Source organism: Uloborus diversus, chromosome 4 (assembly GCF_026930045.1).
Source record: "Uloborus diversus isolate 005 chromosome 4, Udiv.v.3.1, whole genome shotgun sequence".
Lineage (NCBI taxonomy): Eukaryota > Metazoa > Arthropoda > Arachnida > Araneae > Uloboridae > Uloborus > Uloborus diversus.
Genome location: NC_072734.1, coordinates 28,273,454 through 28,345,542, shown reverse-complemented (window position 1 = coordinate 28,345,542; position 72,089 = coordinate 28,273,454). Strand labels below are relative to the sequence as shown.

General features: G+C 33.2%; 1 protein-coding gene across 1 annotated transcript; it reads left to right on the top strand.

Annotated features, from left to right (window-relative positions):
* Positions 1 to 13,203: 13,203 nt before the first annotated feature.
* Positions 13,204 to 42,167, top strand: LOC129220413 (ribosome maturation protein SBDS-like). Its single transcript, XM_054854833.1, is given in 6 exon segments — positions 13,204 to 13,467; positions 13,469 to 13,536; positions 16,907 to 17,036; positions 18,803 to 19,003; positions 38,418 to 38,579; positions 41,905 to 42,167. Coding segments are annotated over 6 exon segments (753 nt in total). The 5' UTR covers positions 13,204 to 13,404; the 3' UTR covers positions 42,034 to 42,167.
* Positions 42,168 to 72,089: the final 29,922 nt, after the last annotated feature.

The window sequence follows — 72,089 nt, the reverse complement described above, 5'->3', positions numbered from 1 at the left end:
GTTCATATTACAAATATCGAAAAATTAAAAATTACCGTCGGTTCAACGGGAATCTAACAAAATGAAACAAAACCAGTTTCTGCATCTCATATTTGTTTTCATAGTCTCCAATTCTGCAATATATCACTAAATGATCGTCAGTCTGAGATGTTATATTAATTTTGCTTTGAAATGAGTAATTAATAGCCACAAAAAATCGGTTAATAAGCTTTTTAGAACACCCGATCGAAAACAAAAAGCGAAGTGCACAACTGGAATGTGCGCACATCCCACATGCGAAAGTTTAGCCTTCTACAGCTTACCATTTTTAAGTTTTGACTTTTGAGAGATACATACATACATCCAGCAGCAAGAAACAACGCAATAATTAACTTGGTTGGTACCTGAATGCAGTATTAAAAACTCTTTCAGGGGTGACTATAGAAATTCATACTGAAATTTAAGTAAACAATTTTGTTTGAAAACAATAATTCCCTTTACTTTGTATTAAAATGTAAAACAACAAAAGTCCTTTTTTTTTTCAAAAACATCGGCCAATTCCATCGGCTTTTCGATGTTTTTAAGGCCGATGGGCCGATGTTTCCTGCAAGTTAGCATCGGCCGCCGATGCCGATGCCGATGCCGATGCCGATGGCTAAATCGTTGAACCATCGGCGCCGATGCATCGGCCAGGCCGATGCATCGGTCGAGTCCTAATTTCTAACTCCAACTCTTTGACTCAGACTCCACAGCCCTGGCTCTAACAGTCGTAAATTGCAGAAAAACATGAGCAAAAAATTTTTTTAAGAAGCACTCCATACAAAATTTCACATTAAAACTAATAAAAGTCAAATATACATTTTCTTCATTTGGTTTATTATTTTTGCCGAAATGGGAGGGGTTTATCCCCTAAAATCCCCCCTTTAGACACTACTCTGTAAACAGATTACAGAAAACATGTTTCGGGGTTTCCAAGGGCTCCTTTTTTTCAATCCGAAGTTTAATATTCAAGTTAATAATATTAGTTCATAATTAATTCAAGTATTAATATATTTAAAAAAAAGTTTTTCTCTAAAAGAACCTCTATATATAGAATTGCCAGACGTCCCGGTTTTCAGACAAAATCCCAGTGTCCCTGCCGGTTTACTTCACATCCCGAAAAAAAGATAAATATGATTACAGATGAGGATGACCAAAATTAACTGACTGTGAAGGATTATTTAATTTCTAACTTTGTCATTTTTGTACCTCAAAGCCAGACTAGTGTTAAGTTCGAAAATTACGGTTTTCTGTTTAAAACTGCATTGTGTGTAGAATCCTAGTCTACACCAAGTGATGCAAATGAAATTCTAAAAATAAAAAAAATGCTCTGTAATTATTTAAAAAAAAAAACCCTGTGGCATGACAGCTCGTGAGAGCCTATGCCTACTGTGCCCAACTCAGTTTTTTTGACCAGGGGTAGGGCCGCGTCGTCCCTAAGTGCAAGATCGTGTGCCGCACGACGGCGCCAGAGTCAGAAAGGCGCTGATCTCAACCAAGGTTGGTATATTAACCGGGTCTTTTAATACAAACCGAATACACCAGTTTTTTTTTTTTTTTTTGTTTAAACTAGGGTTTTTTTTTTTTTTTTTGGTTTAAACTGGGTTTATTAGGTTTTTATTACTTTTTGTAAGGAAAAAAATTTAATTTTAGGAAAATTACGAAGATTTTATGAATTAATTGTTAAGGAATGTTTAATATTTGTATTTGTACCTAATTTCTTCGTAATTAATTAAATGATTAAGAGTAAACTCTAGTAATTTCGTTTCCTCATACAGTGAAACCTGTGTAAGTTATCACCTGCAGTGCACTACTTTAGTGGTCAACTTACAGAAGTTGATTTACATGATAAGGGCTAATTCTGTGTCTAAAAAAAAGCGGTCAACTTAGACAGGTGGTCAACTTCACAGGTTTTACTGCAGAGATTTCTTTAGGAGAATATTGTTTGAAAATTTTTAACTATTATAAAAAAAACAATACGTAAATGGGTCTTGGTATAAATAATCAAAGAAATAATTTTCTGAGATAGTTCACACATTATTAATTACAAATAACCAAGATTAAGTTCTTTCAATTAAATTTTTTCATTATCCTAGCTATCTACTATAAATAAAAAAATAAAAGTAAAATAATAATCACACTTTCTTAAACATGGAAAGTATTTTGCAGTATCTACAAATGAATCTATAAGTCTGATGTACATTATACAACTGTAAAATCATAAGATCAACGCATATTTTGTTTCAAGAGTTTTAAAAAAGTTAGAAATTGTATAGTTTATTTACCTAGTGCATACCTGCCAACTCTACTGGATTTTCCGGGAGACTCCCGGATTTTTGACATTTCTCCCGGTCTCCCGATTTTTATTGAAAATCTCCCGGTTTTTATTAATCTCTAAAAAAAATCCTTCCATTTAAGGATTTTCTTGAAAATGAAAACACCAAACCCCTTTAAAATAAATTTTTACATCATTTTAGCGCTTTTACTGCATGGTTTGAATGTTTCCCACTCAATTTCAAACTTTAGCACATTGGAATCTGGCAACATCAGTTCTTGTTTACATTTGCGATCTCGCTTCGCGCACTCATCGCTAAGCCTATGTTGCTTAATTACAACATTTCTTCCTGTACACAAAACGACCGCTATTATCGGGCACTTTGCGGCCGAAAAAAGTAGATTAAATCTTGTTGAAGACCTGAAAAAAACCTGTCTATGATTGAATTTTTACAGATAATTGAAATTCTTTTTTTCCCTAAATAACTTTTCATTGAAAAAGTATTACTTTAACTTTTATTCTTCCATTTAATAATTTCATTAATTAAACTCTGTATATGACTCAAGGAACTTGCATATGATTGTACTTTAAGAGATGGTATAACTTTGATATACCCCCCCCCCCCCCCCCAAAAAAAAAAAAAAAAATACGCGCAAAATCTGGCACTCCCTACGGACTTTTTAGGGTTGCTGTTTCTTATTTTTGTGTTGCCCATTTAGGTTTTTTCAGCTTTTAGGTTTTTGCTGTTGCCAAATTTAGTATTTTCTTGTATTTTGTACCATAAGTGAGAAAAAAAGTGGCCAAATGTCCGATTTGGGGGGAGTATATCAAAGTAGTTCCTAAGAGATAATAAAAAATCCCCATTTTCCCCTCAATAACATGGAAAAAAGCGATATTGCGCTACATTGAAAAAATCTACTGGATTTTTTTCTTTGGATGTTGGCAGGTATGCTAGTGTCAGTGACAACAATTATAGAAACAGAACAAGTAGGTTTTAAGAAAATCATTATGTTTTCCATTGTAGACATTATTTCTGCTGGTTTAATGCATTTAGGAATACAATTTTTTTATCAAAGGAAAAAAAAAATATTAAAAGCCTCAGTGCAAACTTGAATGAAAATAATCTTTTAACTTTTTTTAATAACGAAGACTGTCAAAAAATTAATGTTTTTTAATTCTTCCACCATTCATACATGAGACTTCTTTTATTATATTGGGATCAAAAAAGTTCTTTTAAAGATGAAAATTTGACATTAAATTTTTTTTAGAAAAGCAGAGAGTTACATAAATGTTTTCTGTTTTCATAATTTTATACATTTTCTTTTCTTGCTCTGACTGCATTGTCAATAGGGGATGCAAAAAGTGTGTAGGTATAAATGCAATTATTTATGCCTAGCCTACTGTAAGTGTTTATGCCTACTGTAAGTATTCTTGGACTTCTTTAATTATTTTCTTTTTTTTCTCTTGTCATTTAAATATTCTTGTGTTAAGATATTTTCAAAGTATGCATCGCTTCAATGGAATGATACATAATATATCTCAATAAATCTTAAGTAATCAAAGGCGAATTTATTAGCAAATTAAGTAGTATATGAAGTTTGGGTTGAAATATTTTTTTTTGTACAATTTTGAAATGCAAAAGACTGAAAAATAATGATAATTAAAAAATTATAAAAGAGCTACTTGGATTTTTTTTTCATGTAGTTTTAGAAAAACTTACTTGGTCTGCCTTGTATATTTATTTACCTAATAGGAAAGCTGCATAGATTTAAAAAAAGAAAAACAAACAAAAGAAAAACTTGTTGAAATACACCCAGGGGTGATTGTGTTTCGGTATTTTACCGAATTTCCGGTATTTTCGGACGTATTTCCGGTATTTTTATGTCCGAAAATACCGGAATTATGTTTTTTTTTTTTTTTTTTTTTTTTTGTTGTGCTTTTATCTCCCTACCTCCGCAATTTCTTTTAATTTTATAATACTCATCAAATATACCTGTAAAAGCCTTAAGATGGACACCTATCCCTTAAGATGTACAAATGTCAAGATAATTTGTTTAACACCAGCTCAAAAGTAACTTTGTAACCCATTAAAAATTTGATCAAATGTACACACAATATTTTGACTCAAAACTATTTAATACTATGGCAAAGGTGCACTTAAGAAATAGGCATAGGCGGATTTAGGACTGAGTTCCTGGGGGGGGGGCAGGATTTTTTTTTTTTTTTTTTGGAGCAACATTTTTAATTGCCCCCCCCCCTCCTATGTTTTTGTCTGTTTTCTGTGATGCGTAAGGCCATTCTTTATTTCTTTATGTGTCATTTTCATTACTGTGTGTAATCATGCTGTCCTTTTTAAATTGACCTTAAAAGAGAGGGAGCTGGTATTAAGAGAGTAACACAGTGCTCCCTTTTAAGTGGGATATAGAATATCTCCAGTTTTTGGGGGCCCGGGGGTTACTCCCCCGGAGGAAATTATCTAAAATGGATATAAATGTTAGATAATTTCCTCCTGCATTTTGAAGTCTTATAAGGGTTAATTGGAAATAATAGGCAAATAATTTTTTTTTAAGTTTTACGCTTTAAAAGTGCTTTGTGATGCAAGTTAATACTTTAAAAGAAATGGTGCACAGATTTAGAGAATAGGTATCAAGAGAGTACATACTACAAATTTGAACAATTCTTAATTTATACACTTGATAAGAAATAAAATTGAAGCACACTTTGCTTAGGAGTTTCAAAGACTTGTCTAATTATTTTCAAGGTTTGGTTGGTTAGATTGGTTTTTTGGTTCAAGAGCCCTTGTAGGCTATACTATGCCAATTCTTTTCTGGGATTTTAGAACCTATCAATAATTTGCACTTGAGTAGTTGATTATGCACTTGTACAGTATTGTTCAAACTTTGTAAGAAACGGCTGTTTTAAGTTTAAAAGAAAAAATAAACTTTAATTTCCTATTCAAAAAAGAAAAAATCATGATTTTTTTTTTTTGTTATTAAGATTTTGGAAGATAAGTTGTTACTTTATAAACTCCTCCCAAAACTGGGGGCATTGTCCCCTCCCCCCTATAAAGCCACCCATTCTCTTCTGAACTATTCAAAAATGAAAAAATAATGATTTTTTTTTTTTAAATTTTTGGAAAATGTGTTGTTACTATATAAAGTCCTTCCAAAACTGGGGGGGGGGGCATTGCCCCCCTCTGACCCCCTATAAATCCGCCCATGGAAATAGGGCCCAAAGATTACCCCCCCCCCCCTTCTCGCTTTGAAACTTTCAGGTTTTTTTGATAAACTGACAATCACCCCTGAATGCACTTCCAGCTCAGTCATTTCCAGCCGAGGACTGCAGTTTGGTGCTTATTAGCACTCACCAGCCCGGCCCCCGGCGTAGGAAAGTGACTGAGCTGGAGATGAAAACTCGTCTGGTCTGTGCTAATTCTATATTAGCTACCAGTTTTTTTTTTTTTTTTTTTTTTTTGGCACTTTTACTTTTGACTTCCTTGAGATTTTCCATCTCCAGCTCAGTCACTCTCCTATGCCGGGCTCTGATGAGTGCTAATAAGCACGAAACTGCAGTCTTCGTCTGGAAATGACTGAGCTGACGGTGTATTTCATATATTTCTGCTTTAGCCCTGGCTAATGGGCGGTTATTTTCTGAAAAGAAAAATTATATTGCAAAATTGAAATACCTTGAAAAATATAAGTTTCTAAATTTATTAAGTCTGTAATTAATCTATAAAGCTATGCTCGTTACTTTGCATTCATTGTATTTTACTCTTTGGAATAATATGTAAAATTTGAAAACATTTGGGGAAAAACAATGAAATTAAAAAAAAAGTTGAAAAAAACCGCATGTTTTTTTTTTAAACCATTTGGTTTAAACCTAACAATCCTGCCTCAACCAATCAAAAATGCACTCCAAATCTCTGTTGGAGGGGGGATCTCAAAAAAAAAAATCATTTTAATAATAACAATAATAAATAGTAGAACTTTTCATCTTATGTAATGGTGGCGATTAAGTTATACTGCTCCTTGAAGCAAGCAATCTGTCTCGCTACCTATCTAAAAGTCAAAATTATTGCCTTTTTATGTCTAAACATGCTATTCAAAAGGGCAATCTTTCACACGGAAAACATGTGATGTTAATTTATGCATTTCTTCCTAATGCCTTATGCATTCCATTAGCATTTTCTTCCTAATGTGCAGCCGTGAAGCTATTTCAATATGTTCATAGTACACAAGGTTGAGCATATCAGGCACAAGAAATTTGCTAATTTCCCTATTTTGGTTCTTGCGAGGAATATGCAACTAAATTTTCCCCTAACGCCACTGCATAAAGGCGCTCAGAAGACATTTGCACGACGGCGCCAATAAGGCTTGGCGCGGGCCTGACCGCGTCGGCTCTGGGGTGCAAGGCCAGTGGGGTGCCTGGGGTGCAAGGGTGCAGTGTTCCAGTTAAGTGGTCAGCCTCACACTAGAGCCGCTATATAGACAGGCCGACGCATCAGCTTAAGTTTAGCCATTTTGGATCGGATTTTTCATTGTTGCACTGCTTGGGTTACCACAGCAAAGTTTCGGATTTCGCCAAATTTGACGAAAATAAAATTTTATTTTATAAACAATTCACCGCTAATAATTGCTTACAGTGAACAATCACCAACGCGATAACTCGCCAGAAAAGACAACCACTCAAACACAAGCTCCGATCCAAAAAGGCTGATCTTAAGCTGATGCGTCGGCTTGTATATATAGGGGCCTAACCTCACACGGAACCCCCAGTATTTTGTTCATAAGCACGCATGGAACTTGTTTTATCGACCCATTGTAGGGATGAATGGCTGAGTCAACCATGCCCAACCCGGGCCTGTGAGTTGGGAGCGCAAAGCCTTTAGTACTTATATATATATATATATATATACTAGCATTCCCATACCCGGCATTGCTCGGGTAGTGGAATCAGCTGGGGTTAACAGTGCTTGGTGCACCTAGTTTCGAAAATCCCCTGTAATAATAATTACTTATTTTAATATATAAAAATCTTCTGTGCGGACGTTTGTCACCATAAGGCTTTTAAACGGCTGGATCAATTTTGATCAAATTTTTTGTGTGCAAGCATGGTTTCGAAGCGCGATGGATCGAATCGGAAACGTTTTTGTTAATTAATTAATTAATTTGAACATTGGATGGTTATACCTCCCAAATGATTAATATTTATTTTAACCTGTTGCCAAAGGACAATAAGAAAGCCAGTTCTGCTTTTTGGAATGAAATTTCCTACTGTGATATGTCAATTGAGAATAGATAAAACGTAGAGAGAGAATGAAGCTTTCCATTTCCATTGAAGCAACGATTTTAGGTCCCGTGATATATTTTAAAGTAAAGTACTGGATGGTTCACGCAAAACGTGTGTTCTGTCGTCGTAGTTGAACCATGTGACCGGATCGGTGCTTTAGGTTTTCTTAACCAAATGATCAGAAAGTACCGTACCTAGCAACATTTGTTTCTCGGCTCAAATCCATCTGAGTTTTGGCACCAATGTCAAAAATACTTTAAGGATTATCTAATTAATCAGTACATTATTAAAGGATAAAATGATGGAATTTAAAGCCGAAACAAATTTTATTTTCGTCCAGATAAATTACAACAGGGTAGTTTTGTACACAAAAGATCAGTGCAATGGACGATCTTTATCTTTGGTGGAAAGAACAAATTAGGCAATATATGAAGTTTAAAAAGTTTTTGTTCAAAAGATCGGAGCGCTAATCGATCGGAGTTGACTTCGCTCACTTATCGGCTGGATTACAGTAACGTGGTGGCTTGACGACTTTGGCTGTAAACAATAGAGTTGTGTGATCATTTGTTTACAATTTAAAGCTACTGGTAATGTAATTTATTGTATATTTTGTTTATTTGGCGAATTATTTCCAATTGCAAAGAGTTACTTTTCGTTTTTAAAGAGTTTTTAGTCATTTTAGTTGAAGAAAGCGTTTATTTTACATCGTTAGGGGTGGGGGAGGGATGAGTGATTTTCGCTTATTCAGAGAACTGTTTTTACCTTTATCATTTTTTATACGATATCTTTTTCATTGTTTTCTTCTTTTTCATATGGGGGATGTTGCAACGGGATTTCCCGTTTGTTTTAGATGGGTAGTTAGTTTTTTACACTTAATATCTGAGGACGCTTTTTATCCTTTGAGTATGGCTGAAAGAACAAACCATCAAGTACGGGAGAAAAAATAGTTAATAAAACAACTGCTCAGTGGGCATTAGATAAATCAAGTTGTAATAAATATACGCATTCTGACACCAAGCAGCTTAAAACCTTTTCTTTTTACTTATTTTTTTCAACAAAACTACTTCAAACACTTGATAGTTTATTGAAATTTTTTTACTTTTCAATTTACAAAGTTTGAACAGAACAACGTCTGTCGGGTCCTCTAGTTACCTATAATTTTTCCTAATTTTGGGAGGATCCCGGGGTCCCTGGACTCCTTATATATATGCTCTTGTCCGTAACCGATCTTTAACTGTTATTAACGATCCTTTTAAAGTATTGATTATCTTTGCAAACACAGACCATCCACATTTTATAGTTATACCTATGTTTAAGCAAGAACTTCTTTGTATATAACATTTTTAGTTTTTTTTCCTGGTGCTATAACATTGGCCGTGTGAAAAAAGTCTTCTCTTAAATCGATCCCTGCTACTTTTAATGTATGTCCTTGTGACTTATTAATGGTTATTGCAAAGCAAACTTTAACAGGAAACTGCACTCTTCTAACTTCAAAAGGATAGTCCGCCTGTGATGATGTTCTTAAAAATTACGTTTCTAGTTTTGAAAAAATAAAAATAAAAAGACAGAAATATTATGATTTGACTTGAGAAAAGCCTCGAAGAATCACGTGAGAAGCAAAAACAATATCAAATTTATAGTTCGCTATCGACCAAAAGTTGAGATGAAGTACTGAATAATGATTTGAATGGTGGAAAGCCTTCTAAAATAAGGAATTTGAATTTCAATGATAGGTTTTAATTTCGCAGAAATTAAGAGATTTTAATTAATTTCTCCTGAACTAATTGAGATTTCAAAAAACCCTTTCTTAGTGGTTACTTTCGTAATCATGCGGACATGCCTGCCAAATTTCAAGTCTGAAGCTTCAGCGGTTTCGGCTGTGCGTTGATATATATATATATATATATATATATATATATATATATATATATATATGTATATATGTTATCTCAGGACATTGATTTTTATATATTAAAATATATATATGTATATATATATGTATATATATATGTGTGTGTGTGTGTGTAAAAAGGGAAAAAAACTATTTTTTAGAATCTCTCAAAAAGCTAATTCTTTTTTTTTTTGCTCCCATCAGAAAAGGACATTATCGCTATTCTCTTTATTTTTCACTGAACTATTCAGAAAATAAAAAAAGTCATGATTTTTTTGTTTTAAGATTTTGGAAGATGTGTTGTTACTATATAAAGTCCTCACAAAACTCGGGGGTATTGCCCCCTCCCTAAATCCACCCATGCTCTGCTAAACTATTCAAAAAAGAAAAAATATTTTTTTTTCTAAAATGTGTTGTTACTACAGAAAGTTCTCTCAAATGGGGGCTATGCCCCCCCCCCCATAAATCCGCCCATGCGCTGGATGGTGTTCCGTAGACGAGTTCTTCGTTTTTTGTGTGACTTTGGTCTCTTTTGTATTTTATCACCTCCGTCACTATCAGGGGCGAATACAGAAAAATCTTTTGGAGGAGGCACAGGAAATTGAATACCCCACTCCCGCCTTCGATGTTTCATAACAAAGTTTTGACGACTTTATTTTTAAATGTGCGTGTTTATTTATTTATTTATTTATTATTATTATTATTTTAGGATTTAGGTCAATGAATCTACTTCTAAGTACATGAATATTATGCACTAATACACTTTGAATGTGGGCGGAATACATCTTTAACGTTTCAAGCCATTTAAATACTAAACCCAATATATAATGTCTCCAAGATGCTAGACAATGAGCGGCTTTACCTAGGAGCATTGTCATAATGATTATAACACGAGGGTAAGGTTATTAAATAAACCCATACCTCTCTTGAGTTTTTTAAAACTAATTTAATCATAACTTCATAACATATATAAGTTTCACTGAAGAATTCAGTAACTATTTCTGTGTGAATTTCAAAACAATTGCTGAATTGTTCTTAAAGCCATGATACAGTTGAGATAACATATTGACATTACATGCCATTTCTATTAAAAATCATGGTTTTTCTAAGAAACTACCACATGATTTCTTTCATTTTGGATCTTTTATTAGCTGAAAAAGAAATCTATTATTTCGCAAATAGGTTCCTAGATCAAAATGACTCTTTTAGGTGCCCCTACACATTTTAAAAAATGTTAATTATTGATTCCATCAAAGAATTAATGGACGAATCGCGATAATGCGGTCTCTTGAAATTGAAGCCAATGAGTTAAATGTATTCGGCAATTCTGAGCCTCTGACTCCAGTAATACTTCTTTAGCAAACAAAAATGCTTTTATTCAAAATATGCTGTGTGTGTGTTTTTTTTAATTAGCTACGTAAAAAAAGTGCAAAGGAAAGGTCAGTTAAAAAGTAATAAATAAAGTAGTAAATTAATTAATCCTTTTGGGGGGGGGGGCACTAGCCCCCTGTACCCCCCTAAAATCCGCTACTGGTCACCATACAGTTCCATCTTTTGACACACATTAAAACTTTAAAGCAGGGGTCTCCAACCTTTTTCAAATTGTAAATTTTTGGAGACGAGGCGGGCCAGTCCAACAATATTTTAGCTCAGATGGCCTTGTTAGCTCTACCCCCCCCCCCCCCCCAACCTTCGTCCATTCATTCATCGTGAATATATTTTTCTATATATAAATATATAAAAATACAAATACATATACAAATACATGCATATCCTGGAGCAAAGGAGAGTCAGAGGGGACATGATTCAGTTATTTAAATTTATCAAAATGAAAGATGTTAATGGATTAAATTTTTGCGGGGAAAGCAGGACAAGGGGTCATTGTTTTAAGCTATTTAAATCTCAGGCTAACTTGGAAATCAGGAAAAACTACTACTTTAGCAGGGTCGTGGGCACTTGGAATAGCTTACCGGAAGAGGCGGTAATGAGCAAGGGAGTGGATAGCTTTAAGAGGGCCATTGATCTTCATTGGGGACTAATTAATTGACTAGGACCAGCCTAGCTGGGCCCAGAGCCTGTTGCTGGTCGTCACATATGTATTTGTATTTATTTGTATAATTTAATTAAGCGCTCAGTGGTGGTTTTGAAAATTTCTGGGCTTGCTTCTAAGTTGGCTAATATTTCCTTGTACAGTGGCCGCCGCTTATATGAAGTTTGTTCTTAACAGTTTTGATTCCATAAAACGGCTGATTCAATTAAGCGGATAATTCAATAAAGCTGGATTTTATTCTTTTTTTGACAATTTGACTCATTAAAGCGGCTGATTCATTTAACCACTAATTCAATTAACCGGCGTCCGCTGTACATATTTGCTGTTAGCTAAATTAAATTATATTTTAAGTGCCCGTAAATCTCTAATGACATAACGATGGGGTTTTGTAAAATTAAGAATAGTACAGAAAACTGAAATAAAACGTATTCTTTGTCACAAAATAAAGTGATTTTTTTTTTAAATTCTGATGAGTGAATGATACAAAACAAAATTACTGAAATGTACTACAAATTTATTTTATTGAATGAATGATGATTTAAAAACTTGGAAATAAATGAGAACACAACACGTGTAAAGCTTTTAAAATATTTTTTAAAGCTAAAAAAATAATGAGAGCCCATATGCAAAATTATAAGAGGGGGGGGGGGGTGCATGATATTTTTCCTATGGTTTAGCAGGATATTTTCCACATGAAAACCGATTTCAGCACAAATTAGAGTAATTAAAATTTGTCATTTTTGATAATTAATTCATTATGCCTGGAGAAGAAATGATTTTACTTTTTTGCAAAGAATAAAGTACTAAAGGCTAGGAAGTTCTAATTTCTAAGGAGAGGCTTGAGCCCCCACTTGCCTCCCCCCTATGGGCGACGATGGTTCCTATTTTTTTTGTAGGCTGAATCTAAATTTTGTAGGCTGAATTCCGTTCCCGAAAGTACCCTGTTACTTGTTTTCACGATGCGTAAGTGAGCGTCACGTAGAGTTTCTCAGACTAATGAACTTCATGTCACGTACCCTTTTTGAAAACTAGATGAGTTTTTGATCTTTATTCCTCACTTGCGTACCATGAAAACATAGATCGTTGGTCAAAGAAAAAGGATGGAGGGCTGCTAACATTAGAGTCCGTTGTAGGGACTGTAGCTAACATAAAACCTCTATGGTTGCGTTCGACGAAACTCACCGGTCGACCGGTAAGTAACTGGTAACTAACCGAAGCGTTTTACGATCAATCGGTTACCACAGCGGTTACCATTCTAAGCAGTTGATTGGTTGATTGGAGCATTCGTAAGTCTTTTTAAGCCCTAAACATGTTCATTATGCGCATGAAGTCCAGTATTTCTATTTCTATTTCTATTCAAGAGTCACAACTGACTTCAACTGTATTTTATGTCGAGGTCTGCATACTAGTGCCTTGCCTCCATTATTTTATATACCGATAGATGGCAGCACCATCACCGGATCGAACAGTTAATGAGAATTTAGAACTAGTCCAAGAGCTAATAGCTGCCTGGTACTAGCACCCCCAGAGGTATCGTTTCACTTGGAGGACATTGAGACCACGAGCATATTTAACGTCGCCCAGTCCCCTTTAAATGACGACGGTGGGTCTTCGACCAGCGGGGATCGAACCCGATGAAGTCCAGTAATCCTTAAATAATCTGATGGGAGAGTTGCCAAACCGTGAATAAGGTCCGTCGGTCGGCGAGTATTTTCAGTTACGTAATTATTTTAACTGTGACTGAAATTTAGAGTTGTCAAATTTCGTCATATGTTTTCATTTCTGAAAGTAATTTTCATTTAACTTAATTCTTTCTCGTAAAGTTTCTGAAACTGCGTTCACTTTCCGTTACATAATTTTTAGCTTTCTAGACTGTCTAAAATGGGGACCATTTTTACTCCAACAAACCAAATAAGATTGACAAATGTTGCCGTTGTTCGTATGAAAAAAGGGGGGTAAACGATTTGAAATTGCCTGCTACAAAAACAAAGTTATGTCTTGGAGAAACAAAGTGTAAGTCTCACTTCTTTTTTCTTAAAAAGTTTTTTTAACTAAGATTCCCCATGAATTGCATTTTTTTTTGTATGAATGTTTTAGTGTAACGTGTAAATAGGTCCAATGTATAATTTAGTATTAACGTACAGTAGAGTCTTGATAGTTAAAACTCGAGGTATCAGGAAAATTCTTAGCGATTTAAAATTTATGCCGTGTGGACAACTTAATGACATGCACCTTTTATTTACTTTTATTTACAAAAGAAAAAAAGAAGGAAAAGGAAGTAGTGTCTTCACGAAAAATAATCCCTCGAACTTCAACATAAATGTGAACTTTAATTACTCCTAAACAAGTTTTAACAATTGCATCCCCCCCCCCCGGTATCTATGTATGTGTGTACACTAGTAGGCAACAAAAAAAGTGCATTTTGACCAACCAGTGGTCGGAAAAACTGCATTTTTCTTTTTCCGAACTACAATTATTTTATTACAAATGTAGTTAACTACAACTACTTTTTTCAAAATGTAGCACCTACAAACTACTTTTGAAATGTAGTGGCACACACATACACGCTGATTGAGGATTGAACGAAAAAATTCAAAAAGCGGTTTAGCTTAATAAATTGGCTCATTTGAACAGGGAATATTACAAAGAATTATTTATTCTTTCTTTCCTTTACTGAGTCAATTTGTCATTCGAAACATTTTTTACGAATATCCACTGCAAGAAAGAATTTATAAGTTGAAATAATTCAATTTTCAAATTTTTAATCCTTTCCTGAGTGAATATTTAATTCAACCAATGCAACTCGCCTACTTCAAAATGTAAACAGATGCATTCATAATTTGATTTAAATTTTACATAGACACTTGCATAAAATATTTAGATGATGAAAAAGATTATTTAAACAAAAGAGAAAAACTTCAATTTTCATTGTAAGTTAACTTTATGGAAACTAATTAATTGATTTTGAGTTTCAAGTTAGCGATCCGGACCTGGACATCCTCTCCTTTCTTGTGACTTTGTTAAAATAAAATAACAACTTGTTTTAATTTTTCCGAATAACCTCAAAAACTCAATATATATATTTAAAAAAAAAAACGAATTTTGGAGCCGACGCAGAATTCAGTCCCGCAACACGAAAATTTTCAGGAGGGAGTCGTGGGGCTTAATAATTACCTTCTTTATTGGGTACTAAATATTAGTTTTGTGAATGAACTTTCCCTTTAGCATCACTGAATGCGGAAGTTACCTACACAGTACTAGTCGCGTCATCGCTTTGTGAATACACAAATTGCCACTCCGCATCTTTTTTATTCTAAATATAAAGTTGATAATAACTTAACATAAGCTAGCGCAGTTTACATAAAGTTTGAAAAGGGAAGAAAAAATAGAAAGTTTCTGACAACTAAAGAAATGTAAAGATAAAGAAAGAACTGTATTTACTGTACAGTACTATTGTAGTGCTGCTATTTGTTATTGCTACATACTATGCACCCAGTGGCAAAAAGTTTTGTAGCTGTCTGCGACAAGCTTTTAGAACTTAAAAATCTGTCTGCAAAATTCGCGTAGTTTCAATAAAAAAAAAGTTAAACAAGGTTTTTTAAAGAGTAATTTTATTTGAAACATGGCAAAAGGTGACCCCCCCCCCCTCCAAAGACGATGGTGCACCTCCCGAAGCACTCCCCTCTCAAGAGCAAGACCTCCATCCCAAACTGAGACCAAAAACTTTCTCAAATTACCTCCCCATCTCCACCTTAAAAGTTTCAATGGTGAAATCTGGGGATTCCCCCCCCCCCCTTTGTTGGGCACCTGATATTTGTAAACATGCTCTGACTATTGAAGAGGGGTCTGCCCATGATTTTCACAGGGTCTTTTTTTTTTGTGAAAAATGAAATAGTTTTAATTAAATAATTGGGAGGGGGGTGTGGCAGGGTCGATTCTAGCAGGTGTTACACACACACGGGCGGTTAAAGCAAGGAGCAGCTGCAGGCCGCATCATATAATTCTTATAATCAAGCAAAATTCGTCAAGAATTTCTCACAAGATCACTTATAATAAGTCGAATAAATATGCTGAATTTTAAATGTTCAATTATCAAAGTATGTGTTGATTTCTCAACAGCATAGCATAGTTTAAAAGAAAATAGAATATTAGGGAACTTTGTGTTGGTTCATTGTCCATTAATAGCTACTCTTAACACACATGCTTCATTTGGTTGCAAAATTTGTAACAGAACTGGTATCAGGCATGGCTACAGGGGAGGGGAAATGAGGAAAATGGCCCCCTCTGTCCTGAAGCATGAAAGAGTGCATTCTAAAAGGAGCACAGAGGGCGGCCACTAATGTTTACCCTCCCAGCTTTTATAGATCTAAACAATTAAGATATATTTTATATTTATAAAAAGAAAAGCTATACTGATTAGATACTCTTGCAAGCATTTCAAACAGCAACCTCTGTGTTCAACAATCATAGATTTGTGCAGAGAAAGTGGAAAATTGTGACACCCCTGAGAGTCAAACATATATGAATGACGAACTAAAATTTTCTTTCCCCCTTTACGATAATTTTTTCTAATTAAAATCCCGAATGAACTGCCCGGTTTCAGATCAGGTAGGAGGACATGTCTCTTGCCCCGGGAAGTAAATTTTAATATGGCTCCAAAACGAAGATCCAAAAAGATGCCATGACCTCCTTGACAAAACTAAAGAAGGCTTAAAATTGCGTTTCTAGGACTTTAGTTTCGGAAAATTTCGCTGGTTTAACCATCGATCTTAAGGAGCCAATTAAATCTCTAATTCACCCCCACGTGGTCATAAAAGGTGTGTGTGGAGGAGGTTAGAGGGAGGCACCGCAAATTCTCCCCCTCCCGCTTCTTTTAAAAATTAAAATTAGGCTCTATTTCTAGATTTTAACATTATTACTGATAAAATGACCTCTAAAAAATGTAGAATTTTTGTGTTGGCCACTGTCGACTCCCCTTCCAATTCAACGTTCCATTCAAATGAAATAATATGTGAAAAGTCTTTATTTGGGATTGTTTGTTTACTTTCTTGAAACAAATTTATCCGCCAAGCAAAAAATTTATTTTTCAACTGGTCGTTAATTCTCAACTCTGAAAAGTGCAAAACCCTTTTATTTCTGAAAGTGAGGCATCAGTTTTTAGCTGTTTAGATTTATAAAAACTGATTTTCTGTTACTTTTGTTTCTGGTTCGTAGTTTTTACGAAGATTTATTTTATTTATTTATTCATAATTTTAATTTCACATTTTACTGAAACATTTTATCTTCATTGTTCTAGGGTGTATAATATATCATCTATATTTCCTTTTGCATAATGATACTATTAATTTGTTTTTTCCTCTTATATGTCAATTTTTTAATTTAGGGAAAAAGATATTGATGAAGTGTTACAAACTCATGTGGTTTTTACTAATGTATCGAAAGGTCAAGTTGCTAAAAAAGAAGATTTAATGAAATGTTTTGCTAAAGATAACCAAACTGAAATATGTGAAGAGGTGAGAAATGACTGTCATTATTTGATAAAATAAAGTCTCAATAATTTCACCAACAGTTTGTTATAGATCTTAATATTTTAATTAAAAAGGAGTAAGCATATTTTTTAATTTTTGCATTTGATCCAAAGATACTTCTGAGACCGAATAATTTTTATTAAATAATTTTGTTCTTAAATTTTAAATTATTTGCATGCTTTAAGTGCAAGACTTCCAAAGTCAACCTCTTGTTGTTTGCTCAATGCATTACCTTTTGTAAAAAAAATATGCATATTGCCATTCCACTGAAAACGGTCATTTTGTCCTGCACGTGACAATTCCTATATTTCATTTTTAAAAAAATTAAAAAACAGTGTAAAAATTTTTTGCTCAAGAAGTCACACATAGGTTTGTAATTTTTTAAGCAACAAAATTTTGTTCATTATCCTTTTAAATTATTATTTTCAACTAACTGTATGAAGCGTCACATGCAGGATAAACAGGCCCAGATGAAAAAATTTGGACCCATCTGCAACAAAATCTGTAGGGGTCCCCCAGAGGCTAGCAGTGTATATTTGCAATGTTAATAAGTTTTAGTGCTAGTGTTTAAAAATTTTTTTGGGCTGTCTGGCCTCATAAGGACATGCTCCCCCCCCCCTCCTTTTCTCACACTGCGGGGTCTGTGAGTACGCAGATCCGGGCCCCGGGACAAAATGACCTTTCTTTGTGGACTGGCTCTGTATCAATTTTAATTTGAAAGGAAAACAATCTAGGATTGTGTACTAACCATTGAGGGAACACAGGTTTGACTTTAAAAATATTACAAGTCCCCTCCCAGCAATAATGTATTTATTAGGAGGACATAATGCCCATCAGGACTAAATATTGTTGAACTTAATAGCAATTAAAACATCTCATCAGGATTTATAGTAAAATTTGAAGTTAAATATCCACATGCTTGCTTTTTATCTCAGATCCTGCATTATTACTTTCTTTTATTTATTTATTTTAATTTGCACAAAAAAGTGAAAATGCCTTGCTTCGTTTTTATTTTCATAATTGAGAAAGTATTTTTAATTTTTGCAAAAAATGTTTGTAGCCAAAGCCCTCATTTGATTATTTTCATTAACTATGCTAAGTGGTTTTAAAATCTTCTTTAAGATTTTATATTCTTATCAACATAAAACTATTAATGAGTTCTATCTACCACTGAAAAAGTTTGTATATTACAAGAGAAGAGAAACAACTCCTTAGCTGTGCCCAATATATTTTTAATCATGATGCGCCCCCCCCCCCCTTCTAATTTATGTGGTTGTATTTAAAAAATGATCTCCTCCAAAACCAGAGGTTGCGTCTGCCTTTGTAAGGATTTAAAAAAAAAAAAAAAACAAATCAACAACAAAGCAGCTTAGAAATTTAAGAAAAAATAAATAAATAAATAAAAATAAAAAATCATTGCATTAAAATGTAAACACACAGCTGCCGGCTTTTGAGAACCTAAATTAGTAAAAATGAGAAATAATGTAAAATTGAAGATTACTGCATTCATTTGTTTTAAGGTTACAAGAAACCCTTTTTTTAATGCAAAATAAAAAGGATTATGAATGAAAAGAAATTCAAGGCTGTAGTTCATAGAAATTGTGGTTTTTTTCATAGCAGTTGGTAGCTCTGTAAATGTAGTAATATAATCTTTAAAACTGAATAATATTTTTGTGCTGTAGTTTTCCAATGTGGCATTTAATTTAAATTGCAAACTGTCTGTGCCTTATTTTCAAAACATTTGTTTGCAGATTTTATCAAAAGGTGAATTGCAAATTTCTGAGAAAGAAAGACAAGTACAATTAGAATCAATGTTCAAAGACATTGCTACCATAGTTGCTGATAAATGCATCAATCCAGACACGAAAAGACCGTATCCTGTTAGTATCATCGAGAAATCTATGAAAGAAGTTCACATATCACTGAAACCCAATCGAAATTCGAAACAACAGGTAACTATTGAAATTTGTTTTAAAAGTTTTCAGAGCCCAATAAAACCAGGTTACATAGTGTTTCATGTGGCCTAACAAGTTTTTTTTAAAGCCAAATCATTTAAAAAAAGAATTAAAATGTATCGCTTTTAACAGGGGTGCCTATCCTCTTCAGAAGCAAAGGTGTACCCCCCTCAAATACTATGAAGACTCCCACTAAATCAGGATCCCCGCCGAAAAAGATTTTAATAAATACCCTTTTATACACCTCCCTAAAATTTTCAAAGATGGGGACCCTTGTTTTTAAATAGTGTCAACTGAAGTAAGGGTGACTAAGATCTATAAGTTTTCAAAATGGTCTATATAATAATAGTAAAAAAGCTCAATTTAAGATAGTTTGTTTTTGAGACTAAAACTTAACCAGGGGTCTGTCCAGGATTTTTCACAGGGTTCGTTTTTTGTGAAAAATCAAATAATTTTGTGAAAAATGAATTAATTTTGTGAAAAATCAAAAAATTTCGCAAAAAAAATTTTTTTTTTTTTTTTTGTTAAAACGAAATTTTAGAATTTAGCACAAACTGCATCAATTAAACTTAAAGTTGAGTGTTTTCCTCTTCTACGTCGAGAAAATCATTCTGGGTTTTTTTTCCGATATTTGGTGGGGGGGGGGGGGGGGGCATCGCTTTTTCAAGTATCAATATTTATCTACCATTCTACATTTCAATATTTATCTACCATTCTACATTATGTTAAATTATACTAGATATATTTCTGTACAGTACTTAAAATAATTGTAACAAAAATATAACTAAATAAAATAAAATTCAGAATAGGGTTCTGCATTCAACTCTTAAAAAGCACAGAATTTCGTTTAAAACTTATAAATTCCGTGATTTTAACAAAAATAAAAAGATATTTCAATTGTTTACCTCTTAACAAAGCGCAATAGTCATTAAAAATTCGAAAAATCGGATTCCCATAGCGGATGCAAAGAGATCGCAATTCTCAAAGTGAAGGCATCAAAAGTATAAAAACGGCTTGTAAAAGAAATATTTTTGATAAAATTATTTTTAAATTGCATTTTAGAGTCCTATGATAAACATATCATTAATATCTGTGGACACAGTTGACCCAAAAAATAAAATAAAATAAACCATCTATTTAGCATTTTAATTTTTGACTCATAACAGAAAATGGAATTTTGCTTTAAAAACTTGAAATGAGAGTTCTAACAGAAATAAAGAGACTTTTCATTTATTTGAATCCTAATGAAGCGAAGTTAGCTTGAAAAAAGAACAAAATATGATTATCATATCGGATGTTAAAAGATTGCATTTTTCAAAATGTAGACATCTAAAGAAAAAAAAACGGTAATTAAAAGAGTTTATTCAAAGTCATCCTTGTTAGCATCGAAAAATCAAAACCCATATAATTTTCTCCCAAAATAACAATTAAACATCACACTGCACCGTAAAAACGCAAATATTGACAAGCTGGCAAAATGATGAGAATATTTTCTAATCAAGTCATTATAAAGGTTCGCCAGACGCTAAGTGGTGATAATTTTGAAGTTGGTAACACTATCTGAAGCAATCATATTTTTTCCTTACCCTTACTATCCCTTTACAGTTCTAAGTTCATGAGCGGAGAAAAGTGCTTACCAATGACTTTTCAGAAAAGTTTACAAAAACACCGCTGCTAACTAGCTGTGATAAAACAAACAACCATTATATTTATTTGGCAGTAGCAATTATTTATCGCCTGCAGAAGCATTCCAAGAGTGCCTATTTTTTTTTTTTTTTTTTTTTCAAAATTAGCCGATTTTGTATAAGCTGATCCCTCTAATTTGACTTAAAAAAAGGTTCCAAAAATTATCGGTTTATACACAGAAATATGCACAGAAATATGCGTTATTTTGCTTTCAGATTTGCTTTCAATAAACAATTTGACAGAACCTATCTTGTTTATCGGAATTTTTTGAAGGGTCCGTTTTGTTTGATCGGGATTTTGTGAAAGGTCCGTTTTGTTTGACCGGGATTTTGTGAAATGTCCGTTTTGGTTGATCGGATTTTTGTGACGAGTCCGTTAACGGACCCAAATATCCTCTGGCCAGACCCCTGTTAACACAGTCAAAGAATTTAAAAATCAAATTCTAAGTACCTTCATACAAGTTTTAATATATCATCTGTTGTAAATAATTAGATTACAACAGCTATGGTGCACTAAAAGTGTGGTGCCACTGTTTATTTTATTACATAGTTTGAAAATGTAATCTACATGAGAAAAATATGGAAAATATTATATATTTTTCTGCTGCAAGATTCAATCCAATTATCTATTAACTTACAATGTTCTGTTGTAAATAATTAATTTACAACAGAACATTGTAAGTTAGTAGATTGTAAGTAGTAGATGTAGAATGTAGTATGCAAAGTTTACGATGAAGAGCCCCTTTTTACTCTCCGGTGTCCAAAAATTATTATTTCTGGATCACTCCTCGCCGTGCATCGAATATAATTTTAATTTGTCACTAATTGATTAATATGTAAATGTCATCCTTGTCATGTTTTTAACACTTGGATCGATTGAAGAAAAAGTGGGTAAAAACTTTTTGATGTCTTCTTTCTCCACAATGCTTTTGTTCTACTCTTTCAGAGTACAATAGTATTCACATTAATATGTATTATCTAATTATATATTTTTTCCAGCACCCTGTTTGTTTTTCTCTTTGATGTTCTCGTATCTTTTTAATTACATCTGTACCCCCCCCCCCCCTTCCTGAAATGTGTGTTTAAAAAAAAATGCATCGGACTATCCCTAGTTACAGCCATATTCTGATTCAAAAATTCGATTTTGGCTGAAATTTGTTTTGAAAAATCTAGAAACCGTTCCATATAATAGCAGATCTTTTATTGTCTAGCAAAAAGCCTAGGTGGTCTGAATTAGAGCACCGAACGACACAATTGTTGGTTTATTAAACAAAATTTGTAGAACTAGGGATAAATTTTAACATTGATCTCACTGCTGAATATAAGGAAAAATATGTGCATTCGCATCAGTCTTTTAAATAACATTTTATGGTTGTTAGAATGCTGCTAAGAAAATCTCCATCTGGCTGGCAGACACTTTGATTTTTCAGAATTCCGTAGACACTTTTTTTTTTCAGGATTTTAGTTTATGTCAGGAAATCTAGTATTGTGAATTAGCAAGTTCAAGGGCATCATCTGAAGTTGTGAGATAAGATACACTATTGTACCTCTCTCCATGACTCCAGCGAGAGGGGTGAATTTGTTTGTCACCGGTCAATCTGGAAATCAATGAAGCTTAAAGAGGAGAAAAAGAGATCAGGTGTTGCCACTGGGAGTGACTTTGAAGGCGGATTAAGTTTGATTTGTGTTTTAGAAGTTTATAGAAACAAAATACTCTTTAACACTATCCGTGGGAATCTTTTCCAACATCTGTGTGATCTGAATTTGATGTTTTTGTGATCTATATTTCTAAGGAGTTATGTTCTTCTGCTGTGGTTTATATGTAATTGGGTCTAACCGAGAAATTCCTAAATCCTTTCTTCAAACTGATTAGAATATAAAACGGCAAAAGATAAATGCAATCTCTGATAATAGTTAGAAATATGGTCAAGGTCTCTTACTCTGCTATCAGCAGAATTTGTTAAGCTTCGCTTTTGCATGTACATTTTTGTGACTTACATAGTTAAATCATATCTGTTAAATTTAACTCAATATTTCCTTGAAAATTTTTTCATCAAATGATATAGTCAGCATAATAGATGTGGGATGTAGTGAGATGTGGCATTGATTTTCGCAGTTGCCTGACGAAAAAGTAAAAGCCAAATGCAGTCTTTGCTTAGCAATAATCAGTGTGAAAGGAGATTTCCAAGGCAATATGGCATAATATTTAAAAAACAGACACCCTACTGTACCTTTAACTTTGTCTTGGCACTTTGTTACTGTAGGTGAGAACAGCAGCAAAAGACATATTATTGAAACTGACGTAGAAGAGATCCTAAAAAATGAGTTGATGGGAATTCCCTCTACCCTATCTACAATTGATGAACCCCAGCAAGGAGAGAGTTACAGTGAGGCAGGCTTCAGAGCAACTGAAAATGACGAATTACATAACAAAGCCGCTCGCAATTCAAAAAGCAAAAGTAATGGATGAGCAACTTGTGAAGATGATCATAAAGGGATTTCACCCATTTAAAGCATTGTTGAAGAGCCAGTTTCAAAGATTGAATATTTTGTTACCTGGCTACGGTCTCCCGGGAAGAAAAACTTTTTCTTCCACATTGATACCTTGTTTATTTGAAAAAGAAAAAGAAAATTTTAAAGGATTGTTAAAGGAAGCCACAGCTTTATGCATCACGACAGATGGATGGACTTCCATTGATAATGAAAGTTTTTTGGTGGTGACTGTCCATTTCGTGGATAAGGAATGTCATCTGGTGACAAAGCTCTTAGCTTGTTCTCCTTTATCAGCAGAGTATGTAAGAAAGTTTAGCGGAATTCCTGACAATTATAGTTCAAAATTTTTCACTTTCTGACATCATAGTTGATGCAATTTCGGACAATGCGTGTAACATTGTGGGTGCAATGCGATTGTGTAATTGGAAAAATTTACCTTGTTTCGCACACACCGTGAATTTAATTGTGCAAGCTGTGTTGAAAGAAGTTGAACCATCTTAGAAAAAGCAAAAAGCATAGTTCCTTTTTTTAAAGGAGCCCAAAAGCAACTTCTAAGCTTCATTATATTTGGAAACAAATGAATATCCCTAAGTTGAACTAAAAGACTTACCAACGTGTTGGAACTCCACGCACAATATGCTGGTGCGTCTTTAAAGATGAAAGACGCTGTTGTCTGCCTTAGCTTTGCTCTATAGCAATGTTAATATGCTAAGCTCACAGCTTGGAATGGCAAAAATTGCTGAAAATTGTAGCAATTTTAAACATTTTCAAAGAAATAACGGTGTAAATTTCATCCAAACGTAACGTTTTTTGATAAAAAAATTATTCTCTTACATTGGGCATTGTTCAAGAGTATGGAAGCTGTATGGCAAGACTTGAAAGATTCTTTTCTTTTGCTGATTGTGAATGCAATTTTTGAATGCATTGTCAAGCGTCTTTCAGAAATTGAGAGTGTTGAGGTGATTGTCCAGGCTACTTTACTAGACCCAAGGTTTAAAAAATTTGGATTTTCAAGCACCACCAAATGTAATCATGCAATTGAAATGCTTAAAAGGAAAGTGACTTCAATACTTAATACTGAAAGTGCTGCTACTCTTTCAAAAGAAATACCTATAAGCGCATCATTATGATAGGAGTTCAACTAATTAGTGTCAACGGCTACAGCCCCAGACAATCCCACAGCAGCGGGTATTGTTGAAGTCTATAAATATTTGCAGGAGCCTCATTAAAAAAAAGATCAGAAGACCCACTTTTGTGGTGCAATATGCAAAAAAATGTATGTCCAAGGTTGTTCAACATTGCCAAACAATGGTTATTTCTAGTGGCAACATCAGTTCCTTGTGAACCAGTTTTCTCCAAAGCTGGACAAATTTTAACAGAAAAAAGAAATAAACCCTCATCCCGCAAGTTAAACAACATTTTATTTTTGAATAAAAATCTTCAGTTCAGTTAAAAATGAAGTATGACAACTAAAAGAAATAGTAAAATTTTAAATGTATGAAATTATTTTTCATAAATGTAAACATACTCTAATTAAAGTTTAATAAAATGTTTTTTTTTTCTTTCACACTAAGTGGGAAGGGGGACAGGTGGATCTCTTGTGATTTATGTCATATGTTCTGCCTGTATAAGGGGGAAAATGAGTCTGTTTTTGAGGAGGATTATATTTGCACTAAATGTGCTGAACTTTCAGACTTAAGACTTAAGATGCTAGTTTTGGAAGCCCAGTTAGCATTAGGGTGTAAGCCAGTTGTAGAGGGTATAAATGTTCCAGAGATTCAGGGGGAAGTTTCAAATGAGGAGTTAGATTGGGAAACTAAGGGTGTAATTTTGGGGGACTCTATGGTAAGGGAGGTGGGTAACACAGTTGGGAGAGTAAAGCGTAAGGTGGCTAGGTGTTGTTTACCAGGGGCTCGGGTAAAAGACGTTAATATGGTTGCTGAAAAGAAGGGAGTATTGAATAAGGAGGATATGGTTACTTTGTGGGTGGGAACAAATGATGTAGGCCACAGTAAAAATGAGGAGTTTTCTAGGGAATGGGAATCCCTGTTGGATAAAGCAACCAGCTTTTCGACGAATGTCCAAGTGGTTGGTTTGCTTCCCAGGTATGGAGTGCATAGGAGCTGGCTAAATCAACGTGCGAGGTGTATGAACTTGCTACTGAAGTCAATTTGCGAAAAGCGCAGTATCAGGTTCATTGATGTATGGAGTCATTGTAAACGGGATTGGATTGCTAGGGATGGCCTGCATCTGAGCTCTACAGGGGTCAAAATGGTTAGTGGATTAATTTTAAGGGCTTCGGAGTCAAAAAACTAAGTTGGAATGGGGGGCATGGTTCAAGCATCAGGTATCGAGAGAATGAAATTTTTTTAGGTATTGCTAGGAATGGAAATAAAGTGACGAACAAGAGTAGTAATGTTAACAATTGTAATTTAGGAAATTTCAGGGTGTTAAATAAAAGCAACTTAGGCATGCTTAAAGTTTTCTATACCAATGCTCGCAGTATTAGGAACAAGATGGATGAATTGAAAAGCATAGTTATGGATGAGAAGTTGGATGTTATTGGAATTACAGAGACATGGGCTACCGAATCTGATGCAGAGTTATTACATATTGCTGGGTATAATTTGTTCAGACAGGATAGAGTAGGTAAAAGAGGTGGTGGGGTTTTATTTTATGTTAGAGACAATTTTATCTGCAATGAATTGGTCATAAATGATAAGCCTACTGATATTGATATGGTTTGACTGGAGTTGATGAGCAGTAAGGGCAAAAAGCTACGCTTTGGAAACATTTATAGGCCACCTAATTCAAACCAGGGACAAGATGAACAGATGTACCGTATTATAAGTGACATGTCCAGTAAAGGATCCGTTATCATAATGGGGGATTTCAATTTTCCGGGTATTGATTGGAATAATTTTTATCCTGGTAATGGCAAAGAAGAGGAATTTTTAAAAGTAATTGGTGACTGTTTCTTAGATCAAGTTGTAACTCAGGGAACTCGAGAGGAGGCCATTTTGGATCTAGTTTTTTGTGACATAGGTAGTTTTGTTCAAGGGTTGAGTGTAGGGGAGCATATTGGAGATAGTGATCATAACAGCATTAGGTTCCGGGTTAAATTTGAAGTGTGCAAAGATGATAATTTTAGGTTTGTGCCCAATTTCAGAAACACCGATTTTGTTGCACTTAGGCAGAGCTTGAAAGAGGTTTTTTCGTCAGGGTTGGAAAATAGCGACGTAGATCAGCAGTGGACGGAATTTAAGGATAAACTTGCTAAAACCGGTGGGGACTATGTTCCATTTAGGAGAAAAGGTGTTAGTACCAAAATTTGGCCCATGTGGTTCTCCAGGGGGACTAAAGAAGCTCTAAATTATAAGCAAGCCACTTTTCGTAAGTTTAAAGAAACTGGTAAGAGTGCGGAGAGGCTCCAGTATGGTAAGGCAAGGCGAAATTTTAAGTATTTGGTACGGATTCAGAAAAGGGAATTGGAGCAAAGGCTGGCAGATTACATTGATGGGAACCCTAAGAGGTTTTTTGCTTACGCTAATTCTGGGAAAGCTCAAAACAGTCAAATTGGGCCTTTGGTTGATGAGTATGGAAATTTAATCCAAAACGATAGGGATATTGCAAATGTTCTAAATAACTTTTTTTCCAGTGTGTTTAACGATAACTGTATCTCAACAGTTGACACTAACAAGACACAAGCTATTATTATACAGCTTGAGGATTTTGTATTTTCCAGGGAGGAGGTCTTATTTCATTTGAAAAAGATTAAAGCAACTAAAGCTCCGGGACCAGATAATATTTATCCAAAAATTTTAGTTGAATGTGCAGATGAATTAGTGGATGTTATTTTGATTATTTTCAATGCTTCTTATAACTCGGGGACGGTGCCAGAGGACTGGAAGCTGGCTAACATAACGCCACTTTTCAAGAAGGGGTCTAAAGGTATTGCTGGGAATTATAGACCTGTAAGTTTGACTTCGGTGATTTGTAAGATTTTCGAAACTTTGATCAAAATTAAGATCATGAAGTTCTTAGAGACTAATAGTCTGTTGACTAGTTTGCAGTATGGTTTCAGGAAAGGTAAATCCTGTACTACTAATTTATTGCATTTCTACGACAAGGTTACCTCAGCTTTAGATAACAAAAAATGTGTGGATGTTGTTTATATTGATTTTCAAAAAGCTTTTGACAAGGTACCGCATGTTGCTCTTCTCAGCAAGTTAGCTGACATAGGAATAGGAGGAAAAACTTTACTTTGGGTTAGAAATTGGCTCACTGGTAGGAAGCAAAGAGTAATTGTGAGAGGAAATCATTCTAATTGGAGTGATGTTTTAAGTGGGGTTCCTCAGGGATCAGTATTAGGGCCTCCTTCGTTTATTATATTTATGAATGACATCAATGAAAATATTTCTGGAAGCATGAATTGTTTTGCTGATGATGTAAAAGTTATGGGGATTGTCGAAAATGAAGAACAAGTAAATCAGCTTCAAGAGGATTTAAATCATATTACAAAGTGGGCAGATAAATGGGGTATGGCAGTTAATGTAGGGAAATGTCAAGTGCTACACTTAGGTCATGGAAATAAGCGTATGAGATATCATTTACAGGGTTCAGTCATAAATCAGGCAGAAAATGTTATGGATCTGGGTATCTTAATAAATCAGGACTTCAAGTTTAGTCAACAGTGCAGTATTGCTAGTAACAAAGCCAACAGAATGCTTGGGTTTATCAATAGATCTATTTCAAACAAATCTAAGAAAGTTCTTCTGCCTTTATATAGGAGTTTAGTAAGACCTCATTTGGAGTACGCTGTTCAGTTTTGGTCGCCTTATCTGAAGAAAGATATTTTTGTATTGGAAAGGGTTCAAAGAAGGGTAACTAAATTAGTAAGGGGACTCTCAGATTTAGATTATGATACCAGACTTAATAGGCTTAACATGTATAGCCTGGAGCAAAGGAGAGTCAGAGGGGACATGATTCAGTTATTTAAATTTATCAAAATGAAAGATGTAAATGGATTAAATTTTTGTGGGGAAAGCAGGACAAGGGGTCATTGTTTTAAGCTATTTAAATCTCAGGCTAACTTGGAAATCAGGAAAAACTACTACTTTAGCAGGGTCGTGGGCACTTGGAATAGCTTACCGGAAGAGACGGTAATGAGCAAGGGGGTGGATAGCTTTAAGAGGGCCATTGATCTTCATTGGGGTCTAATTAATTGACTAGGACCAGCCTAGCTGGGCCCAGAGCCTGTTGCTGGTCGTCACATTTGTATTTATGTATGTGCATATAATTTGAATTAGAGTGATTTTTCTTTTAGTGTACAAAGCTTTTAATTTCAAGTCTGGGGAGTTTAGTTAATTATCTTATAATTTCTGCAAAATTTTATTTGTGTATATGTTTTTTCGGACCATTCCATAGTTAAGATTCTGTAAAATCAAAAACTCTTTATCACTTACCTGCTTTTTACTATCTTTAATCACATTATTCATTGCAAATGGAAACAGTGTTTAAAGTTGCATTGTAAGGATTTTTTCTTACACGCTTATGTATACATGTATACACATAAAATTTGAATTAGTAAGAGTATTTTTTCTATTATTGTACATAGTTTTAAATTCTAAATCTCATTTGTCCAATTCTGTTAAGTATCACAGAATTTCTGCAAAATTTGCTCTTATCTGTTTTTTGGACCATACCATAGTTCCGATTCTGAAAAATCAAAACCTCTCTTTTATGATCAACCAACATTTTTGTATACAGTGAACTCTCTCTATTCTGAATACTCATGGAACCGAACAAAAGTGTTCAAATTATGTTGTTGTTCATTATACAAGGAAATAGAAATGCATGCATATGTATTTTATTGCTTTAATGTGCAGTACTTTGTCAAGTGAGCTGTATCAGTTATTGAGATAGAGGTGCTGAATTTTGGACTGGTGGATAATGCAATGTCTAATTAAACTCAGTAGAACTTACGCTCTTGCATCTCTTTCTTTTTTAATTAAAAAAAAAAGTAACATTCAACTATAAAATATAATACAGTTATCTGTATAATACCTGTAAAAAAGTTATTTTAATCTGTTTTTGCAATGTGTATGTGTGTTCTTGTTCAATTGTTTAAGCATTGCACCATCCAATTGTTTAAGTGAGAAGCTTTCTGGGTGACTCTCAGCCGCATATTACTTGTAGGTAATCTCATAGACTAATAATAAAAATAGACCAAGCTATGGCAACTTTTGCTGCTCATGAACCAAAACCAAACCATGTGACTAGTGGATATCCTAGCAACAGCGGGCGTTGATCGTAGCAGACGATCAACGCCTGCGAGGAATAAAATAAATAGAATTGATGGAACGCGGAATATTTATGGAGTCCGATTTGTAAATTTGTTATTCTAAGTTGTAAATATTTTGTAAATATAGTGAGTTTTTCGTTTAGATAGTATTGTGCATTTTCTTTAGTCAATTTCAATAACTCTCTAAGCAATTAAAGATGCAAACGCCCAAATAGAATCGGCAAACGGTAAGATTTTTACCTACAATTTCAATTTAAGATTCCGATTAGTACATTTTTGCGTTAACGCAAAACGTTTACTCCATTACGTTCACGCCAACGCTGACGTAGCAGTTCCAAATGAAATAAAAGTTACTGAAAACTGTGATCAAAAACTAATTACTAATGTCAAAATAATTCATAACTAAAAGAAAAACAGTTCAATCTCTGCACCTGGAAAAAAATTATAATGAAAACATATTACTTAAAATACATGTTGAGTGCCAAACTATAGATAATGTTGCCATCTAGCAACCATGCTGCCAAAGTTTTCGCCAAGTCTTCCACCAGTCACATGATGTATCCATGAACCAATTTTTTCATCAGCAAGTCTGGGAAAGCTCGGTCTACTCTTATTATTAGTCTATGGGTAATCTTGCTTTAAAGGTCATGAATACTAGTTGATACAAAGGTTGGATTATTGAAATACACAGTTCATTAACAGAAATTTCAGGTTCATATTGCTCAGCTGAATGATTTTATGTACTGCAGCAACAAGAAAATAATTTTTCTTCTTCCGCTCTTCCAGGGCCGGATTAGCCATAGAGCAGAAGTAGAAAATTCTACGGGCCCCGTGCCATGAGAAAAAAAATTAAACTACTTTCCCGCACTTTTACCCATTTAAACTTCTTTCTCTTCATATATGCGTGTATGTATAATAAGTGTATCCTCCTTCTCCATGTAGAAGTCCACTCTTGTTTATTACCATGCAGAAATAAGGGACCCTTGGTAAAATTTGCCACAGGCCCTGCGCTGGCTTAATCCGGCACTGCTCGCTTCATCATAGTCTTAATGCTCTTCAATCATTGTGACAAAATTGTAAAGGTGTTTCAGGTTTTCTGATTTAAAGAATAGGAATTCCCGAGTACTAATTGTGAACATGTTCAGTATATAGAGAGGTAATAATTGGACAGGGTTAAAAATTTCGTTCTTAATACTGAGGTGTTCATATTATAGGATGTTCAGAGTATAGAGAGGTCAGCCTTAAGTCTGAGTTTTGCTGAGACCATCAAAATGTGTTCAGAATATTGGGGTGTTCAGATAGAGAGAGTCCACTGGTATTTACGTAACCGAAATCTCATTAATTGAACCACATTATGCATTGTAAATGTAAACGCTCTGTACAAGTTGAAATATAATGCTTTTCTGTTCACACTTAGGTATACATGTATACTCATATAGTTTGAATTGGGGAGAGTGATTTTTCTCTTAAGGCGCCTAGTTTTAAACTCTTTGTGTCTCATGTGTCCAGCAAATGACGTGCGTTGAAACTTCTTGCCCCATTTGTTTATTTTAGAAATTACAATATTAGTTAGAAAATAGCTTATTCTAGAGGGTTTTTTTAAAAGTATATTATGAAATTCTGCATCTTTGTTTTTTAAACTGTTTATCAAGTTTTGGAAAGATTTTATATCATGTACCACTCCCAAAATTAGTCTTTATACATTTCTGTAATACTTCCATGATGTTATTTTTAAAAAAAAATGTTTTTTACTTACCTAATAATATTTGTTTTAATTTGTATTTCATCACATGTGAAATCTAGCGTGTATTACTCATTTAAATTCTGAAAAGATTTATCATATTATTGGGTCCAAATTATTAAAAGTCCAAATTTTTAGATTTTTATCTCTCTCTCTCTCTCTCTTTTTTTTTTTTTTTTTTTTTGATTTTTGGAAAAACCCTCTTTTTTTTTCATGGATACTTGAATATAAAATGGACTGTAATTCAGCATCAAATATAGATAGAAAGATTTGGTAAAAAGCATTTTAAAGTACATTAGTTGCTGTTTAATATGAAATGTAGCATGACTAATTTCGTACAAATTTTCATTTTTAAAAATTTAATTTTAAATTTAAATTTTAAATTTCTCAGAAAACATACAATGAATTCTTTTTTTTTAATTCCCAAAAAATTTTGTGTATTTTATCTTCATTTGTACAAAATTTCAACTTGGGATCTCATTGGGATCATATTTTTATGAAGTTTTGAATAAAATTTGACTTAAGAAATAATATTTTCCAGATTCTATTTAGTATTTAGTTAAATATGGTGCTCTCTTACTGGTGACGGTCTAGTGAGTAGTGAGTAAACATGACTATGCTTGATATGAGCTGGGATAAACTTGTAAATTGGTAAGCCCCCTCCCCCCCTAAAAAAAAAAAGCTGGTATGTAAGGGTAATAATCAAAACAAATGCTGCCAGGCATCAGAAGTGACTGAGGCTCATAAATGGGGGGCTGGGGGGAACACAAACACTAAAAGTTGGGAAAACTTTAGCAGACAAAAAGAACAAGGGGTATACTCTAGATACGCTGCATGCTCTAAAACGTTTTTTAGACATATTATGTGTATGACGCGTACACATATTGTTTATAATGGATTGCTGGTAGTATACCCTCAGAAAAATTGATAGGAACATCAACTGAATAGAACCCCACTCATTTGCAGCTTTTTTTTTTCCGGAAAGTGGGATGGTAGAGTGAGGGGGTGGGGAGGCAATCTGGAATGAAGCTTAACAACATGGAATGTTATGCTCAAATGGAGCATAGTTTGTTTCATCTATAACTGCTTTTGATATATGTATAGATAGATCGTTGCATTACTCTCCTTCACAACAGAAATTGAAAAGAAAGCAAGCAATAAAGAAAAGTAAAAGCAGCTGTTTTACATGGGCGGATTTATGGGGGGGTCAGAGGGGGCAATGTCCCCCCCCCCCCAGTTTTGGGAGGACTTTATGTAGTAACAACACATCTTCCAAAAATTAAAAAAAAAATATTTTTTCTTTTTTGAATAGTTCAGAAGGGAATGGGTGGATTTATAGAGGGGCATAGGGGGAAATGCCCCCCAGTTTTGGGAGGACTTTATATAGTATCAACACATCTTCCAAAATCTTAAAACAAAAAAATCATGACTTTTTCTTTTTTGAATAGTTTAATGAAAATGAAGAGAAAAGCGAATGTCCTTTTCTGATGGGGAAAAAGAAAAGGAAGAAAAAAAAACGAACATTAAACATACAAATAGTACAGCTGTCACTGGGGTGCTGAAAATGTGTCTAAATTCACTATTTTGGACTGAAAACCATTTGGGCAAGTATATGAATGAAAATATAGGCTAAACCGAGCTATACATTAAGCTGCAACACTTATAATAATTGACGATTATTTTAACAAATTAGAACCTAAAGCAAAGGGGGGGGGTAAACTCCCCCCACCCCATTCGCGCTAACAGAACGATCCACTCATTGTGGTTTGTGTCCACATTTAAAGTATATTTGTGCATAATATTTATGTTCTTTGTAGATTAATTGGCCTTTTGAGAAATTCTAAAAAAGTTTTTTTCCTTCTCCCCCCTCTCCCTCAAAGAGAGAGAGAGAAAATAAATACTATCGCAAACTGAATAAATTTCAGTTATCTGAGTGTTTTGATTAAATGAATCTTTTTACTTAGAGGGGGAGAGTGCAGTTTTACTTACTTGATAAATACTGTTTAAAAAGTAAGGTAAGTCATAATCATCTAAGTCTAAGTGAATCAGTCCTTGTCATTATGGAAATCTAAATAATTGAGTCATCAAAAGTTTTGGAAAAATTTGCTGAAATTTTATAAAAGTCTATAAAAGCCTAACAAAGATTGGTAAAATCGTAAAAATCCTTTAACCGTAAAAACTGACGAATTTTCGTAAAAATTACAAAAAAATCAAGCAAAAATTTGCAGGTAAGAGTGAATTACAAATGGGACCGAATTTGCCTATAAGATAAACAAGCTATTGTTTAGGGCCCCTGCTTTGAAGTGGGTCCCTAACTCCCAAAAAAATTCATGATTCGTTCCTTAAAAAATGGAAATTGCTTGAAAAAACTAATTTCATTTTTAAGTGCTTGAAAACCTTCAATATTTGGAAACGTGTGGCTACAAACCTTAAATTTCAAAATTTCTAACAAATGATAGAGGGGGAGGAATGCCAAAATATGTCAAATTCAGCTCCTTGCCACATCCTGTATTAAAAATGTAAAAATCATGGTCCTCACGTTGGTAACATATTATTTCAAATAAATTTTTGTGACTCACATATTTCATATCTTGCTATTTATTCAATCCCGAATGCAGTATTTTGGAAATTATTTTGTATTGATTGCTTTTATCTTACTTCTTCTGCATATTGTCTATCTGTTTAGCACGGAAAAAAATACTCACTACTTCTATTTCTATTCGTTTTCTGCCCCACTTGCAACTGAAGAAAAGTTGTTGTCATGAGAAATGTTTGGTTTCTTTTTTCTTTTAAATTTAAAATAACTATTTCTCACAAAGTTAGCACAGGACTGTAAAAATTTACAATCAAGTACTAAAATATCAGAGACTGGAAAGTACAAATGAAGTGCATTAAATAATTTTATTTATTCTCGAGTCCTTGAAAATAATTTGATAAGTCTTTGAAAATCCTAAGCAAAATGGGCTCTAATTACTACTGCATATTGTTAATCTGTTTAGCGAGGAAAAAAAATGTTACACTACTTCTATTCCTTTTCTCTATTCCTTTTCATTTTCTGCACTACTTATAATTAAAAAAAGTTTGTTGCAATGATAAATCTATTTTTTTCTTTCAAACTTAAAATGGCTGTTTCTTACAAAGTTTGAACAATACTGTACAACTGTATAATCTAGTCATCAGTTTCTATGTCTATCCAGTTAACCTTTATAAGACTTCATAATGCAGAATTTTATATCCATTTTACAAAATTTTCTCCGGGGGAGAAGCCCCTGGCCCCCTAAAATTGGAGACATTCTATTTCCCACTTAAAAGGGATCCCTGCTTCACTCTTTTGATACCAACTCCCTCTGTTAAGGTCAATTCAAAAAGGACAGCATGAAAACACACATTAATGAAAACGACACACAAAAAAGTAAAGCATGGACTTATGCAGCACAGGAAACTGACAAAAACATGGGAGTCGGGAGCAATAAAAATATTGCTAAAAAAAAAAAATCCTGCCCCCCCCCCCCCCCAGGAATTCAGTCCTAAATCTGCCTATGGTTGTAGAAAGTTATGTGTGGACAGACATATGATCTGATACTTTGATTTATTTGTAGTTTTGTGTGATAAGAATGGAAAAACATTAAAACAACATGGGGGAAACACTATTTTGCTATGAACTTAGGGCAAACTATTTCTTTCCGCCTTCCGAAATTGAAGGTTGGTGCTGGGGTAGGTAATGAAATGAATCATAACTTTACTTATCAGATATTGAATTAATCAAGTATACTTTTGTGAAGTTATTGTATAAAAAGACCCTTGGTCTGAGAAAAAAGAAAACATATAGGGTAAAACAATTCTCAATTTAATCCCCAGGTAAAGCGTAATACTAGTACAGTGTTAATCGTAGGTATGGTTAGGGGGAGCGGGGATATACTTCGTCTTGTTGTAAAGAACATTAACCACATTTAAATGAGTTTACTATTCATTTTGTTTAATTTAATTTTATTTTTTTACATTTTGAAAACTAGGAAAAAAAAAGATTAAAAGTGGTGGTGCCGGAGGGGGGGGGGGGGGGGGCTTACCAATGTACAAGTTCATGCCAGTTCATTTCAAGCATAGTCATGTTTACTTACTACTCATTTGACCATCACCAGTAAGAGAAATTAGGATAAAATACACAAAGTATTTTGGGAATTTTATTAAAAAAAAGTCATATGTTTTCTGAAAAATTTAAATTTTTAAAAATGAAAATGTTTACAAAATTAGTCATGTTGCATATCAAATTAAACAGCATCTAATGTACTTTAAAATCCTTTTTACCAAATCTTTCTATCTATATTTGGTGCTGAGTTATTGTCCATTTTATGTTCAAGCATCCATGAAAAAAAGAGGGTTTTTTCAAAAGTCTCATAAATAAAAAAATCAAAGAGATAAAAATCTAAAAAATTGAACTTTTGATTACCTTGAAGAGTGCAATCAATGAGCCAAATTTCAAAGAAATCCAAAAATGTGAGTGAAAAAATTTCTTAAATTTTGGATCACTTGGCATGGAATGACCCTATAATGTCTTCACTTAGAAAGGATTCTTGATTATATTTGAATTGTCCTGATAAATAATGTGAAAAATCATTAATGTTCCTTTTCTTTGCAATGACAAATCAAAATGGCATTTATTAAATTTAGCATTACAGTCGAACCTCCATACATCGAACTTCCACATATCAAAATTTTCTGTGTATCGAAATCCCAGCAAATTTATATGTTCATTGCATAGAAAAAGTGTTTCTATATAACGAAAAAATCATTATACATCAAATTTTTTTCGAGACATTCGTAGATTTTTTTTTCCACTTTAGACTTTGTCTCATGAAAAATGAAGGTTAGAGGAGAAAATTATGTTCACTAAAGGTTGCTACGAAACTCATAAGGAATCTGGGGTTGAGGGGTGTGTGGAAAGGTCGTTGTTTCGTTCTGGAGTTCTTAAATTCATTCAAGTTTATTTCAAATTTTAGTTGTAACCAGTAACATTGAAAAATCAGTTTCAAGTTATACCTTTTGGCTGTTTGTTGATTATCATTCCTAATCTTTTTAGCTGCAGTAAAAATCATTCAAGTTAAGTAGATTGATTTTTTACTTTTCTCTCGATTATATTGTCAAAACTAAAATCCCGTAATTTTGCCGATCAAGTTGAATTGCCGAAGAATGAAGATGTATGAAGATGCAAAAATGTAATTTCTGTTATTTTTTTGATGATAACTTTTATTTAATTCAATGCTCGTATAAATTAGAAATTGGGTTTCATACACGAAAATTAGCTTTAATGTTTTAGGAGATTTTTAGGATTAAATAAGGTTGTTTCTATATATCGAATTTTTTTCCGGCAATTTCCTTTTTATCTTTTAAAATTAATGGTAGTTTTGCATTAAACTAAGGATAAGTCACTCTCTTTTTGCTCAGAATGTGTACTAAAGGATATTATATGTCATGTATACGTCATATTTATTTCTGTTTCAAATAAACATGTCTTTGAATTGTACTTATTTTGTTTGTGTGTAAATTTGTAGATCTTAGAGTTTGACATTGGGGTGAGTAAAAAGTTATGTTTGAAAAGTTTCCTATTTTTCTTTGAAGATAACAGTTTTGCTTGTATGAAGTATTCATAAGACATTCAAAACATGTCTTAATAGCAGATATATTAATTAGATAATTTAATATTATTGGTAGAAACATCAAACTTGATTTCAGCTTTTAAAAAAAAAGCAAAAGTGGTCCAATCATAGAGTTGCCGCTGTTCAAAGTTTCAATGTTGAAACTTTGGATTTGTGTTTGCAACCGCAAATCAAAATTACAATGACTCGACTAAACAAAGTTTTAATTATAAATTACTAAATTAGCAAAATGTAAAAATCTGAAACATAAAAGGGAAAATTAAGTGATGCAATTTTTAAACATATAATATTAGATGATAAAAAATATGATCATCGATCGCTCATCCTTTCCCCCGACATTCGTAAACCTGTTTCAAAGTAGAATCAACTTCACCATCTTCACCACAGTTTTACTGTTATTTAAGTTCCATTTTGCATTTAGCTTCACTTTGTTTTCAATCTTTTACCGATTCTTTAGTAACTTTCAAAATAATGGCTGAGAAATTTTTAGCTGTGCTGCAGCAGTCCACTTTAAAATGTCATTTTTTTCCCTTGACAGTTAAACCAATGTGCTTTTCCTAAATGGATAAAATGTTTGACCGTTTTGAGTTAAGTTTTTAAGGTAACTGGACAGGGAGAAAAATTCTTCTGCTTTATTCTTAAGAAGTGAATTCATTTTTCTGGAATCTGTATTAATACTCTTGTGGGAGGAGATCCCCACTTGCATCAATGTAGGTCCTACATCCATGCCTGCAACATGCCAAGCTACTAAATGCATGCATTCTCACATTTTACCTCTTTGTAAAATTCTTAATTGCATTTAATTTGAAAAATTTAAAATTGTTTCCTTCCCAAAAATTTAAGAGTAAACCTTATTGCTGTTGTTTAATAATTTATTACTGATAAATTGCATGTACTAGGTTTTATTGATATTATTTAAGTGTGAATTATTGTATTACTTTCAGTCAAATACCCAATTCCAGTGTTTCTTGAAAAAAAGAATTAGACAATGTTAAATTTCCCATTTTCTTCAGCTTTTTAGTATTAAAAATATAAAAAAGCTGCTTACTGCTTTAACAAGCATTCATTGCTATAGTAGTTACACAGGGTTTTTGAAAAGACTTTCACACATTAAAAAAACTCATAAAAAGGGAACAAACTATTGTATCAATATGCAACTTGTACCATAATACTTCATAGGTTTTTAAGATTTTTTTGTGACATTGTAAAAAAAGAAGAAAAAAAATAGCAATGATAAGCAATTGCTGTATTGTCGCAGTAAAAATTAGTTTTTCTACTGTGACAATCCAGCCGTCAATATAAATTGCTTATAATTGCTTTTTTCTTTATATTTTTTTCGATGTATTGAAAGTTTTTGAACCTATGAAGTATTATGGCACAAGACGCATATTCATACAACCATTTGTGGCTTTTCTATGAGTTTTGAAATGTGCCAAGGACTTTTGGGACACCCTGTGTTTTATTTTATGCACTGATGAAATATGTAATGAATTGTACAGTATAGTCATGTAAAATATGTTTTTGTTCCCTGTAGTCTCTTGAAGTCATAAAGAAATTGCAGGAAGTTATGCCAATTGAACGTTCACAAATGAAATTAAGAGTCTCTATCCCAGGCGGTAAAGCATATAGAAATAAGTTAAAGGAGCTTGCATCTAGTATAGAATCACAAAACATGGATGAAGGAAATCTACAGATGGTAAATATTTTTTTTTTTTTTTTTTGTTACAACAAATTAAGAAACCAGCTGTGGGTGGGAATGCCATTCAACAATGTCTCAAACATGCCTTTATATTCAAATCATAACATAAATCAGTACCGATATATACATTAAATAAGTGTATGATACAAGTGTATAATATGTATAGTGTGTAATTAATATTTTTGCAAAGATTTATTTCTAAAATCTTTTATTTTAAGATTTCAAAGTAAGTCATTGCATACTATGTATTGTATACCATTTTTGTTATATTCTAGAAATTTTCCACTTGAGACAAAATACTTTAGAATAGTTATTTGCTTTCCAAACCAAATATACTTCATTTTATTTACCACTTTGTAAAATCAAATGGTTATTTACCAGCTTTATATGTGTAGATAAATGCATTCTACAAATCTAATTTAACTTTTTTGAAACTAAAATTAGTCCAAAGAAGAAGAAAGAAAAAACAAAAAAATTTAAAATGGAAAAAAAATAATGAAATAATAATAATAAAAATAAATAAATAAAATAAACATTTTTTTTCCATTTAAATCTCTTTATTTCCATCACATATAACACTACCCATTTGTTCTCTCCTCTCCCTTTTCTGTATTCATATTATGCTTCTTGCTATCAATATTTCATTTGATTCAAATCATATCTATTTTTTGTTCAAATTTGTTTTTTATCATATTGTAAGAGCTTTTTGGTGCAGTAATTCTTAAAACATGCATTTGTATAAAATTAAAATGTATTGTTAAAAATATCAATTTTACATTTAGTTATACAGTAGACTCTTGTTTTACGCAGGTTTATTTTGCGCGGTTTCGATTATACGCGTTTTAAGATTTGACACCTTTATTTTATTATATGCGGATGAGTTTTGGTTTTATGCGGAAGCGGCAATGCAAACATATAAAATTTTCCCCTCTTTCAAAATCCAAACTCCTAACGATTGCAGGTTACACTAATAAACTCCATTTTGGCGTGCTAATAATCGAGCTGGGGCCACTGGAGAACTTTTATGCGATTGGTTCCATAGCTCTTTCCAGAAGTAAAGTTATTTAACTCACACAGTTCAGAACTCACTGGAAGAAGAGCTTTTAGGAGTGACAAAGGAGGCCAAAACCAACGAGGATACCGACGTCAGTGACACACAACCAAAAACTTTGACATTGAAAATTTTGAGCCATTCCTATACAATAGAAATGATCTTTCTGATTTGTTAGCGAAGGAAGATTCTATTATGGAAATGACGTAAGTGATTATGGATGCGTTAATGCTCTGCAAAGAGTTACAGAGAAAAATTCTTAATGACTGCCAAAAGACTATCATAGTCAGCTCCTCTTTATTCAGTAAGTTACCACCCTATTGCCAGGGCTAAGGCAGAAATACATAAAATTCCTTCTTTATAAGCAGAACACGAAAGCTCCTCTTTATAAGCAGAACACGAAATTAATTTGTTTTCTTTATGCATATTGTGCATAAAAGTCGATATAAGTACACATTAAACTTATTATACAACTAGCCATCACTAGAATGAAGTATTTTGTTATCTACGGAACCAAACCCCTATTTTAATACTAGTATTAAGTCTCTATGCAGTTTCGATTTACGTGGCATTTCCGTGGAACTTAACCCCCGCGTAAAACGAGGTCTACTGTATCTATAAATGTTAATTAATATCTGAGGTTTCTGAAATATCTTTGAAAAGGGTGTTTTCTTAATTTTGATTTAAATTTTTAAGCAGTTTGATTTGTATTTGAATGCTTTAACTTCAAAATAAACGAAAGGAAAAAAACGAGCTTTATTTGAAAATAAATGGAAAACTAACTATGTGCTATAATCTACACTGAATTCTAAGATTATCTTTTCAGTTTATTTATAGTTATTTATTTAGAACTTTTCCTTAGTTTTAATGTATGGTACAAAAATGAGGTTCTTAGCATTTTAAAATAACAATAATAATGATAGAACTTACTATAGTTTTAATGCTGAAGCTGATGAAACATGTTTATAATAATTAAAATATGTAAAATACGCCATTACTTTATATTATATTGCTTACAAATCATTTTAATACTCCAAAAAAAATATCATTTTCAGTACATTTTTGTACTGAATTTCTCAAGACCAATCAATTTCTCAAAACCAATGACTAGAAATCTATGCTGTGTGCTTGAGCATTTATAGTGAAACTAATAATTAAATTAAAGCTAACTGGAATTTCCGCAGTGAAGTTTGAATTGCATGATTTGTGTTACAGTATGTGTGTCTAATATTAAACAAATGATGTTTTATTTGCTTGGTTTTAAATAGATGTAAATTTTTGAATTTTTAATTTTGTGTGATAAAAGCTTAACTTTATTTCCTAAAATTTACAAAGCAATTAAAGGTGCGAAATTTTCTCCTGTTCAGTGTTCAATTCTAGTCATTGACTGAATTATGTTCTTAACGAATCATAAATAAAAAGAAGCTAAAAAGAATTCATTAACAAGTTGGAATTTTGCATTTTATTTTCTTACTAGCTGTGTTGCCCGGCTCTGCACTGTCTACCTCGAAGATTTGTCAAGTGACATGTGTGCAACAATTAGGTTTAAATAAAAGGAAGAACAATACAATAAAATTGGCCGTCAAAATAATGATTCTTAAATTTTGGTAACGGCAAATCTTAAATTCCCAAATAAATTAAATGCAACCCTCCATAATAGCAACAAAAATCCTTGAATAGCATATATGCTGGCAGTACAAAAAAAAAAGTTTTTAAGAATTTTATTTGTTCAGAGTCAAGAAAAAAAAAGACAACAGGTCAAAAATGATTTTATTCGTGTTAATTTAAACTCGGATTGTTTGGAAGCGATAAATTTAAGATTTGGTATGCAGATGTTGCATTAGGCATAAAAATGCTTTTAAATTTTTTCCTGGTGATTTTACAGCCTTAGTTTTTCTTTCAAATTCGAAGAAAATAAATCAACATTAGTGGTATTTTTCGCGGGCTTTCGAATGGGACTTGAATTAAGCAAATCGGTTAATTATTTCAGGTAGAAAAAGCCATTTAATGCTATTTTCGGGTCCTAAAATTGAAATTCAAAGGATTCGGTTCTTTTTTGGCATTTGAAAGCCCGCCCCTCCCCCTTTCATTCCTTCTCAAATGCCCAAGTACCCCCCTGCCAAATTTGGTCAAGATTCGACATAAACTGTGGATTTGTATAGGTAACATATGTACACACATATTCTCTGTTTTATTTATATAGATTTGGAACTCATTTGAATACAATCTTTAAAATTATTAATATTATCTAATTCTGCAACTTTTTTCTAGGTATTTCTTATTGATCCAGGGAATTTCAGAAAGGTAGATGAAATTGTCACCAATGAAACTAAAGGCAAAGGACAGTTAGAAGTGATAAGCTTAAAAGAAATGCAAGAAGGTGATGAAATGCTGGAATGATTCGTCTGTCAAGAATTTTTACATTAGACATGCTTAATAAATATTGTATATTTATATATGTCATATTGTGTGATGCTACTTTGTAGCATGAGTTTGTGTGTTAAGTTTAGTGTTGAATTAAATTAAAATTTTGTGTCTGAAATTAAATTTTAAATAGAGATTTTGTGCATATATATCTTAACAAAATATTTTACTCTGTTTTAAAATTTATCATCAACTTTCACTTTGCAGATACAGTGAAACCTGTGTAAGTTGACCACTTGCGGTACAGTACTTTGGTGGTCAACTTAGACAGGTGGTCAACTTATAGAGGGTAGTAATGAAAACTTTTTTTTTTGTCATTTCTCGTCCAATGCATTCATTTTTTAATTAATTGGAATGCTTTAAACTCACTTTCATTGTTTAATATTACTTTAAAACAATAAGAAAAATGTTTAAATATTTTTCCAGATTATTTACCAGAATGATGTGTAAAGTATCATACAAATTTAAAATTTCTGCGAATCGATCAAAAAAAAAAAAGCCTCATTGCTTATGAAAAACTACTTACTTAATATTAACAATTCCTAAAAAATCATAACAAGTCAAAAGTGACTCAATTTCTTCATTTGATTTTTTCTTGTACATTTGTAACCATGGTAATCTACTTTTCAACAAAAAAACTCCTTATTGAAGTCAGGCTCATTTTCTGGGACTTAACAGTAGCCCAATGTTTTTCGATGGAAACATAAATATATAGGTTTCTCTAAAATGTCTGGTTTTTTCTTCGAGGCATAACTGATATAGCTTTTGCCTAGTGGTCAACTTACAAAGGATTTTTTACAATACTCCAAACCAAAGCTGGTGTATATTAGTGGTCAAGATAGACAGTTGGTCAAGATAGAGAGGTGGTCAAGTTACAGAGGTTTTCCTTCATCATATACGATAGGACTAATTCCATTCCTGACAAAAGCGGTCAACTTAGACAGGTGGTCAACTTACAAGGGTGGTCAACTTTACAGGTTTTACTGTAACATATTCATAAGTGAACCTGAATGTTACATATTTACATGCAAGCAAATTTTTGGTTAATATATAACTCAAATAATTTCATTCTTGAAATTCGGATAATTCCTTTTTTATTTTTTAAATAATTTCTCTATTTTTGAAATTAAGAAGAAAAATAAGTGGAATTTAACAAGAAACTGTCGTCTGGAAAAAATGCTTTCTATTTTTGCTCAGTATACACTATATTGTCCAAACTCGGACCAATAACATTATCGGCAGTAGCTCAGTTGCTAAATTGAGCTTAGCTCAGTGTAATTTAATTTTTTTCAGAATTTCAAAACTGCGGGGGCTATAAAAAGACTAAGGAAATGATTTCCTTACTCTATGGTGCTGCAGGATCTGTCAAGATTGCACACTAACAAACAGACATCATATCCGTTATTTATAGATGATTGGAAGGACTGAATAATTTATTACCAGACTACGGCAACGCCAAAAGCAAGAGTTGAGAATTTAGCAGCCTATGTATGTCGGTTCCACCCTAGTGCTTAAACCATTCATCGAATTCGGATGAATAATGTGTCAATCAATTCGTTATTATGGCCCCGTAACATAGGCTACATTTTAACCTTCTTCAACAATAGGAGGATTTGATTTTACCTTGTAAATCTCAATTTTTACCGGATTCATTCTCTTTTTTTTTTAGCACAGGTATTAAAACCAGAGTATGGGAAAAACATCAAAGGCTAAGAAACAAGTTAGGCGTTGATTACTATTACAGTAAAACCTGTAAAGTTGACCACCCTTGTAAGTTGACCACCTGCCTATGTTGACCACTTTTGTCGGAAATGGAATAAGTCCCATCTTATATAATAACGGAAAACCTCTGTAACTTGACCACTTCACTATCTTGACCACTAATGTACACCAAATTTGGTTTGGAGTATTGTAAAAAAACCTTTGTAAGTTGACCACTTGGTTAATTTTTTTAAACTTAACTAAGCAAATTTTTTTATTTATTTATTTATTTTTATAGCTTTCCAAGAATAATTTTAATGCTTTGATGCCAGACCAGCATTTTACCAACTAAATAAGACAGCAGCCTATGCTGCTCTTTATTCTCCAAACTTGCTTTTCTTTTGTTGTTCTATTTGAGATAGCCTTTTTTACTCGCTGTTCAATGAAAACAGGTGTCAGTAGAAAAGTGCAAAGTCTTTTCTTCCAGTTGGAATGTTTTGTGGCAGCACTGGAATTTTGCTAAAGAGTAAAGTTACTTATTTCTGGTGTAAGGCATTAAGAGATACAACATTTTTTTCAGCTGCCTTTATGAACTAGGAGAGTCCAGCTTGTTGCTATTTGTGTTATAAGTTTTATATAAATGACTTCAAAAAGAAAATTAGTTGAACTTGAGATTGATAAAAAGTATGAAATATTAAAATTAATTGAAAAGAAAGCCAGAGAAAATTAGCTGACACATATGGAATTTCTAAAACTTGTGTCTAATATAGTAAATACAAGGGGGGGGGGACAAAAATATTTGAATAACATTTTTGATTACTGTTTCAAAGTAATGTTAAACAATAAGAGTGAGTTAAACAGAAAGAGTAAGTGTCAATTAATCAAAAAATGGAAACATGATGCAAGAAGTGACAAAAAATAAAAACAATCACTTCCACCCTTTATAAGTTGACAATCTGTGTAAGTTGACCACCACAGTACTGCACCACAAGTGGTCAACTTACACAGGTTTCACTGTATACTCTAAAAAAGCAAGATCAATAGTTTATAGTTAAAATTTTCTATCAGTTGGATATAATATTGACATAATTGATATAATTACATTTCAATTTAATATACCATTCTTGCATATCAAACTAAAATGCTTTACTTGTTTTTTGTTGTTGCATCACAGGTTGAAACAGAAAATATTAAAATCTAAAAAAGTTTAAAAACAAATCCAACGACGGCAAAAAAACAATGAAAGGTAAAAAACAAGGAAGGTGCTGTTTGATATTAGGACTCGACCGATGCATCGGCGCCGATGGTTCGACAATTTAGCCATCGGCATCGGCATCGGCGGTCGATGCTAACTTGCATGAAACATCGGCCCATCGGCCTTAAAAAATATCGAAAAGCCGATGGAATTGGCCGATGTTTTTGAAAAAAAAAGGACCTTTGTTGTTTTACTTTTTAATACAAAGTAAAGGGAGTTATTGTTTTCATCGAAAATTGTTTACTTAAATTTCAGTATGAATTTCTATTTTAATCACCCCTGAAAGAGTTTTTAATACTGCATTCAGGTACCAAACAAGTTATTTACTGCGTTGTTTCTTGCGGCTGGATGTACGTATGTATCTCTCATAAGTCATAACTCAAAAATGGTAAGCTGCAGAAGTCAAATTTTCGCATATGGGATGTGCGTACGTTCCAGTTGTGCACTTCCCTTTTTGTTTTCGATCGTTTGTTCTAAAAAGCCTATTTACTCATTTTTTGTGGCTATTAATTACTCATTTCAATGGAAAATTAATATAACGTCTCAGACTGACGATCATTTGGTGATGAATTGCCGAATTGGAGGCCATGGAAAAAATATGAGATGGCGAAACCGGTTTAGTTTCATCCGTTAAACCGACGGTAATTTTTAATTTTTCGATATTTGTAATATGAATCACAGTAATGCAGTCTTTTCTGTATCGCTTCGGCGGAGCTACAAGTTTGAGGCCCGTCGAAATACATTTTGGGGCCCTATTTCTCTATCACAGAAGTTGTAAAACCTTTATCATAAGGATTTTTGTAACTCCTACAGTGCCCCTATGGTTATGGGCCTCTCGCGCAATTGCAACATTTGCTATTTTTTAAATCCGCCACTGCACGTCAAAACAAACTCGGGTGCAAGTTTTAAAAGAGTTTTTCTGCGCAATGTTGTTTATGATTGTTTTGAACTCTATTTTTATGACTATTTTTTGTATTTCCGAGAACACTTGCGTGCCCCTCCTCCCACTCCCTCAATTTCTGAAATTAAACTCTAGGTTGTACTTCTTAGTTGTTTAAAACTAACACCATTCTTAAAATTAGAGATTTTTTTTCAAGCATATATATTGTTTAGGAAGAATTTAGAGCATGAACCGCTTCAATCGGAATTATGAAATATTGGACCAAAAATGTTGATATTTTGTACACAGTGTACTATGGTAATGGGTATCTTATTGACAAAATTTTGAGTTTGTAAGAGAAAAATTTAAAAAGTTATGGCACGTCCAATATTCCTGACTTATATTTTTGAAATCAATATTTCATATACAAAAACGATAAAATACCAAACAAACTTCATTATAAAATGTTCTACAAACAATTATGAAACATAATATAAGCGTTTGAAACTATTAATTAAAGATTGTATACTTTTAAAAAAATCAGGAAAAAACAACGCTTTTCAAATGAAAATTTATTGTTGGAAAAATGAGCCACTCTCTATCTCTCAATCCTTATATGTCAGTGTTTTGTCAACCCCAAAACGAAAAATTACTTCAAATTATAATAAGTAGAATGTGAAGAGTCAACTACAAAAAAAATCAACTAATTAAATCAATTATTAAATGATTAGCAGCTGTTTAAAAGTATGTCCGGTATACCGGACACCAGGTCTGAAGGGGTTAATGTAAGAAATTGATTAAAGACGTTTTGAATGGTGACATAATTCGGAAATCAAAGGCACTTTTGAATTTTTTCTTCAGAAGTGCTGAAGTAGATTCAGAAACTCTTCCGAGGCGTTTTTGGTAGCGATTGTGTATTAAAAAAATGAGACTAAAGTTGGGGCGTAAGTTTAATGTTGTGAGTTACTCCAAAATCAGAGGGTGTCCCTCCAAACCCACCCTCGTCGTTTCAAGCATTTCTTAAATATTTAGAGATTGTGCACAGGTCTACGCACACACAAGCCTACATATGCATGCGTCCCTACACACACACACACACAACTATACACACGTAACCGCCCAGGAGAAGGGCAGGTTTGGGGGGTCAGGAGCAGTTTCTGGAAACAATAACTCCAATAAGTAGGGTCCTGTCGCAACTCGTGATTGCAAAAAGCATAATTTGCATTAAAAATATCAGAATTCAAACTAATCTTTTATTTATTTATTTATTTTTTTTCCATCGGCCAACGGCATCGGCAATCGGCCATTTGGAGGAAAACCATCGGCCATCGGCAATCTTTGAACAATCGGCCAACAATCGGCATCGGCCCATCGGCCAAAAAATGCCATCGGTCGAGCCCTATTTGATATCATCGTCTTATCGAGTAAAACAAGTCATTTGATGTGTTAGATATTCCTATTCATTTAGTTCTTTTGAAATCCTCTGTCACTTCCGCATTAATAACATGATAATTCAACTCAAATGCTGTTGTTGTGCGTTCTCAAATACAATTTAAAAGAAGAAAAAATATGTAGGAGAAAGGGAGGCACATGTGAACATGGTATGTTTTACTAGGATAACATCAAGCAAAAAATCTTGAAAAATTCTTCTGTGATGAATTTTTCTGTGACCAGTCCTACTTCTTGGCAAAACTTTTAGAGCAATGAGCAAGTTTATGTTCCACTGATGATGACTTCTTTGTTTTAGCAGGTGTTGTGTATAATTTTATCGCTGTCTTCTTCACTTGCAAGCATATTTTAATTTAACTAATAAACTAAACTTAATTTTTGCAAGCCATTATATGAACATTCAAGTAAATTTAATATGTTTAAATTTTTTAACTAAGTGACGAATTCCTTACATTTGAGAATTACTTTTAAGGTAGGTGACAGAGCACTTGTAAACACAACCTATAGGATGTGAACAGTTCTCATACCCTCTCTGTAATATAATTATTAGTATAGGGTTATAATAAGTGTTAAAAAAGGCATACAGATTTATAATTATTATTTTGCTACAATCAGTTTGTAAATTAACTTTTATTTATTTTCACATTGTTATTAATTAATATATATACATATATATATATATATATATATATATATATATATATATATATATATATATATAATCTTTAATTTCTTTTGTTACTAAATAGTTGGTCAACAATTAAGTGTTTTGTGAAATATAGACAAAGAAACGAGCTGATGTGTGCATCACATGGCTTCCTTTTACTCCAATTTAATGTCATTTCCCCATTACTAGCAATTTTAATGTGATTCAAAAGTTTACTCTCTAAAGGTCACCAACAGTGCCCAAATTGAAACAGATTTAAAAAAAAAAAAAACGCCTGGCGACCAAAAGACTGGCGATATATCGCCAAGTGTCCGCCAAATTATAACACCACTTGAGTTTACATCGAATTAACAATGATTTCCCCATAAAAAGGGGCAAAAGACCCCTTTAGAAACACCCGAATGCAACCAAAAAGGGAGGTGTACAACTAGACCCCACCCACTGGGAGTCTACGTACCAAATTTCAACTTTCTAGGACTTGCCGTTCTTCAGCGACACATACGCAAATCCGCGCATACATACGTACATATAGAAGTCACGAGAAAATTCGTTGTAATTAACTCGGGAATAGGCACTTATCCACGTCTGGTCGAGTTGAAAAAAAAACTCGATATTTATTCGGAGATGAGTAAAATGGAAATTAGGTCGATTTTTGAGTGAAATTTTTTTTGCAAATACAATACTTCTTTTTTTGTAAATGGAAGTAAAAAAAGGACAAAATATTTTCCTTTAACTAAAACGAAAAAATTCCTGGGCACAAAGAAGAGACTATTCAATCATAAAGACACTTTTGCTTTAAAAAAAATTATATTTTTTGAGGAATTAAAAAATGAAATGTGGAAGAGACAGAAGATTTCATTAGAACTAAATAAATAGGAATATCTAACATTCACTTCAGGATAAAGTATGAATATTTTTTTACATTAGTTATGAAGATTTATATTGGTGAATTGATGTTTATTAAAGAGTACATTTGACGTTTCTTATACATATACAATTCACACCGTTAACGGTTACTTGAACAACATTTTTATTTGAAAATTCCTATTCTTCTTTCACATTTTAAATTAGTAATGATATTTTAATAGTTTAAAATAAAATGCTCAACAAATAATTAGGGCTCGACCGATGGCATTTTTTGGCCGATGGGCCGATGCTGATTGTTGGCCGATTGTTCAAAGATGGCCGATGGCCGATTGTTTTCCTCCAAATGGCCGATTGCCGATGGCCGATGCCGTTGGCCGATGGCAAAAAAAAAAAAAAAAGAAAGAAAGAAAAAAAGAAAAAAAAATCAAACAGAAATAAATTGATGAGATTGTCAGGGATTTAAAGTATCATTGATTCATTTCACTTTACTTCCTTTTTACGAATAAGGAATTGCAAACACAAAAAAAAAAAAAATTAGATTTCGACTTAAATTTCGATTTTACGATCACCATATTTATACATATACTCTTGTGATGTCTTCATGCGCGTAAACTTGCGTCCCTCAAAAACGTTATGAAATAGTAAGTTGAAAATTCATACGTATGTAGGTAGTATGATCTAAAAGTTCGAGGACAAATTCTATAAAACCTTACCCTGAATAGTTCACATTGCTGAAGCACATCTATCTACAAAATAGTCACCTTGAACGACTATGCACTTCTGCCAACGTTCGTATAGCTTTTAGAAGCACTCCTGGAAGACATTTTTCGTAACCTCCTGTAAGGCCTCTTGCGCTGCTGCTTTTAACTTCATCGTGGGGAAGAAAGCGACTTTCATGTTGAGGATGCACGTTTCGATTGGTCAATACTCTGATATGACAAACAAATAACATAACGTTTCGTCGGACTTAGTTCCGTGTGATTTTTACCTGTTCCCAGCAAAAAAAAAAAAATGCGCGCCGCTTTCTTCCGTGAGGAGAAGATAAAGATGCATCATAGAAGGTAGCGAAAAATGTTTCCAGGAGTGTTTTCAAAAGTTATATGAACACTGGCAGAAGTACACAGTCATAAGACGACCTTTTGAAGGTGGATGTGCTTCGGTAATGTGAACTATTCTGGGTAAGGTTTTATACAGCTGGTCCTCGAACTTTTGGATCGTACTACGTACAATCTGTATAGGGTGTTGTTGCGCTTCTCCTTTTTTGACTGCTATGATTAAAAAGAAAGAACAACAGCAAAAAAAAAGAGACTGTTTAATAACCAACTGATTTGTCTTTTTTTTAAATTGAACATATAGCTAAGATTTCAGTAATATTGTAATAATGTATGGATTTAGGTACATTAAACATAATTAAAAAACATTAAATTATGTTGTTTAATCATTCAAAAAAAATTAAGAATAAAACTATGAAACAGGAATATTTTTATACTTATTTAAAATTTATGAATAGAAAAGTTTGCATTTTTCAAAAAAACCTATAACAGTGACATAAATTTTGCTGGAAAAAGAAGTACCCATGAAAAGAGCGAGATTCTTAAAATGCAACTAAAATAAAAAAAAACTCAATATTTACACCAAGTTAATAACTGAATACATATACTACGTGATCTGATGTTTGCACAATATTGAGCAGTTGGACTGTTTAACCTTTTATGAAGCTTAACAAACAAGTTCAAATTAATTTTTTCAATTTAATAATAATTTTCTGAAATTTAAAAAAATTGCATAATAGAAAATCCTTGAAACTTTTAATAAAAAAACTAAAATAACTTATTCATTGATTTTATATAAATACATAAAAATAGTTACAACAGAAAAAAATCGATTGCTATTAATGGTGCAAAAAAGACGGCGCATTACGAAATATAAGTGAAACAAGTATGAGAAATACGCAAAATGACACTCCTTGACCAAAATAAATAATCGCTAAATATTTAAAAAATGCTTGAAACGACGAGGTAAGGTTAGGGGATCACCCTCTGATTTTGGAGTAACTCACACTTCGGCCCCAACCTCGGTCTCATTTTTTTAGTACAGAACCGCTACCCCCAACGCCTCGGAAGAGTTTCTGAATCTACTTCAGCACTTCCGAAGAAAAAATTCAAGTCCCTTTGATTTCCGAATTATGTCACCATTGAAAACGTCTTTAATCAATTTCTTACATTAATGCTTTAAATTCTTTCTAAACAATAGATAAAGTTTGAAAAAAAAATCTTTAATTTTATGAACGGTGTTAGTTTTAAACAACTCAGAAGTACAACTAGAGTTTAATTTCAGAAATATAGGGAGTGGAAGGAGGGGCCCGCAAATGTTCTCGGAAATTCAAAAAATAGTCGTAAAAAATAGAGTTCATAATAATCATAAACATTCAGCAGAAAAACCCTTTCAAAACTTGCATCCGAGTTTGTTTTGACGTGCAGTGGCGGAATTAAAATATAGCAAATGTTGCAATTGCGCGAGAGGCCCCATAACCATAGGGGCACCGTAGGAGTTAAAAAATGCTTATGATAAATGTTTTACAACTTCTGTGATAGAGAAATAGGGCCCCAAAATGTATTTCGACGGGCCCCAAACTTGTAACTCCGCCGAAGCGATACAGAAAAGACTGCATAACTGTGATTCATATAACAAATACCGAAAAATTACAAATTGCAGTCGGTTCAAAGGGACTCTAATAAAATGACACAAAAACCGGTTTCGCCATCTCATATTTGTTTCCATGGTCTGAGATGCTATATTAGTTTTGCATTGAAATAAGTAATAAATAGCCACAAAAAATGAGTAAACAGGCTTTTCAGAACACCCGAGCGAAAACAAAAAGGGAAGTGCACAACTGGAACGTACGCACACCCTACATGCGAAAATTTATTCTTCTACAGCTTACCATTTTTGAGTTATGACTTAGGAGAGATGCATACGTACATCCAGCTGCAAGAAACAACGCAATAATTAACTTGTTTGGTACCTGAATGCAGTATTAAAAACTCTTTTAGGGGTGACTAAAATAGAAATTCATACTGAAATTTAAGTAAACAATTTTATATAATAACAATAACTCCCTTTACTTTGTACTAAAAAATAAAACAGCAAATTCCTTTCTTTTTCAAAAACATCGGCCAATTCCATCGGCTTTTCGATGTTTTTTAAGGCCGATGGGCCGATGTTTCCTGCAAGTTAGCATCGGCCGCCGATGCCGATGGCTAAATTGTTGAACCATCGGCGCCGATGCATCGGACAGGCCGATGCATCGGTCGAGTCCTACAAATAATTAAAAAGTACATAGATTTTTAAATGTGTATAAACATGAGGAAAGCAATATTTTTAATTCTAAAAAAATCGGCAGAAAAAAACTCAGATTTTGTAGGGGGGGGGGGGGGCGTATTTATATTAGGATGTCCCAAAAAAAAACGAAAGTCGATGCTTCAAGTCGCACGTCCTCTTATATTTTTCCTTTCATGTTAAAACAGTTGTAAAAAAGGTTTCACACATAATTTGACCAATGAAACCCCATGCCGACTTGCATCTGAAAGTGTAAACCTCCAGCACTTGCACTAGGCAGGGTCAGAAACAAACTATTTTTGGAAGTTCGAAATTTCATGTTGATAAAACGTTGCCCCTATAACCCAACATGTACTACAAAATTATTTATCGAAATTACACAAATTTAAATAAAATAACAAGTTCAAAAAGTATTATCGAAAACATTTTCAGATCACTATTTGCAAATGAATGATACAACAAGAAGTTCCGTCTAGAACTAAACAAGCCCACTTTCCCGTAATCCATATCTTCTTTCTAGTACCTGATCAATATTCTCAAAAATAGCTAAAATCGCAAATTGTTTCAAACATTTTTTAAATATTTTAAGCTGATTTCTAGGAATAAAATATTCCTCACTCATCTAAAAATTAGATGCATAAAAAATAATAATAATAATAATTAAACGAACAAATAAAATAGCAGCACCTTTTAAACAAAGCAGCTAATACACTTTTTTCCATTAATTTTTAACCGCTTTCAAAACGAAAAAATAATAATTAAAATTAATAAGCTCATTAAAATAAATACATCATATCAAAAAAAAAAAAAAATCGTTTCTTTTTCCCCTGTTGCCAAAAATATTTTTTTGAATGAATTAATGCATTACCAAAATAAATAAAAACAATAAAATGTCAACTTAAAAAAATAATTTTCTTGGTCAAAAAAAAAAAAAAAGTCTGCGCATATCTTCATGTAGAAACAGAAATGATTTCAAATTTATCTGCCTAAAACTGAGTACCTAAATTTAGAGTGAAAATAAAAACAAGGCATATCCACAATAATTATTTCACAGTTAAAACCATGGCTGTGGAGTCGGAGTCGAATATCCAAGAATCGGAGTCGGTCATTTTTCCTCTGTGTATAAATTTTTGCTAAAGTTACGAAGTCGGAATCAGAGTCAGGTCCCCCAAAATTCTTGGAGTCGGAGTCGGGAGTTGGTCATCAAAAGGATATTTTATATACAAGTTTTCCATTAAAAGCTTTTCCCTACAAAGTTTGTTGGAAGCAAATTAGCCTCAAAGTTCGGAATTGCCTTGAATTTCCCCGTAGAAGCTAATGTTAAGTTTTTTTGAACTGTTCAAAATTGAACAAAAAATAGTTCAAATCAAAAAGTGAACCATAGGAATGAGGTGGCCTCACCGAGGTCTTTCGAACAAAAAAAAAAAAAAAAAATATTCGAATCGGACTGTTCGCTCAAAAGTTAGTGGGGGGGGGGGGGGAGTCAGACCGACAGACGTTTTTCCCCATCTCCATACCCTACTTTCCAATTTTTAATTTTTCGATATTTATGTAATTATTATTTTTATTTTTGACTTTTTTTTTGTTTTTTGTAATTATTTTCAAGATGCATTAATCATTCTTTCATGCTTTTCCTTCTTTCTCTGACTTTCACTGGGAAAGTAGGCTAAACAGAAGATATAAGAGGACGTGCAACTTTGAAACATGGACTTTCGGATTGTTGTTTTTTTTTTCGGGGTGGGGGTGGGGGGAAGGTGAATACCCTAGCAATTTTATACGATTTTTAATTATGTGAAGGGTTTTTTTTCCCCGAATTTAAAATCCATTTCTTGGCTATTTTTGATGAATTTAGGGAGGGTGATGGGGTTTGGAGCTCTGTGTAGAATATTTCCAAAACTAAAACACGTAATTTTACATGAGATCTTTCAGGATAAGGGTTGAGGCTTTTGAGAATCTCTCACAAAAATGAAGTTCCAAAACCGATATTTTAGATGGTGTTATAGAAATTTTCGCGAAAATTTGTACGGATGGAAATGCCTAAACCAAATCGTAAGAAAACCTTAGAGGACGTTGGGGGGTCAGGTACTCTGGTATGGGGGACTGGAGTGCTGCTGTTCCTATCCTGGATTCGCCGCTGCGCTCAAGATGCTGCTCAAAATGATGCTATTTTCCCCAATGTATTTCAATTTTTAAACTATGCAATGATCTATTTTTAAATTTAGAGACAATACCGCGACCCCATAAGAAATGAGGATTGTGACCCAAGTTAAAAAGCTCCAAAACTAAAAATAGAAATTTCTGCAGTTAGTGTTTTTTGCTAGTCTTGTAGACCTCTTGATTTTTTATTGTATTTCGTAGTTTAAAAAATTTTCTCAATGTTCTATCTAATTTAGTCATTGTAAAAATAGTATGCAATTTCTTTTTGATAAAGAGTTGATCAAGCCAAATCTCAAAAACATATTTTTTATATCTAAATGTAGCTTAAGTGTAACTACTCTGTGGGTCTCAAAATAAAGAAAAAGGCAGTTTCTAACCACACAATTTTCAAAATATTTCCAGGGGGAGACCTACGACCTCCACCCCTCTCCCCCTTTAAGGGCCACTTTCAAATCTCTAGCCGACAACCTGAGAAGGATCCAGTCCTGGCCCGTGTTAAAGAAATAATCATGATCTTGGGTATAAATATTGTTACAAATTATGTAAATAGTAATTATTTTTGTGATTAATTTGTTGTAATCTAGCTAAATTTGGCGTTTATTCCATTATCTTTCATCTAAAATTGTCTTAGTAACGTAGCCTGTAAATAGTTTCATGTAATGAATATACAACCCCCTTACATTCGAATGAAGTATATGGTCCCTCAATTTCTGAAAGATAAGATTTGTGAATGAATGAAAAGAAAATACCAGACATTTTTGTAGAATTGTCTTATCAATGGAATATTGTGAAAACTTTTCAAGGATTTATAAATAGCCTTTGCGGCATAAAGAGTTAGTCTCGTTTTAGTTCTTGCTTTGGAAAGTGCGTTGCCTTGCGCTGTGTTCTTTTGCGTATTTTGATGTAAATACGTGGTTGACCGTTGAGTATACGGTGTTAATCGATATTTCCCTAATTGCTATGGTTAATTTAGCAGTTGTTAACGATATTTCTTGTACATAGTTGTAAATAAATCTCCTGTGTTTTCTCAAGAACTGTGTCGTCATTTAAAGAAAGTTTGAAACTGCACGGAACTGGTAACAATATTTTAAATTTTTTGAGACAAACAAAGTCGCAATATTTTAAAGATGCATGTATAAGCATAAACTGCCAAATCAGAAAGTTATTCACGAACAAAAATATTTATCATTTCTGTAGGAGAAATATAGCGCTAGTTTCTCTCTATTCCTTTATTTTCTGAAGAATACATCTTCTTTGCAGCGATGATCAGGCCCCCCCCCCCCCGATGGGAGGTCACCATAACCTCCCCAAAATTTCCGTATTCGGCAAATTGCGTCCGACAGTTCGGCAAAATTATCATGATTGTACAGAATTTGTGGTTCTATTCGGCAAAATTATCATCATTCGGCGAAATTTCGAGTTCCATTCGACAATTTAAGCCTTACAGGGAGCCCTGGTGATTGTTTCGTTTTTTCATTAAGCTTGGAGTTTCTCTCACTCTTCATGGACTTTACTACGTTGAGAGGAATTTTTGCTTTTCTCTTGATGTCTGAAACTAAACAAAACAGATAATTTTGCTCCACCTTCCCCTAAAGAAAAATGCTATCCCCATACGTTACATAAATCTCTCTTTTCCTTGAGCTCAGCCTATCGACGGATTTCGGCAGATCAAACGCATGGGTGTCAATTTTCCCCACTCCTTGTTTTTTTTTTTTTTTTTTTTACCTCATTAAATCACTTCCTTCGACTAGGGAAAAAGCAATAAATATGTCAGATTATCCCAAGGAATGTCTTGTAAAATGAATCTTTTCATTTTTAAAGCACGTATAGGAATGCATGAAATCCACCGCTAGCTCAATCAATTCAGCTGCAGTTTCGTGCTTATTAGCACTCATCAGCCCGGCATAGAAGTGAATGAACTGGAGATTGAAAACCTCTCAAGAAAGCCTAGAGTGCCAAACAAACTGGTAGCTAGTATAAGAATTAGCACAGCCCAGACGAGTGACCGAAGCAATGGTTCGGTTCAATGGTATATTCAGTATATTCAGTAAGTTACCGCCCTATAGTTGCAATATTTGTCCAGATTTTCCCACCTATTTTTGCGCCCTTTTGCAGAAGAGAAAGAAGAAAAAAATATCGCGAAAAAAAAAAAAAAAAAAAAAAGAAAGTCAAAAATAAATAAAATATTATTAAATAATTATCAAAAAATTAAAAATGGGGAAATAGGGTATTGAGATGGGGAAAAATGTCTGTATGTCTGCCCCTTCCCCCCTCTAATAAATTTTAAATGAATAGTCCGATTTGAACAATTTTTTTTTGTTCGAAATATCTCGGCGAGGACATATCATTCCTATATTTCACTTTTTGATTTGAATAATTTTTCGTTCAATTTCGAACAGTTCAAAAAAACTAGATTAGCGCCTACGGGGAAATTCAAGGCAATCCCGCTAACTTAGAGGCGAATTTGCTTCAAACACTTTGTAGGAAAAAGCTTTTGATGAAGAACATATATAGAAAATATCTTTTTGATTTGAACAATTTTCTGTTAAATTTTGAACAGTTCAAATCCCTTAACATTAGTGCCTACGGGAAAATTGGAAGTCAATATAGATTCCGAGCTCAAAGTCGGATTTACTTCAAACAGCTTTTGTTGGAAATAACTCTTTACGAACAACTTCCGACTCAGAGAGTTTTGGGGCACTTGACTCCGACTCCCATGCCCGAAAATTAGTCGGACTCCGACTCCGGTGCCCGAAAATTAGTTGAACTCCAACTCCCCGACTTCGACTCTGACTTCGTAGCTTTGGCAAAAATTTATACAGATTCAAAATTTTGAGTGTAAGACATGTCAGATTTCAAAATATAAGAACCATAACCGTTATAACATGTTATATTTGGATTTCAGATACAAGTACAGGTAAGAGCTCTAAAAAATAAATATTTCTTTGCATCATTTCAGTAAAGAACATTTTATAAAAAAAATAACTATTCAGTAAAATAAAATTTGGAAAAGGAAGAGAGAGACAGAGATCCTTAATTTTCTCTCTTCTCTCCCAAACAGAAAATCTTTGGGTAAGAAACAGAGAACTCTGATTTCGTATTGAAAGTGTATTCATATTTTCTTGTGACTGAATCTTCATGTCTTTGTCCCTCTCCGCAGATTTTACTTGCTGATTCTGTTACTATTGTAACATATCGCTTTGTTGCTTGAGTATGACATGGAAAGTTAGGAATGGAAATATTAAGCCTGCATTCCTGCTCCAATATTGCATTTAAAATTTCAGAATCTGCAATGTTTTTCGGAATAGGTGGCTCATATTTTTCAATTTCTTGCCAGCTAACAAGATTTGTGTGGGCATTTTCTTCGAAGTTGAGAACCGGAATAACAAATTTCCTCACCGATTGTAAGGATTTTGTTAGTTCTCTTGCTTCCATTATTTTTCTTGGGGCCAGTTGCCTTACGTGATACCCGTCATTGAAGTTGATAGAATGAGCAAAAAAAAAAAAAAAAATTTAAAAACATAGAGCGAGGAAAATCTTTTATTTTCAAAGCGATTAATTTTTTAAATGTCCGAATTTTCAAATAAGGCTCCTTATAATTCTTATGTCGTCACAAGTGATGAAGTTTGGTGCACGCTCCACTGGCGCGCTGAATGTTTACGCTTGCTGTCTACCGCGTTTTCAGGTTATGATAATTTGGAGGTGAATTAAATATTGCGCTCCACTCTTGCTATCAACCATTTCGTTGCCAGTACGTGTGAGTAAAGAAGCAAATTTAATATTGCGCTCTGCGCTAACGGCATCAGTGAATGGCATTTCATCACTTGTGATGTCATGTGCAGAAGCACAAAAAAGGAAATTGAATCTGCGCATTGATTAAATTTTTTAAAAAGACATTAAACTTTGTCAAATTATTTGAAAAATGGTCAAATCCTATTGTTTTAAGCGTGCTCTTTCAGAAAACAATGCTTTTAAAATTTCGGAAACGATTCCATTGTTTGTTTCATGTTCTAAGTTAGTGTCTAACTTCAAAGGGACCTAGAGCGTGAATCTTGATAGTGATACTTTTTTTCGATTGGTTGAATACTTACATGTCACTGAAATTGAAGCCCAAATCTGCCAGCAGTACTATTTGATAATTTATAAGAGACAGACAGCCTACATATGGCCCTCAATTCTGCGGTACTTAGCACACAAATTTCAATCAAAACGAAAACTATAAAGGAGCGAATTCGGAAAAAGTCAAACGATTATTTCTTTCCAATATACCGTCTTGGCCATGTGGTTTTTCTCATTTGTTCATTTGAGAACTGTCGCGCTGTGTGGTATTTAGACCCCACACTTGGTGCCATAAACAACTGAAGTTGGAATCTGTTTCTGAGGAATTCCCATGTGGCTTGAGCTCACTTGTAGCTAACACTCACATAATACGTCAGGCAACGGGAAAATGACCATGTGCTGTTTACTAAAACTTGAGATTCTCAGTCTTAGACAATAATTAGAGATTACTTGCCAAATAATTTTTGAGATAATGAGCCAAATGTTCGGTATTCTGACATTCTCGCACTTGTAAAAACATCAACGCCTGGCACATGGGCGCCCATATGCAAAATTTTACTGGGGGGGGGGGGGGGGCAGAAATTTTAACCATGGTTTAGCAGGATATTTTCCCCATGGAGGCAGATTAGAATCGTTAAAATTTGACATTTTAATTATTTATTCATTAATGGCTGGAGAAGAAATATTTTTATATTTTCGCAAAGAAAAAAGTACTAAAAGCAAGAAAGTTCTAATTTCCAAGGGGGGGGGCTCGAGCCCCCCTTGCCCCCCTATATGGGCACCCTGACACGAAACGGCGAAAAGGAACGTTACTCGGACAATTTCAAAAGCATAAACATAATGATTTTCAACAGTTAGAAATCCACGGGATTGATCTTTGAAGTGCACCCCAGAGCTGGCTCGGAAACTGTAGCTTGCGAACCGCATATGGATCATTTCAACTGTGCTTGACACTCTTGAGTGTTTCAATAAAATAATTTTAAACGAGCTGATGTGTGCATCACATGACTTCCTTTTACTCCAATTTAATGTCACTTTCTCATCATTGGCAGTTTTAAAATGATTCAATAGTTTAATCTCTAAATATCACCAACAGTGGCTAAATTGAAACCAGATAAAAAAAAATCGCCAAATTTGTCGCTAAGTTGGAGACAAAACTTGGCGACCAAAAGACTGGCGATGTATCGTGAAGTGTCCGCCAAATTATAACACCACTTGAGATTACATCGAAATTAACAATGATTTCCCTCCAAAAAGGGGTAGAAGACCCCCTTTGGAGCATCCGAATGCAACCAAAAAGAAAGGTGCACAACTAGACCTCACTAGGAGTCTACGTACCAAATTTCAACTTTCTAGGACATTCCGTTCTTGAGTTATGCGACATACATACGTACATACAGACGTCACGAGAAAATTCGTTGTAATTAACTCGGGAGTCGTCAAAATGGATATTTCCGGTACCTGTACGTTCCTAGGCATATATCCACGTGTGATCGGGTCGAAGAAAAACTCAACATTCATTCGGGGGTGAGAAAAATGGAAATTAAGGCCGATTTTTTAGGGGTATTTTTTTCGCGAATACAATACTTCCTTTTTTGTAAAAGGAAGTAAAAATATGCAAGAGTGCCATTAGTCAATGTTTTGAGTATAATCTTTAAAGTTAACTGATTATTTATATTTCAAAGTACATAGGGGAAAAGGGGGCACATGTGAACATGTTATGTTTTACTAGTATAACGTCAAGCAAAAAATCTTTAAAAAAATCTCAAGTAATGGCAGTACTATCTCTACTTCTTCACCAAATTTTCAGAGCAAGGAGCCAGTTTATGTTCCTGTGGCGACAGCTTCTTTGTTTTAGCGGATACTGATGTACTTTCATCACTGTCTTCTTCGTGTAAAAACATGTTTTAAACTACTTAAAAAACTAAATTTAATTATTGCAAACCATTATATGAACATTCATGTATATTCATGCCAATGATTAAATTTTGTAGTTAAATTATGAATTATTTATTTTTGAAAATTAGTTCTAAGGTAGATGACGGGGCACTTGTGAACACAACATGTAGGGGCACATGTGAACAGTACCCATATCCTCTCCGCAAAATAAATATTAGTGTAGGCTTATTTTTAGTGTTAAAAGAGATGTAAAGATTTTTAACTATTATTTCACTGCAATCAATTTGTAAATGTATCGTTAATTATGTTTACATAATTATTAGTTATTTATTTTATTATTTTTTAATTTTAAATTTTTTTAATTATTAAATTGTTGGCTAAAAATTTACTGTTATATAATGTTTGCAAGGAAAATAAAAACAAAATGTTTTTCTTTAACTAAAAACTGAAGTTTAGAATAATTTTTAAATTCATCATCATTTTCTGTATGAAGCTTGAACGCACTATATAGGAGAGAGGAGGGAGGATTGGGACACTTTTCTCATAAATGATTCTTATTCATAATCCTCTACTTATTCATTAATGCATAAGTTCACACAATAAACTTGCATATTATAACTACATTTTAAAAATATACACAATGTTTAAACATTTTATTATTTTCACATTTGACTAATTATAAATTTCAAGAATTTTGTCCCATTCCTCCCTCCTGGGTGGGAGGAGTGGGACATGAGAATGGGAGGAGTGGGACACATTTGAAAATTACAGAAAAATTAGCGAATGTCATAATTAGAAAGGTCCACATTAAAAGAAAAACAAGACTGTGCTCATCTGGTCCCACCAACCATTTGTGGTGGCGGTAATTTCATGATAATATCTGTTTTATCTATAATGCTACAATCATCCTGTTGAGGAAAATTAAAATTTCATGTCCTTTCTCGTAAATTTTGCATTGTAGCTTTCAGTATCATAAATGCTCTCCATCCTTGCAACATAGTTAGGGGGGGGGGTTAGCAATTTGCTTATTTTTGCTGACAACGGAAGGGGGGGATGTTTGAGTAATGCTTACGTAAGACAGTTTCAAAAATCTTAAATTGTAAAAAAAAAAAAAAACTAGAAGAAAATTTCAAATGGCTAAGTTCTTTTAAAATTGTGATCTAAGAATTTTTCTTAAATAAGGAAATTAAACAAGCATTTTTTTTAAAAATTAAGTCTCAATTTTTTTTAATTGAATTTTTACTGTTAAGAAAAGTGAAGGGGGGTGCTATTAGCTTATGTTATTATTAAAGGGGGGGTTTCGATTTGCATATTTCAGCCGACAAGGGGGAGGAGAGGTCAAAAATTGATAAAAACATGCTTACGTAATATTTGAACAGCCCCTTTACAGAAGGGACATATTTATGGGGCATGTCCCATTCCTCCCTCTTCGGAGTGTCGAATTCCTCCCTCTACACATTGCTTCTAAAAAATAAATAATTTGTCACATAAACCATGCTGGTTTTAGGCTTAATTAAATTGCAGATAAGAATACATTATATACTTAAGATTACAATGATAATATATTATGTTAGTTTTACAAATTACATAAATAAGGAAAAAAAACTAAAAATAGATTAGAAACTTACTTTGGAGGTGAGAAATTTAACTTTTTCCAACTATTAACTGAAACTTCCTGCTGGATAAAATGCAAGTATGAAACAAAAAGAAGCTATAAACAGGCCTTCTAGTGGTCAAACTAACAATAAAATAAAGTGATTTATTTTGCCATAATTTTAGCTGTCCCACTCCTCCCACTGTCCCATTCCTCCCTTCTCTCCCCTAAGAATAAACTTCAAAAAATAAAATATTCTTTGTAGTATTTAGTCTTGTAAGGTTTTTCCTTGCTGATCCAGTGATTAGAACATGCTATGAAACTTTAAAGTTTGACATGAGCAGAGTTATATAGTTCGTAAAAAATATTTTCTTAATGACAGTAACTGTACAATTCAAACAGACACAGTATAGGTTACAAACCCTTGAATGCAATTGGTATATACGTATATGCTTCATTATAACATGATTTTCGTTGAAATGTAATGCTCCTCCTGCTTTTTTCAATCATGTTCACACGTGTTCCAAGCTTGTTCACATGTGCCGCCATATAGGGGCACATGTGGAAGATTGAAGACAGTTTTTAAAAAATTTCATGGCTCAAAGAAATTTTTTTCAAAAAAAAAAATCTGAAAAAAATCCATGGCTAAAAGAAAAGAATATTCAATCATTGGGACCTTTTTTCTCTGAGAAATTGATAATATTTTCTGAGAAATTAAGAAATGAAAAAAAAAAAAAAAAAAATGTTCACATGTGCCCCCTTTTCCCCTATATAATTTTCTGTGCAAAAACAACTTTGTTCTTAAATGCTTTTGTTCATATATTGTACGCTAAGATTTCCACATACATACTTTTAGCTGTCTCTTCATGCTTGATGGGAATTAATTTGTTCATGTTCTAAATAGTTTGTGGTCTAAATAGTGGATGGTAATTTATACTCTAGCCTTAGAACTACAGACACAGGGGTGCCCATCCCCCGCACCCCAAGTTCAATGGCGCAAATTCCCCCCAAAATTTTCCTCAACTCTCTCCCGCCTTTTTGTTTTTAGCTCTTTTTTAATTTTAATTATTTTTTTTTAAATAAATTTTATTTTTTTTTTTCTTTTTAATATTTTTTATTTATTTATTCTTTTAAATGTTTTTTTTATTTATTTATGTATTTAACAATTTTTAATTAGTTTATTAGGAAATTTCCATGCTATGCCAATGGCACACACACACACGTACAAGCTAAATAAATGAAATAAAGAATAAACAAAATAAAATAAAGTAAATACTAATTTAAATTAACAATAAATCAATCAATAAATAAATGAAAAGCAATTTTAAAAATCCCCCCCACCCAAAAAAAAAAAAATTGTTGGCGCAACTTGCGCCATAATCCCTCCTTGTGGGCACCCCCGTACAGACTTATTCCAAAAGGAAGGAAAAGTAGTGGATGGTAATTTATACTCTAGCCTTAGAACTACGAGACAGGAATAGGAACAGGAATATTGATACTGAATTTAACCTTTGTTACTGAGGGTTTTGTTCAATCGAAGCTTTTTGTTTTTGTTTTAATGTTCGATGGTTTGTTCCTTTTTTTTAATATTATTTTAAGTGAATAATAGAGAGTGTTTAATCACTTTGCTGTGGCCTTAGATATCTCATTCTAATGAAAATGAGATTGGTAAATAGCGAATCACGTGATCAATTGCTTTCTGTGGCGGGTATGAATTGTTTTAACCGTATGAAGCAACTTCATATCAGCAACATAACAATCGACCACCCGTAGTCGATTTAAAAAGTTACAAAAATTAATGCCTTCGTGATGAAAAAAATCTTGCAGTGTACAAGGAAGGCTAAAAATTATTTGTATTGGCAACCCTATTTGATACAGTGACACGTGATTAAAATTTTCAACGTCAACTGCCATAAAAATAGCTCTAAGGTTTTATTCGGGACCAAATGGGTTTTCAAGCGTTGACTCGGAGATTCACAATGAAGTCTTCACTGCAATAACATTGCTTGAGTGGAAAAACATAATTTACAGGATTTTTTTTCCCTCTAAGTCTCTTAAACTGATCCTCCCCCCCCCCCTTTTTCTGAATCATGATTTTTGATCTCAAACTTATGTCTCTTCACATCTTTATAAATGTGCCTTTTTACATACGTTTCAAAGCAAAGTAAAATGTATAGGTCACGAAATTTAATTTCTCTCATGCAAGAAAGGTCAACTTTGCAAAAGTTAAGCACCTATTTGTTCATAGAGGACAGAGATTCTCAACCGCTGCTCCGGCGGACCGGCACCGATCTGCAGAAAAATCTACCCGGTTTTCGGAGATGTTTACTTGTCCACCGAAAAAAGAAAAATATATCATTCAATAAATAAAGTAAAATACAATGTTGTACGATTTTGTGGAGATGAGGAGTCTCCTCAGAAGCACGCATTCGTTGACACACTTCTATACTCCCCCTCCGCCCCAAAAAAACCTCAATCATTTGTTTGTTTTCACTGTATTCACTACCATTGTACAGTAAATTCCTTAATAACCGCAGAAGAGGGTGGCACGGTAACCGCGGATAAGCAAAATCCGCAAATCCGAATAATAGGTACAAAACGATACTTATCATTGCATACAATAGCTAAAACATATTAACAACACTCTCGCGTACATTTAAATTATAACAAAAAACATTGCTAAATTGCATTTACTATCATTGAATATAAAAAAATATGTGCAAAATCTAAAAGCGAACAGTAAATACAATCACAAGAAAGAAAGAAAAGATTGTAAAAAGACCCGCGGGTAATCCGACCGCCGATAATCGAGAGTTTACTGCACGCAGTTTCGATTACATCAAAATGCTCGCCATTACTTTCAGTCTTGATTTCGTTTGCTTATTTCATTGATTTTCTTTCGTGAGTAGGAGCGGAATCTCTCTTTTCTGTGAGTAGGGCTTGGAGAAAGAATTTAATTAGGATGTATATCAAAATACGATTCAGACAGACACGTCGCGGAGATCCGCCACCTTGAGAATACTGTGGCACACAGTCGACGGCGCCTTATCTAAAACAACTCTAATAATTATGATTCAAGTGCGGGATTAGCTAACCTCTCTCCTTAATCTCCCCTTTATCATAACGTGCAAACGCAGTAGACTGATGAGCCAAAGTACATCATTTGTGACGTCATAAAGACCACGCCTTTTTTTTTTCAAAATTGGACATTAAAAAATAATAATAATTAAAAAATAAACGTTAGGAAAATGAAAGGTTTTTTTTTTTTGCTCCATGCTTTTTTTTTCTTCTTTTCTTTTCTTTTTTTTTTTGCTTAGTCTATCAATTTCAGTGACTAAAAGTAGTGTTTTTGACTGAAGGAAACAACCCGATTAGGAAGGAGTTTCTTGTGTTGCCTACGAATTTTCCAATTTGTTGTTGCAGTCAGTGACGGCTCTAGATCTTGCGGGCCCTGGACAATTTAATTTTGCGGAACCCTTCCTTTATAAAAGAAAAATGGCAGCCAAATTATACTTGGTCCTTCCTATTAGATAAATAAAATGCATGCACAAAGAAGTTCTATTCAACATGACAGTTATTAGAATTAACATACTTTCTCGGAAAACACAGAAATACTACAGACTAATATTACAAAGTGTAAGCAAAAAAAAAAAAAAAAAAATGAAAAGGATTAGAAGACATCACATCGGCTTGAGCACTCTCTTCGGCTATCCATCGCGCGAGCTTGCAAAATCCAGATTGTGTGTGTGGAGGGCGGTAGGGGGGGGGGGAGATAATGAGAGGTCTCTCATAATATATTTTCTCTCTTTCGGCACAGCATCAGCTTACTCCAGATACTGGTTCTTCGAACGAAACAGTTGGTTTTACTTCAAACAATACAAAATAAAAACTGCTTTTTGAGAAAAAAGGTGGGGAAGTTTTTTTTATTTTTATTATTTTTTTTTTACCTTCTCACGACTTAGTTTTCGGAATCTTGCTACGGAAACCTCTAATTTAAACCTCATCAAATTGATTCAAAAAAATATCCTGCCTAACCTACCTCAGTCGAGAATTCTACGCATTTGAGCTCCAAGCATTTATTTTCGAAAATAAAAAAACAAATAACGCCAACTTTCGGGTCTTTCCCGACCCGAGATGGTGTGAATTCTAACTAGTTTAATGGGGTGTATTATTATGGATGGATAGCAATCAGGAAGATTATTCTTGCGTGAAGTAAGCTGGTATATTCTATTTCTATTGCTAACTCTCGTGTCGTGAGTTAAGAATGATATGAAATCAAGTGTACATTACGGGCTCATTAGCGTCTAGTGAGAGTGTTTCGTGGAACTCAAGGCCTCTGGGATATAATAATAGCGATGGAACCAGAAAGAATAAAATCTCTTTTTAACCAAAAATGTGAATTAAGATTGTATTCTGGTATTCTGGAAATCATTTTTACCGTCTGGTTGTGGGAGAGGTTCTACAGTTAATTTTCGGACAATGTTGGAGAAAAATAAACATTTGCTCCAGCGCTGTAGTTAAGAAAATAATGTTTGAAGCTGACTCACCTGGGGTTGGAGAGGGGGAGTTACCAAAAAAAGTGTTGGTTGGAAACTAATTTAAATTACATTTGGATTATTTCATAAATAAAAATGCAAAAAAGAGGGGGACGGTCCCCCTTTCTCTAATTGCAGCATTGGTTGATGATGGGCTCTGTAAAACAAAAAAGTGCCCTGATTCTGCTTCTAATCAAACTATCTGAACCAGCGTGGTCCAACTTTTATTACCCGAAGGCGTATCAAACTTACGTGAGAGATGCTCATTCCCCCATCAACGGTCCCCCCTCCCCCACGAACAGAAACACCCAAAATGAGATCAGAAACCCTATAATCCCCTCCCCCTAAAAATGTAAATGGCACAGTACATTCTTCTTCTTCTTCTTATTTTTTTTTTTTGAAAAACATACATGATTTTTAATGGATTTTAATCAATACATTTAAAATGTTTCAAAGTGAGATCATATTGGGATCAGCAGTTACAGCAAATAATGTAGAACAATTTTTGCTAAAATTTGCTTTAAAATGTAATAATACAAATTTTTTGAGAGTTACAGAGTTGAGTAGCTGGTTTTTAAGAGAATTGCATAGTACTTTAATTTGATATGTAACTTAAATACTTTTCGGAGAAAAAAATGTTTTTTTTTCCTGAAACTTAACATTTTTTGAGATAGTGGCTTCGGAAAAAAGTATATGATGAAAATGTATTTTAATGAATACATCCAAAATAATAATTACAGCAACGAGCTGTTTTTTGTAAGCTTTTGCTACAATTGTTTAAGAATAGCTGCAACTGCTTATCTCTTCATGGTTACGCTGAAAATTTTTGGAATGAACACATTAAAAATAGTGTTCTTTTTTTATTTCTCTAAAGCCTCTAATTGAGTTTTTTTTTTTAAATTTTTAAATTTAAAAATTTTCAGGAAAAATATTTTTTTTGTGAAAATTAAAGTTACGCACAAAATTAAAGTGCATATAATTCTTTTCAGAATGAGACATTATACCAAAATGCAGCTTCCTTAGAACTTGAGCTGTAACATTTTAAAACACACGCATTTTTTCGCAGATTTTATATGCAATTTTGATGTTAAATAGAGTACTACCTCACACCTCGTTTATCCGGATTAAGTGGGCCCAAAGGCAATCCAGATAAACGAAAATCTCGATAATCCGGCTAATATGGGTAGAAGGAGAAACACAATCGGCAAAGTCCATAACAAGGACCAACCAAACTGCAGTCTCTGAATGTGACAACCGGGATGTCGGTATAGCTACTGCTTATCATTTTAGTTTAGCTTTAGTAGGGTCGGACTAACACTCCAAATACACCATGTTGTTTATTAGATGACTATAATTTATTGCACAACCTATGAAAGAGTTGTACATTTAATCGAAGTAAAGAGCAAATATTTGGCGCATTTACAATTCTGCTCTTGCGATCATAATTTAGAATTATTATTTAAGTAAATATAATTTTTTGTCTTTCTACAAATTTGGTTCGGATAAACCGGAGCTCCGGATAAACGGAGGCCGGATAAACGAGTTTATACTGTAGTAAGCTTTCTAAAAGTTTCATAAAAATCTGATATGGTCCATAGTTCTGATTCTTTTTGTGTATGTGTGTGTGTGTGTGTGTGTTAGGCTGCAATGAAACGCATCTCAATAATTTATTTACTATACACACTACATTACTCTTTATGTCATTAGTGTTCACAAGTTAACTTGTTTTGCATAAATTATGAAAGAATTTCGTATTTTGGTAAAATTGTAGCAAATAGTAGATGATTTTATTTTAAAAATACGAGCATTAAAGGAGGTAAAAATGCTCTGAGAGATGAGAAGAAGGCTGATAAAAACTAATTCAAACACACAAATTTTCAAAAAAAAAAAAAAAAAGAAGCGAGATTCTGCATAAATATTGCACTATATAAATTCAGGAAAAATAGTTAATAATTTTGTATTGTATGTGAGTGTGCGTATGTTTTTTTTCTCTTAAATTTTAAATTGAACTCTCTCTCTCTCTCTCTCTCTCTCTCTCTCTCACTCCATTTATTTATCTATATAATTCTTTATTTTCAAACTGTTTAACTTGAACTTTTTCTTTTGAATCATAAATATGACATTGATTTAATACAAAGACGAAATCTTTCTCTCATAAAATAAGATTTGAACTAATTTGTATTGATTTTTGAAATTTTTTTTATTATATTTTGGTTTACCACAGGACGTTTTACGAGACCTAACCCCCAATTACATCCCCTCTCTATAATAACGAAAGAAAACTAATGTTTTATTCATAATATTTGTAGTCCATAAAATTGTAAAATGAACGAAACGAAACGCTCTAAAGCACTTGTAATTAAACAAATATGATTATTTTCCCAAGTTCATTAACATATGAATGATTGCTTTTTAAAATTTTTCAATCAATGATTAAAATGATTTTTTTTAATTCATTTAAAATTCTGAAAAGTTTGATCGTAGTATTTAATTTTCAACAAGACCAATTACTTTGAACTAGGATAGCATATTTTTGAGCAGTTTTTGAAATATATCCAGAAAAGTTATTATTTAAGTCAACATACATAGTTTTAAAAAAAGTAAGAACACAACGAAATATCAATCTGTAGTTCTTCAATTCAGTGCACTACTTTTTGCAGCGAATCGCTCATGAAACACAATGAATGTTTCGCGAATATTAATCGCTATAATTTGCTAATTGTTTCTGCACCTCATTTGCATATTTCCTTTCGCCTATTGTGTTTCTAACTGTATTTTTTTAATTGTTCATTTTCCGCAGCGCTGTTTAAACATCTTTAGAACTGCATAAAGAATTAAAATGGAATAAAAAAAATATTTCAAAGAGAAAGAAATGAGAAAACTTTCGCAGTGGTGATAATAAGAACTTATTAAATAAAAAAAAGGGCAAAAAAATATTTTTCATTTTAGCAATTATACGATTCTTCTTTTCTTAAAGCCGACGGAACAGTAGAATATCTTCACACTTCGCCCCCCCCCCTCCCCCCCTTTCGCCGAGAACTATGGATTTACTTTCCAACACAATGCGCTAAACAGAATATATACATGACATTTTTTTTTTATTCCAGGGGAGAAAAAACAGAAATTTAAACAGAACACTAATCTGAATAATTAGGTTTTTGTCAGCCAGCATATTGTACAGCTGTAATCACACCATCCAATAAACAAAGAGAACGGCTGATTTGCATTGCTTATAAGCGTCGCCAGAAGCCCTCATTTATTCTTATACTTCATGCATTTTTTTCAAACCTCGATTCTTTTAAATTAAATTTTTTTACTCTTTTTCTTCTCCTTTATTTGTAGGAAAGTCGCGCAGAAAATACATTTATACGCCTTATTAGAGCATTTCCATTTCCCCCACTCTTCCCTTTTCTTATAATTCTGCTAGACCAAATTATCGTCTGCATATTGCCAGGTAATTGTTAAACATGTGACATTCTAGGATCTGGCAATATGTTTAACAGATTCTCGCTTTTCTCGTTCTGATCTAGCGCGTTTTTTGCTGCTTCCCATTGGATTAGAACACTAATTTAGGTATGAAAAGGAGGTAGCTGTCTTGGTTACTTCTTTTTTTTTATTCCTTGAAAAAATTGAAAACAATGCAGGAGAGAACTGAAATAACATTTATTTAATAGCTTTTCTCGTTTTGATGCAGAAGGTTTGAAAATTCTCTCGGCGTTTGGATGCTTTGAAAATTTGTCACTAGAGAATGATTAAGAGATATGTCTTCAAAAGTAAGTAAGATCTCTTTTATTGATGAAATTAAGTTAATTGGCTTGTTCGTTAAAGTTGCACAAGATACATTGTAAGCATACGCAATAAAAAACACGGTATTAATATGTTAGGATGAATTTTTAAACTCTAGCAAAAGATAAGATACACCTTTTTTTAAATATTTTTTTTAATGAAGAATTGATTCATCTCACTTTAATTCAGACAGTAAGCATCGCATTTATCGGATGCTCTTAAATATCAACGCGAGATGTGTCAATTAAAAAAATTTACATTGATTAATTTCTCATGAAGTGTCACTATTTAGTGATTGAAGGGAAAATTTATTCGATTAATGAATAAAATCTGCGTGGAACGTGGAACGCTATCAAAATTTTATGCTTTGTTGTATTTTCGATTTCAAAAGTGAGCTAAACTTTCAATAAATTCGAAAGCAAGGTAAAATACTTTTAAAAATTGCCTACGTTGATTTTTTTTTCCCATTATGCTTACAAAATCTTTTTTCTTTTCTTCTTTTTTTTTTTTTAACAGAAATTCTTTTCAGTGAAATTGAGTGCTTGTTGATCTAAGAATACATCCGGAACAATGAAAATGAAGATAGAGTGCTATCTTCCCTTCTCATTAAGAAATAAATTATTATAATAATTTAATGATGAATATAAAAATTTAATGTGGGGCGCTATCTGTACAATAAAGCTAACGTATAATCGATGACAAAAATGCAAAAAAAAAAAAAAAGAAGAAGAAGAAGAAGAAAAATTTGCAGTTACTGGCCTAAACCTGCACACGGCACTATTCTATGTGTTTGCTGAATCATTTAGGGACTACGCCACCAGTCGAATTCAAAATTTAGGACTCGACTTTTGTTGTCTCCTGTTCGGGTTGTACTGGGATCATAGCAGAAGGTAAATACGTATTTATGTGCAGGGGCGGACTGAGTCCTCCAAGGGGGCACTAACATTGGCTCCCAAAGGGCGCACAGGTTCAAGGTTCAAGAGCGCAAATAAGTGAATAAATTAATGATGGAGACGCACTAGTTCGAGTGCGAAAAAAGTAGAAGGCGCACAAATTCGAGGATTCAAAAGAAATTTAAAAAAACAAACAAAAGAGGCGCACTGGTTCGACGGCGAAAAAAAAAAATAATAATAAATAAATAAATACAAATAATAAATAAATAAATATATTTAAAAAATTCGCTAAACAATGATAATAGTAATAAATTAAACAAAAATTAAGATAAATAAGTAAAAACAATTAAGAAACCGAAAGCGCACAGGAGGACGGGCCAGTCCGCACCTGATCTCATTCTCTACTTATGTAGCAAGTTTCGTTCTGGAGTGTATCTGTATCATTCAATTTCTTTCATTAATTTACAAGTCACGCAGGAAAATTCAAAATGATTCCCAAAAAAAAAAAGTAAATTTTTCACTTTGTACAAAAAAAAAGTTGTAATTAACTGGCACGCGCGCACACACACACACGCACACACACACACACACACGCACACACGCACACACACACACACACACACACACACACACACACACACACACACAAAAGTTTCTGCTTTTTATTAAAACCCTGCAATTTTTTAAAATGTAGTGCTTTAATCTTTACCTCAGCAGCAGAAGGACGTAAGTCATATTATGGTAATTTTGCTATTTTGCTAGGGAGAGACATATAACTTTTTTCTGGCCCATGCAAATGATTGGACACGCTATTTTAACCCTAGTAAAAAAAAACTTTAAAGGATTTTTTTTTTAAAGAATTACGTTCACATCGCTTGATTCGGAATAGACTTCTATATACAATTCACTAATAAACGAAAAATCGCAATTTTTGAACTTACGTCAGTCTGG